We start from the raw sequence: 72089 nt of genomic DNA on the forward strand, positions 1-72089 counted from the left end.
GGACCCACTTCCTGAAGGATGCCTTTTCAATGTATCCTCACATGACGGAGGGAGCTAGGAAGCTCTGTGGGGTCTCTTTTATAACAGCATTAATACAGTCAATCCAAGAGAGCTTCATTCTCATGACCTAAGTACTTCCCAACATCTCCACTTCCTAATACCATTATATCAGGCAATAGGATTTTTGGGGAGACATACACATTGAGGGACTTCCCTGATAGCTCAATTGGTAAAGAATTCACGTGCAATGCAGGAGACTCTCGTTCAATTCCTGGGTCAGGAAGATCTGCTGGGAAAGGGATAGGCTACCCACTCCAGTATTCTAGGTATTCCCTTTTGGCTCAGCTGGTAAAGAATCCACCTTCAGTGTGGAGAACCTGGGTTCTATCCCTGGATTGGGAAGATCCCCTGGTCAAGGGAAAAGCTACCCACTCCAGTATTCTGGCCTAGAGAATTCCACAGACTGTATAGTCCATGGGATCGCAAGAAGTCAGCCACAACTGAGTGACTTTCAGTTTCACTTTTCATACACATTCAGATCACAACATTTGATCCCTGGACCACTAAAATCCATGTCCTTCTCATGTGAAAAATATATTCATTTTCTTCCAACAATCCAGAAGTCTTAATCATGCCTAAATCAACTGAAAAGCTAAAGTCCAAAGTCTCATCTAAATATCAATTCATTCTGAGGCAAATTTTCTTTAGTAAGAACCTGTGACATTAAATACTATGTGTTTCTAAAATGCAATGGTAGGATAGACATGGGGTAAACACTTCCATCCCAAATGGGAGAAATAGGAAAACAAGGGGTGACAGACTGCAAGCAAGTCCAAAACCCAACGGGCAAAACATTAAACCTTAAGACTTTGCTTTTCCTGCTGTTTTCACAGGGGCAGGGGTCTTGCCTTCTGGACACACTGGGGTATCCTCACCACTAAGTTTTGACTGGGCACAGTTCATGCATCAACTCTCATGAGGTGGAGTCCCATGCTGTTTTGGGCTGAATTGTATGCTGGTGGCTTTACCCATTTAAGGTCTCAGGGAAACCCTACCTCCATTTCTCCACAGAGCATTTTCCTATAGGTAGCCTCGCCCTTATTGTTAAAATCTTCTGCCATATCTCTGTAATGCTCCATCCTTCAAAACCTAGGTGGAAGTGGCCATGCCCCCATAGCCCTGCTGGGTAAAGAGTCAGACTCTCATGGCTTTTGGTGGTGGTCATTAGATTTGTTGAAACCTAGGCAAGGGCCTCTGTTTTTAAACTAAGGAGGCAGTCCTAATGATCTCTGAATTACTTTTTGAGTCTTTCTTTCCTTAATTTTGAAGAACATCACACATTCTCAACCAAATAGCTCTATGGTAACATCCTATAGAACATAAGAATTCTACAGCCATCTTTCATTCTTTCCTGTATCCTTCCCCTTTGGTTCAAACTGGCTGCTCTTCTTCTAGAGAGGTTAAGACTATTGTTCACAAAAAGACTAATCCATTCAGGCTGCTTTTGAAAATACACTAGAATCAGTTCAGTTCAGTTCAGTCACTCAGTCTTTGCGACCCCATGAATCGCAGCATACCAGGCCTCCCTGTCCATCACCAACTCCCGGAGTTCACTCAGACTCACATCCATCGAGTCAGTGATGCCATCCAGCCATCTCATCCTCTGTCGTCCCCTTCTCCTCCTGCCCCCAATCCCTCCCAGCATCAGAGTCTTTTCCAATGAGTCAACTCTTCACATGAGGTGGCCAAAGCACTGGAGCTTCAGCTTCAGCATCATTCCTTCCAAAGAAATCCCAGGGCTGATCTCCTTCAGAATGGACTGGTTGGATCTCCTTGCAGTCCAAGGGACTCTCAAGAGTCTTCTCCAACACCACAGTTCAAAAGCATCAATTCTTTGGCGCTCAGCCTTCTTCACAGTCCAACTCTCACATCCATACATGACCACAGGAAAAACCATAGCCTTGACTGCATATTCATGGATAAATAAACACTGTATGTTTATTAATGTTTCTTTGATTAACTAAAACACATTAACATAGCTTTTGAACAGTATTTATATTTATGAATTAGAATCACAGAAACATAAACTTGAAATGAAGCATATCTTCATTATTTTGTAAACCTATTATCTTTTCCAAAACCATTTACTATTTTAAAACATTTATTCTTCCAATTTTATTGAGATATATTGACATGAAGCATTGTATAAATTTAAGCTGCATAGCATAATGCTTTTATTTATATAATCATGAAATGTCACATCATTTGTAAAATGTTAATATCATGAAGTGTTCACAAATTTAGTGAACATTAATTACCTCATACATGAAAGTGAAGTGTTAGCCACTCAGTCATGTCTGATTCTTTGCAACCCATGGACTGTAACCCACCAGCCTCCTCTGTCTATGGAATTCACCAGGCAGTAAGTGGGTTTCCATTTCTTCTCCAGGGAATGTTCCCGATCCAAGAATTGAACTTGGGTCTCCTGCATTGCAGGCATATTTTTGTTTTCCCCAGGACTTTTGTACCTCTTGATTTCTGTCACATAATTCTCTTATCTCCTCACCCACCCTCCCCTCTGGCAATCTCCTAACTGTTGTCTGTATCTATGACTGTTTCTGTTTGTCCATTGTTTTGATTTATATATCCAACATATAAATGAAATCATACAGTATTTGTTTTTCTCTGTCTGACTTATTTCATTTTGTATAATTTCTTCTAGATGCATCCATGTTTTCACAAAGGGTGAGATTTGATTCTCTCTTATGGTTATATAATATTTCATTGCATATATTATACCACATCTTCTTTATTGTTTCATTTATCAATGGGCACCTAGTATGCTTCCATATCTTAGCTATTGTAAATAATACTGTAGTGAACATCAGTTCACTTCAGTCGCTAAGTCGTGTTCAACTCTTTTCGACCCCAGGAATTGCAGCATGTGAGGTCTCCCTGTCCATCACCAACTCCCGGAGTTCACTCAAACTCATGTCCATCGAGTCAGTGATGAAATCCAGCCATCTCATCCTCTGTTGTCTCTTTCTCCTCCTGCCCCCAATCCCTCCCAGCATCAGGGTCTTTTCCAATGAGTCAACTCTTCGCATGAGGTGGCCAAAGTATTGGAGTTTCAGCTTTAGCATCAGTCCTTCCAAAGAACACCCAGGACTGATCTCCTTTTGAATGGATTGATTAGATCTCCTTGCAGTCCAAGGGACTTTCAAGAGTCTTCTCCAACACCACAGTTCAAAGCATCAATTCTTGGGTGCTCAGCTTTCTTCACAGTCCAACTCTCACATCCATACATGACCACTGGAAAAACCATAGCTTTGACTAGACGGACCTTTGTTGGCAAAGTAATGTCTCTACTTTTGAATATGCTATCTAGGTTGGTCATAACTTTCCTCCCAAGGAGTAAGTGTCTTTTAATTTTATGGCTGCAGTCACCATCTGCAGTGATTTTGGAGCCCAGAAAAATAACGTCTGACATTGTTTTCCCCATGTATTTCCCATGAAGTGATGGGACCAGATGCCATGATCTTCATTTTCTGAATGTTGAGCTTTAAGCCAACTTTTTCACTCTCCTCTTTCACTTTCATCAAGAGTCTCTTCAGTTCCTCTTCACTTTCTGCCATAAAGGTGGTGTCATCTGCATATCTGAGGTTATTGATGTTTCTCCCGGCAATCTTGATTCCAGCTTGTGCTTCTTCCAGCCCAGTGTTTCTCATGATGTACTCTGCATATAAATTGAATAAGCAGGGTGACAATATACAACCTTGACATACTCCTTTTCCTATTTGGAATCAGTTTGCTATTCCATGTCCGGTTCTAACTGTTGCTTCCTGACCTGCATATAGGTTTCTCAAGAGGCAGGTCAGGTGGTCTGGTATTCCCATCTCTTTCAGAATTTTCCACAGTTCATTGTGATCCACACAGTCAAAGGTTTTGGCATAGTCAATAAAGCAGAAATAGTTGCTTTTCTGGAACTCTCTTGATTTTTCCACATAGAATTATGCAAATCTTTTCAAAACATCTCCTTCTGCTTCAAAACAACTATCAGAAAACCATCTACTTCTACTTCATTGACTACACTAAAGCCTTGGACTGTGTGGATCATTATTGAGATAACAGTTTATTAACTGTGAAAAATCCTTAAAGAGATTGGCATACCAGACTACCTTACCTGCCTCCTGTGAAACCTGTATGCAGGTCAAGAAGCAAGTTAGAACAGGACATGGAAAAACGGGCTGGTTCCAAATTGGGAAAAGAAGGCTGTATATTGTTGGCCTGCTTATTTATCAAATATGCAGAGTACGTCATGTGAAATGCTGAGCTGGATGAAGCACAAGCGGGAATCAAAATTGCCGGGAGAAATATCAGTAACCTCAGATATGCATATGACACCACCCTTATGGTAGAAAACAAAGAGGAACTAAAGAGGCTTTTGATAAAGGTGAAAGAGGAGAATTAAAAAGCTGGCTTAAAACTCAACATTCAAAAGACGAAGGTCATGGCATCCAGTCCCATTACATCATGACAAATAGATGGGAAACAATGGAAAGAGTGACAGACCTTACTTTGTTGGGCTCCAAAATCACTGCAGATGGTGACTGCAGCCATACCATTAAAAGATGCTTGCTCCTTGGAAGAAAAGCTATGATAAACATAGACAGTATTTTATAATGCAGAGACATTACTTTACTGTAAAGGTATGTATACCAAAGCTATGGTTTTTCCAGTATCATGTGTGGATGTGAGAGTTGGACCATAAAGAAGGCTGAGTGTCAAAGAATTGATGATTTTGAACTGTGGTGTTAAAGAAGACTCTTGAGAGTTTCTTGGACTGCAAGGAAATTAAACCAGTTAATCCTAAAGGAAATCTGACCTGAATATTCATTGCAAGGACTGATGGTGAAGCTAAAGCTCCAATACTTTGGCCATCTTAAGTGAAGAGCTGACTCATTAGAGAATACCCTGATTCTGGGAAAGAATTAAGGCATGAGGAGAAGGGGATAATAGGGGATGAGATGGTTGGATGACATTACTGACTAAATGGACATGAGTTTGAGCAAGCTCCAGGAGATAGTGAAAGACTGGAAAGCCTTGCACGTTGCAGTCCATGGGATCACAGAGTCAGACATGACTGAGAGACTAAACAACAAATCTTTTCAAATCAGTGTTTTCATTTTCTTCTGATAAATGCCTAGGTGTAGAATTGCTGGGTTTTGTGGTGGCTCTATTTTTAATTTTCTGGTGAAGCTTGATATCATTTTCTGTAGTGGTTGTGCCATTTTATATCCCCACCAACAGTGCCTGAGGTTCTATTTTCTCCATAATCTCACAGACATTTATTTATTGTCTTTGTTTATAATAGTCATTATGATGGGTGTGAGGTGACATCTCACTGTGGTTTTGTTTTCTATTTCCCTGATGCCTGGTAATGTTGAGCATCTTTTCATGTGCCCAGGTAAATCTTTGGAAAAAATGTCAACTTAAGTCCTCTGTTCAATTTTTAATTATTATTATTATTTTTGATGTCTAGTTGTAGACTTTCTCTGATTATTTTGACTACAACATCTTATTAGATCTATCAGTTGTAAATATTAAAACATTTTAAAATATTTAGAAGTCTCTTTTTTGTTTTATTGATAGTTTCCTTGCCTGTCCAAAAAGTTTTAATTTTTTGTAGTCTCATTTCCTTATTTTTGCTCTTATTTCACTTCTGTGAGCACATATATCCACAAAATATTAATATTTATATCAAAGTGTATACTGTTTAAGTTTTCTTCCAGATGTTTCATGATTTCAGGGCTTACATTTAATTTTTTAATACATTTTGAGTTTATGATTTATATGGTGTGGGAAAATAGTCCAGGTTGATTCTTTTGCAAATAGCTGTCCAGTTTTCTCTACACTATTTATTGAAAAAGCTGGTTCTTTTTTCTTATTGTATATTCTTGCACTCTTTGTCATAGATGATTTGACTGTATAATCATAAGTTCCTTTCTGGACTCTCTATTTTGTTCCATTGATCTATCTGTCCACTTTTGTCTCAGTACCATACTCTTTTGATTACTGTGTCCTTGTAGAATAGTTTGAAATCAGCAGAGTGATACTACTAGCTTTTTTATTTTTACTTTCCCAAGACTGTTTTAGCTATCTAGGATCTCTTGCACTTCCAAACATATATTAGAATTATTTATAATGGCTAGTTAGATTTATACCTAGGTATTTTATTCTTTGTCACAATTGTAAATGAAATTGTTTTCTTAATGTCTCTTTTTCTTAGTTCATCATTCATGCATACAGACACAACAGATTTCTTTTATATTAATTTTGCATCTTGCAACTTGTCAGAATTTACTGATGAGCTCTAGTAGTTTTCTAGTAGTTCAGAATTTTCTACATATAGTATCATGTCATCTGCAAACAAGATGGTTTTACTTCTTTCTTTCCAAATTGGATTTCTTTTATTTCTTTCTCTTGCCTGATTGATGTGACTGGGACTTCCACAACTTGTTGAATAAATGTAGTGAAGTTGGACATCCTTGTGTTATTCCTAATTTTAGAGGAAATGCTTTCAGGATTTTAAAATTGACCATGATGTTAGTTTTGGGCTTGTCATTGATGACCTTTATTTTGTTTAGGTATGTTTCCTCCATATCCACTTTATTGAGAGTTTTTAACATGAATGGATGTTGAGTTTGTTCAGAAGATTTTTTACTGAGATGATTACATTTTTTTTATTCTTCAGTTTGTTAATTAGGTGCATCACATTGACTGATTTGCAGATATTACATAAATGCCACTTGATCATGTTGTATGATACTTTTAATGTACTTTTAAATTCTGTTTGCTAATATTTTGTTGAGAATTTTTATACATACATTTATCAGTAATATTGGCCTGTATGTATTTTTGTGACATCTGTATCTAGTTTTGTTATCATGATAATGCTGATCTCATAAAGTAAGTTCTGAGACACTTCTTCTTCTGCAACATTTTGCAATAGTTTGAGAAGAATGGATGTGAAATCTTCTTTAAATGATTCATGGAATTCACCTGTGAAGCACTATGGTCGGCTTGGATCCTGTTTGCTGAAAGTTATTTTTATTTCTGATTGAATTACATTACTAATAATTTGTCTTTTCATATTTCCTATATCTTCTGTATGCTATCTTGGAGGATTGCATGCATTTCTAGGAATTTATCTATTTTTATAGGTTTTCTATTTTATTGATGTATAACTATTCAAAGTAATCTTGTAATCTTGTAGTGTCAGGTGTAAATGTTCCTTTCTTGCTTCTGAATATATTTATTTGGGACCTATCTCTTTTCTTGATGAATCTAGTCAAAATAATAAAATTCATATAATAAATATATGTGTATATATATGTTTTACATATAGCTGTATATATATATGTATATATCTCCATAGCAACTAAAATATAGGTGTTTTATATACATATTTACATATATATGCATATGCATTTATATTGTTTCTCATCACTCAAGCTTGAATGCATTTCAAGAAACATTCATTCTACTCCCCACACACGTTAATATTTTTGACATTACAGTTTCCATTTTTGTTTTATCTATCCCTATTTATTGTGGATATAAATTATTTTACTAATTTTGTCTTTTAGCCTTTCTGCTAGCTTTATACATGATTGATCTACTACTTTTATTTTATATTTACCTTTCTCAGGGAGATAATTTTCCTATTGTAATTTTCATATTTCTAGCTGAAATCTAGAAATTTCATATTTCTAATTTTCTTTTCTGCTTATAAAAATTCCTTTAACATTTTTTATAAAGATCTTATTGTGATGCTAATTTTCTTTTTTATCTTTTTAATTTATAAAAGACTCTCTCTCCTTCAAATTTGAATCATGGCTTTGATGGTATAGTCTTCTTCATAGTGGGTACTTTCCTTTTATCACTTTAAATATATATACCACTCCCTTCAAAATTGCAGAGTTTCTGCTGAAAAGTCACCTGGGAGCCTTATGGAAATGTGCTTGCATATAGCTTGTTGCTTTGCCTTTGCTAATTTTAATATTCTCTCTTTATTTTTAATTGTTTCCATTTTATTTACAGTGTGTCTTGGTGTGGTCCTCTTTGGGTTGGCTATATTTGGAATTCTGTGCTCCTTTGAGTTGGATGCCTGTTTCCTTTATCAGGTTAGGAAAGTTTTCTGCTATTATGTCTTCAAAAATGTTCTCTGTCCCTTTCACTCACTCTTCTTCTTTTGGGATCCCCCTATAACATGAATGCTGCTGCTGCTGCTAAGTCACTTCAGTCTTGTCTGACTCTGTGCAACCCCATAGACAGCAGCTGACCAGGCCCCTCCGTCCCTGGGATTCTCCAGGCAAGAACACTGGAGTGGGTTGCCATTTCCTTCTCCAGTGCATGAAAGTGAAAAGTGAAAGTGAAGTTGCTCAGTCCTGTCTGACTCTTAGCGACCCCATGGACTGCAGCCCACCAGGCTCCTCCGTCCATGGGATTTTCCAGGCAAGAGTACTGGAGTGGGGTACTATTGCCTTCTCCGAACATGAATGCTAGTACAATTAATATTGTCCAGGAGACTTCTTAAACTGTTCTCATTTTTAAGTTATGCTAGTACAATTAATATTGGCCAGGAGATTTCTTAAACTATTCTCATTTTTAACTTTTCTTCTTCTTTTTGCTCAATTTCAATTGTTTTTACTACTCTTTCTTCTAGTTTGCTAATTTGTTTTTTTGTATCATCTCATTTATTCTCAGTTCTTTCTAGTTTTTTTTTTTTTTTTAATTTCAGCTAGTGTATTCTTCAGCTTTCTTTCATTCCTCTTTATATTTTCTAGCTTATTGTTAGAAACTTATAACTTCATATATTCTTCTCCCAAGTTCTTTGAGCATCATTATGGTCATTATCTTTAACTATTTATTAAGTAGATTGCTTATCTCCACTTTACTTAGTTTTTCCTCTGCGATTGTATCTTGTTCCTTCTTTTGGAAAAATTCATCAGTCTTTTCATGTTGCCTAATTCTTTGTTTTTATTTCTACATATTTGGTAGTTTAATTACATTTCTTTGCCATGTTATTTGACATACTGTGGAACCCAGCAGTGCATTAGTTGTAGTTACAAAAGTTCTATGTTCTAGGGGTGGCCTCCATGTGGACCGTTTGGGCCCTTCTATTGTGTTGGGTGGACTAAAGTGAGTGTGTTATTGGATGTAATTAGCCCCTGATCTAGTTTGTTGTCAAGCCTTGCTTATTCTAGAGGCTGCCAGTCATTACTGGGTGGAGTTGAGCCTTGGCAAAGTTGGCACTACGGCCTAGGAAGTCCAAGCCCTGGTGCAGACCTGCTGGTGAGCATGGCTTAATAATGAGGAAGGTGGCTATGGAGCTCCAGGAGTTCCTGAGTTAATGCTGGTCTACTGATGGTCAGAATTGTGTCCTGGGGTGACTGGCTACAGGACTACTGGTCTTTGAGCTAGTGCTAATCCACTGGTCACTTGAGACAAGTCCTGAGCTCTCTGGTGAGTGGAGCAAGGTCCTGGGGTAATCAGTAGTCAAGGGGTTCTTAGGGCAAGTGGTCTACTAGCAAGTGGAAATGTGTCTTTGCCTGGCTAGCCACTTGGCTGGGGTGTACCAAGACTGATTTTGACCAGTTGGTGGGTAGGGTCAGGTCTTAACACTTACAAGCTAGCAGAATAATTCCAAAATGGCAATTTCCAACACCAGTGCCCTTACAACAGCTGCTGTTAGCATTTACTCAGAGTGAGTCCCAGTGCCTTCCTACTTCTATAGGAAGCTCTCCAGGACCAGAACATGTATCTAATTCAGGGTCCTTTCAGATTTCTAACTCTTCTCTGGATCTCAAACATGTGAAATTTTGTGTGCTTAAGAGTAGAATTTCTACTTTTTATAGTTCTTTGGTTCTCCTGCCGAAGAATTGATGCTTTTGAACTGTGGTGTTGGAGAAGACTCTTGAGGGTCCCTTGGACTGCAAGGAGATCCAACCAATCCATTCTGAAGGAGATCAGCCCTGGGATTTCTTTGGAAGGAATGATGCTAAGGCTGAAACTCCAGTACTTTGGCCACCTCATGCAAAAAGTTGACTCACTGGAAAAGACTCTGATGCTGGGAGGGATTGGGGGCAGGAGGAGAAGGGGACGACAGAGGATGAGATGGCTGGATGGCATCAGTGACTCAATGGACGTGAGTCTGAGTGAATTCTGGGAGTTGGTGATGGACAGGGAGGCCTGGCATGCTGCGATTCATGGGGTCTCAAAGAGTTGGACACGACTGAGTGACTGAACTGAACTGAACTGGCTCTCCTGAAGGTGAGTCCTCTGGGCCTTCAGAAACTGCTGTTCTGTAGGCTCATTTTCCAGATGCAGGGCCCTCAGAATGGGGAAACTGATGTGGGGCTCAGACCCGTCACTCTTTGGGGAGAATTGCTAAAATGATAATCGTCCTCCCACTTGTGGATCACCATTCCAAGGGTATGAATCTTGACCTCACTGGGTTTCCACCCACCTACTTGTCTCATTGTAGTTCCTTCTTTATATTTTTATTTGTAGAAGATCTTTTCTGTTAGTCTTCAGGTTGTTCTCATTAATGGTTGCTCTATAAATAGTTGTAATGTGTGCCTGTGGGAGGGGTGTGATCAGTCTTCCTATTCAGTCATTTTGTCCACTCCTCTATATTGTACCTTTTAGTAACTGATAATCAACATTTAATGAAATAAGCAACACTGTTAGAAAACTTTATTTCCTTAGTTGCTTATTACTAAATTTCCTGTGGTTTCACTTGTCTGTCGTAAAATTTTCAATTAAAAACAATTAATTTTGTTACTGAATTTGGTAATTTTGCCTGATACTTCATAAAATTTTGGTGATAGTACCTTGTATTTTTTCAAGTTAGATTTTTTTCATCTTATATGAACTTTAAAAATTTGGTTAAAAAATTTTTTAAGTGTCTGTACTAGTTGCAAATCTGTCTGAAATATGTTATTATATTTTCATCAAAGCCAAGGACTCCAAATTGCTAAAATAACTATTATAAAATATGATAATTTTAAAATGCATGCTTTTAATATTTATATTAAAGAATAAAGCAAAACTTTCTTTAATTCATGGATTAACTGGTATAATTAACTAATAATGAAAGGATAAATTGCTCTGTGACTTCTCATTATAGTTTTATTTTGAATTTATATAAGACTGCATATGTAGCATCAACCAAAAAAGTTTTCATGAAATGAGATGAAAACAATCCGAAAATAAAGTAAGATATTCCCCTCATAAGCAGACACCTCTTGGCTATTTACCTGAATTTTGGCCCATTTAAGTTGTAGAAAAAAATAGACACAATTTAAATGGAACTATACATAAGAACAGAGAAGGCAATGGCACCCCACTCCAGTACTCTTGCCCGGAAAATCCCATGGATGGAGGAACCTGGTAGGCTGCAGTCCATAGGGTCGCTAAGAGTCGGACACGACTGAGAGACTTCACTTTCACTTTTCACTTTCATGCATTAGAGAAGGAAATGGCAACCCACTCCAGTGTTCTTGCCTGGAGAATCCCAGGGACAGGGGAGCCTGGTGGGCTGCCATCTCTGGGGTCACACAGAGTCAGACACGACTGAAGCGACTTAGCAGCAGCAGCAGCATACATAAGAAAATAGCCAATAACAAGTTTAACAAGAGGATATGTCAAATTACCTCAAAATTATTCTACCCTTTTACAAGTACTATCCTAAATAATTTGAGAACAGAGATGATATTTAAAAGTAAGGGAGAAATGGAAAGAGAAAATCGTAGGAAGAAAGATGTATTTCCTTTGATGATATTTAAAACTATCATTTTTCTTAATTACTCTTAACATTTTCAACATTTCACCCATTATACCATAAGGTCCATTAGAACATAATTTTTTAAAAATATGGAAACTATTTTGCAGAACAAATTGTCCATTGCTGTATTTTAATAGAGTCAAAATATTAATCTTGATCCTACCCCATATATAAGCTGATAGCACCACCTGTCTTATAAGCAGATGTGTTCACTGCAGTGATGTCTGTAGATGTCAATGCACATTACTGAAGGCACAATTAGTTTCTTAGATTACATGAGGCAGTGAGGCACTTGAAATTGCATACTGTTTAGATGCTTATATTATAAATTTTGAATTTTAAAGAACATTAAAATCTATCCAAATTATTGATTAACACTGGAAAGAGTAAAAATGTCTCACACTACAAGTGTCAAGAGCCTAGTTATAGTCTCCTGTTGCTATTCTCCAAGCAAAATAGTCACTTTTATTACTTTGCTCCTTGTATTTTGTCCTTCACTTACATGTGCTAATACCAGTCTCTGTATACTCCTAAATGTTCATTGCAATGTCGTAGATTTTAGATATACACTTGATTATATAATAAGCAAAACTGCATGTGTAATGTAAGCAGAAACTTTACCTTATTCTCTTTTATATACCTTATGTTATAAAGATATTTTAATTTAAAATGTTCTAACTTAATATTCATAGTTCTATCTAGTACTATATCACCCTTACTAAAGAAAAAAGAAATTAAAACGAAAGTCAAGTAGTTCTTTTGTATATTTATAAAGCTATGTTTTTTGAAAACTTACTAAGATTTTATAAAACAAACTGATACTGGATTAAGCTGCTACCTAGCTGAACTGGGAGAAAAAAAAATGACATACAGATACCTGTCAAAGCATCTCAAATTTTCACAAGGTTAAGGCATAATAGAATGCCTGTAGAAAATAAACCAACTTTTATCAACTTATTACCAATGTTTATACACTAATACTGCTCAAATACTAATTATTTAGGACACAGAAATTAAGATTCTAGCCTAGAGCTAAAAGAGTTACTCTGAGTAATATATCTATGTGTCTATCAAACACAAAATAAAAACAAAAAACTAAAAAGAAAAATATCCATTTTTCTAAGATTTTTTTGATATATAAGGAACATCTACCTTTTTATTAATTAATACTAGTGTTTAAATATTTTTACTAAACTCATGTCCATTGAGTCGATGATGCCATCCAACCATCTCATCCTGTGTCATCCCCTTCTCCTCCCGCCTTCAATCTTTCCCAGCATTAGGGTCTTTTCAAATGAGTCAGTTCTCAAATCAGGTGGCAAAAGCATTGGAGTTTCAGCATCAGTCCTTCCAATGAATATTCAGGACTGATTTCCTTTAGGATGGAAGTTGGATCTCCTTTCAGTCCCTGAGAAGTCTCTCAGCAGTCTTCAACACCACAGTTCAAAAGAATCAGTTCTTCAGCACTCAGCTTTCTTTATAGTCCAACTCTCACATCCATACATGACTACTGCAAAAACCAAAGCTTTGACTAGACAGATTTTTGTTGGCGAAGTAATTTCTCTGTATTTTAATAAGCTGTCTAGGTTGGTCATAGCTTTTCTTCCAAGGGTCAAACCTCTTTTAATTTCATGGCTGCAGTCACAATCTGCAGTGATTTTGGAGCCCCAAATGAAGTCTGTCCCTGTTGCCATTGCTTCCTCATCTGTTTGCCATGAAGTGATGGGACTCAATGCCATGACCTTCGTTTTCTGAATGTTGAGTTTTAAGCCAACTTTTTCACTCTCCTCTTTCACTTTCACCAAGAGTCTCTTTAGTTCCTCTTCACTTTCTGCCAAAAGGGTGGTGTCATCTGGATATCTGAGGTTATTGATATTTCTCCCAGCCATCTTGACTCCAGCTTGCGCTTCATCCAGTCCAGCATTTCTCATGATGTACTCTGCATATAAGTTAAATAAACAGGGTGACAATATACAGCCTTGACATACTCCTTTCCCAACTTGGAACCAGTCTGTTGTTCTATGTCCAGTTCTAACTGTTGCTTCTGACCTGCATACAGATGTTACTTCTGAGTTAGATTAGTATTTATTGTGTTATTTGAAATTATCCTTAACAATTGAAAACTATCACTTCAAAATATTGGGAAAAATGTTCTATGTTTTGTAAAAGTTAATGAAAGGTTAAAATCTAAGGTATAAAATAAAGATGTATATTTTAATATTTTAAGAAATGAAAGAAGAAGAGATTGGACACTTGATTTTTGTCTTTAGGAAACATATATCACTGTCAAATTGTTTTTTTTAATTAAAAAATACCAACTATTTCTGAATAATCTCATTTTTAAAATTTATTTATTTATTTAGTTGGAGGCTAATTACTTTATAGCATTGTAGTGATTTTTGCCATATATTGACATGAATCAGCCATGGATGTACATGTGTCCCCCATCCTGAAACCCATTCCCACCTCCCTCCTCATCCCATCCTTCAGGTTGTCCTAGTGCACCAACTTTGAGTGCCCTGTTTCATGCATCCAATATTTTATTCCTCATATGTAGCAGATGAAACACTTCTACAAAATTAGTTGAGGTTAACTGTCTCATAAAAATTTCTCTAAAACTCTATCAAATAATCTTTTACCAACCCATAGAAATCCTATTTCAGATTTTTTAAATCCAGTTTTATTGAAATATAATTTACAACACAAGTTTGTATTATTTTAAGATGTATAATGTAACAATTTGATGTATACAAAGAATAAAATTATTATCACAATAATTTTAGTGTAAAATTAAAGAAATAGAAAAATATATATATATATTTTCTTTGTGATAAGAACTCAGGACTTTCTAATTTAGCAATTTTCATATTAGAGAAGCATTAATTATATTTATTATGTTAACATTGCATGCTTAGTACTTATTTTTCTTACTTCTGGTTCTTTGTACCTTTTGACTGCCTTCATCCATGTCCCACTCTCAAATTCCCTGCCTGTAGTAACCACACATTTTATCTCTTTTTCTGTGAATTTCTTTGCTTTTAAAGTTAAATTACCACCAACAACACTATGTTAGTTGATGTTGCACAACAACATGATTCTGATTCTATATTTCTATACATTTCAACATGATCACCATGATGGTGGTGGTTGGTTTAGTCACTAAGTCGTATCTGATTCTTGCGACCCTATGCCACACTCCTCTGTCCATGGGATTCTCTAGGCAAGAATACTGGAGTGGGCTATTTCCTTCTTCAATCACATGATAATCCTAGTTATAATAAGTCACCATACAAAAATGTTATATAGTTGTTGACAATATCCCACAACTCTGGTAATCACAAATCCAATCTCTTTTTCTGAGCTTCTTTGGTTTATTTTTTAAGTATTATTAATTCACAACAACACTATGTCCCTATTATACATCACAGTAATTTGATATTTCTATACTCTTCAAAATGATCATTATGATAAGTGTAGTTATATGTTACCATATGACAATATTATTTAGTTACTGGAGATATTCTATACACTGTATGTTTCATATCCTCACTTATTTTCCTACTGAAATTTATATCTCTTACTCTCCTTCAGCTATTTCTTTCCTCCTTCTACCTCTCCTCCCTCTGGCAACTACCTATATGTTCTTTGTATCTGTAACTTTGTTTCAGTTTTGTTAAGTTTGTTTGTTTTGTTTCTTAGATTCCACATATAAGTGAAAAAGTATTTGTTTTTCTATGTCAGATTTATTTCACTTCACATAACAAACCCTAGAATCATCCATGTCATTGAAAATGGCAAGATATCATTCCTTCTTGTGGCTGAGTTCAGTTCAGCTCAGTTGCTCAGCCCTGTCCATCTTATTCCAAATGCCAGACTTTCTTGTACATCACAAACTCCTGGAGTTTGCTGAACTCATGTCCAACAAGTCACTGATGCCATCCAATCATCTCATCCTCTGTCACCCCCTTCTCCTCTTACCTTCCACCGTTCCCAGAATCAGAGGATTTTCCAATGAGTCAGTTCTCCACATCAGGTGACCAAAGTATTGGAGCTTCAGCTTCAGCATCAGTCCTTTCAATGAATATTCAGGAATGATTTCCTTTAGGATTGACTGGTTTGATCTCCTTGAAGTCCAAGCGACTCTCAAGAGAATTTTAAGCACCACAGTTCAAAACTATCAATTCTTCAAGTGCTCAGCTTTCTTTATAGTCCAACTCTCACATCCATACATGACTACTGGAAACATCATAGCTTTGACTATATGAACCTCTGTTGGAAAAGTAATGTCTCTGCTTTTTACTATGCTGTCTAGGTTTCTCATAGGTTTTCTTCCAATGAGCAAGCATCTTTTAATTTCATGGCTGTAGTCACCATCTATAGTGATTTTGGAGCCCAAGAAAATAAAGTCTGTCACTGTTCCCATTGCTTCCCCATCTCTTTACCATGAAGTCATGGGACCCAATGAGATGATCTTCGTTTTTTGTACTTTGAGTTCTAAGCCAGCTTTTTCACTCTCCTTTTTCACTTACATCAATAGGTTCTTTAGTTTTTCTATGCTTTCTGCCATAAGGGTGGTGTCATCTGAATATCTGAGATTATTGATATTTCTCCCAGCAATCTTGATTCTGACTTGTACTTCAACCAGCCCAACATTTTGCATGATGTACTCTTCATATAAGTTAACTAAACAGGGTGACAATACACAGCCTTGACATACTCCTTTCCCAGTTTGGAACCAGTTGATTGTTCCATGCCCAGTTCTAACTGTTGCTTCTTGACCTGCCTACAAATTTCTCAAGAGACATGTAAGGTGTTCTGGTATTCCCCTCTCTTAAGAATTTTTCAGTTTTTTTGTGATCCACATAGTCAAGTGCTTTAGAGTAGCCAATGAAACAGAAGTAGATGCTTTTTCTGGCTGAATAATATTCCATTGTACATTGATTCTCATATCTTGGCTTTTGTAAATAATGCTGCAGCAAACATAGAGGTGCATATATCATTTATAATCAATGTTCTTATTTCCTATGAATAAATAACCAGCAGTAAAATTTATGAATTTTATGGTAGCTGTGTCTTGAATTTTTTGAGAAATCTCCATACAATTTCCCATAGTCTCTGCAAAATTATATTCCCAATAAAAAAGCCCAGGAATGGCAGCTGCACAGCCCCGGAGCAGCTGAAAGGAGGTACCCCACATCCAAAGTCAGGAGCAGCAGCTCCACTTTGCTGCAGTAGCCATGAAGAGATGCCCCACATTCAAGGTAAGAGAAACCTAAGTAAGATGGTAGGTGCTGAGAGAGGGCATCAGAGGGCAGACAGACTGAAACCACAATCACAGTCAACAAGCCAATCTGATCACATAGATCACAGCCTTGTCTAACTCAATGAAGCTAAGCTATGCCATGTGGGGCCACCCAAGATGGCCAGGTCATGGGGGAGAGATCTGACAGAATGTGGTCCACTGGAGAAGGGAATGGCAAACCACTTCAGTATTCTTGCCCTGAGAACTCCATGAACAGTATGAAAAGGCAAAAAGATAGGGCACTGAAGGATCAACTCCCCAGGTCAGTACCTGCCCAATATGCTACTGGAGATCAGTGGAGAAATAACTCCAGAAAGAATAAAGGGATGGAGCAAAAGCAAAAAACAAGACTTAGTTGTGGATGTGGCTCATAATAGAAGAAAGGTCTGATGCTGTAAAGAGCAATATTGTATAGGAACCTGGAATGTTAGGTCCATGAATCAAGGCAAATTGGAAGTGGTCAAACAGGAGATGGTAAGAGTGAACGTCAACATTCTAGGAATCAGCGAACTAAGATGGACTAGAATGGGTGAATTTAACTCAGATGAGCATTATATCTATTACTGTGGACAGGAATCCCTTAGAAGAAATGAGGTAGCCATCATAGTCAACAAAAGAGTCCACAGTACAGTGAAAGTGAAGTCTCTCAATTGTGTCCGACTCTTTTCGACCCCGTGGACTCTAGCCCCTCAGGGTCCTCCGTCCATAGGATTCTCCAGGCAAGAATAGTGGAGTGGGTTGCCATTTCCTTCTCCAGGGGATATTCTCAACCTAGGGATTGATCCAAGGTCTCCCGCATTTCAGGCAGACACTTTAACATCTGAGCCACCACAATGCAGTACTTGATGCAATCTCTGAAATGAAAGAATGATCTCTGGTCGTTTCCAAGGCAAATCATTCAATATCACTGTATTCCAAAGCTATGCCCCGACCAGTAATGGTGAAGAACCTGAAGTTGAATGGTTCTATGAAGATCTACAAGACCTTCTAGAACTAACACCCCCAAAAGATCCTTTTCATTATATGGGACTGGAATGAAAAGTAGGAAGTCAAGAAACACCTGGAGTAACAGGCAAATTTGGCCTCGGAGTACAGAATGAAGCAGGCCAAAGGTTAATAGTGTTTTGCCAAGAGAATGCACTGGTCATAGGAAATACCATCTTCCAACAACACAAGAAAAGACACTGCACACGGACATCACTGGATGGTCGACTGTGAAATAAAATTGATTATATTATTTGCAGCCTAAGATGGAGAAGCTCTATGCAATCAGCAAAAACAAGACTGAGAACTGACTGTGGCTCAGATAATAAACTCCTTATTGCCAAATTCAGACTTAAATTGAAGAAAGTGGGGAAAACCACTAGAACATTTAGGTATGACATAAATCAAATCCCTTACATAATACAGAGGAAGTGAAAAATAGACTTAAGGGACTAGATGTGATAGACAAACTGCCTGACGATCTCTAGATGGAGATACGTGGCATTGTACAGGAGACAGGGATCAAGACCATCCTCAAGAAAAAGAAATGCAAAAAAAGGAAAATGGCTCTCTGAAGAGGCCTTACAAATAGCTGTGAAAAGAAGAGAAGCAAAACGCAAAGGAGCAAAGGAAACATAGACCCATTTGAATGTGGAGTTCCAGAGAATAGCAAGGAGAGATAATAAAGTCTTCCTCAGTGATCATTACAAAGAAATAGAGGAGAACAAAAGAATGGAAATGACTAGAGCTCTCAAGAAAATTAGAGATACTAAAGTAATATTTCATGCAAAGATGGGCTCAATAAAGGACAGAAATGGTAGGGACGTAACAGAAGCAGAAGATATTAAGATGAGGTGGCAAGAATACACAGAAGTTCAATTCAGTTCAGTCGCTCAGTCGTGTCCTACAATTTGCGACTCCATGAATCACAGCACGCCAGGCCTCCCTGTCCATCACCAACTCCCAGAGTTCACTCAGACTCACGTCCATCGAGTCAGTGATGCCATCCAGCCATCTCTTTCTCCTCCTGTCCCCAATCCTTCCAAGCATCAGAGTCTTTTCCAATGCGTCAACTCTTCACATGAGGTGGCCAAAGTATTGGAGTTTCAGCTTTAGCATCATTCCTTCCAAAGAAATCCGAGGGCTGAACTCTTTCAGAATCGACCGGTTGGATCTCCTTGCAGTCCAAGGGACTCTCAAGAGTCTTCTCCAACACCACAGTTCAAAAGCATCAATTCTTCAGTGCTCAGCCTTCTTCACAGTCCAACTCTCACATCCATATATGACCATAGGAAAAACCATAGCTTTGACTAGATGGAACTTTGTTGGCAAAGTAATGTCTCTGCTTTTGAATATGCTATCTAGGTTGGCATATAACTTTCCTTCCAAAGAGTAAGCATCTTTTAATTTCATGGCTGCAGTCACCATCTGCAGTGATTTTGGAGCCCAAAAAAATAAAGTCTGACACTGCTTCCACTGTTTCCCCATCTATTTCCCATAAAGTGATGGGACTGGATGCCATGATCTTTGTTTTCTGAATGTTGAGCTTTAAACCAACTTTTTCACTCTCCACTTTCACTTTCATCAAGAGGCTTTTTAGTTCCTCTTCACTTTCTGCCATAAGGGTGGTGTCATCTGCGTATCTGAGGTTATTGATATTTCTCCTGGCAATCTTGCTTCCAGCTTGTGTTTCTTCCAGTCCAGCGTTTTTCATAATGCACTCTGCATATAAGTTAAATAAGCAGGGTGACAATATACAGCCTTGATGTATTCCTTTTCCTATTTGGAACCAGTCTGTTGTTCCATGTGCAGTTCGAACTGTTGCTTCCTGACCTGCATATAGGTTTCTCAAGAGGCAGGTCAGGTGGTCTGGTATTCTCATCTCTTTCAGAATTTTCCACACTTGAATGTGATCCACACAGTCAAAGGCTTTGGCATAGTCAATAAAGCAGAGATAGATGTTTTTCTGGAACTCTCTTGCTTTTTCCATGATCCAGCGGATGTTGGCAGTTTGATCTCTGGTTCCTCTGTACAAAAAAAGATCTTCACAACCCAGATATCATGATGGTGTGATCACTGACTTAGAGCCAGACATCCTGGAATGTGAAATCAAGTGGGCCTTAGGAAGCATCAGTAGGAATAAATTAGCGGGAGGTGATGAATTCCAGTTGAGCTATTTCAAATTCTAAAAGATGATGCTGTGAAAGTGCTACACTCAATATGCCAGCAAATTTGGAAAACTCAGTGGTGGACATAGGAACTGAACTGAGTTCAGTTTTCATTCCAGTCCCTGAGAAAGGCAATGCCAAAGAATGCTTGAACTACTGCACAATTGCACTCATCTCATGTGTTAGTAAAGTAATGCTCAAAATTCTCCAAGAAAGGCTTCAGCAATGCATGAACTATGAACTTCCAGATGTTTAAGCTGGTTTTAGAAAAGGCAGAGGAAGCAGAGATCAAATTGCCAACATCCACTGGATCAGCGAACATGCAAGAGTTCCAGAAAAACATCTATTTCTGCTTTATTGACTATGCCAACGACTTTAACTGTGTGGATCACAATAAACTGTGGAAAATTCTGAAAGAGATGTGAATACCAGATCACCTAACCTGCCTCTTGAGAAACCTATATGCAGGTCAGGAAGCAACGTTTAGAACTAGACATGGAACAATAGACTTTTTCCAAATTGGGAGTGGAGTACATCAAGGCTGTATATTGTCACCCTGCTTATTTAACTTATATGAAGAGTACATCATGACAAACACTGGGCTGGAAGAAGCACAGGCTGGAATCAAGACTGCTGGGAGAAATATCAATAACTTGAGATATGCAGATGACATCAACCTTATGTCAGAAAGTGAAGAAGAACTAAAGAGCCTCTTGATGAAAGTGAAAGAGGAGAGTGAAAAAGTTGGCTTAAAGCTCAACATTCAGAAAGCTAAGATCATGGCATCTGGTCCTGTCACTTCATGGCAAATAGATGAGGAAACAGTGGAAACAGTGGCTGACTGTATTTTTTGGGTCTCTAAAATCACTGCAGATGGTGACTGCAGCCATGAAATTAAGAGATGCTTACTCCTTAGAAAGTTATGACCAACTTAGTCAGCATATTAAAAAACAGAGACATTACTTTGTCAAAAAAGTTCCGTCTAGTCAAGGCTATGTTTTTCCCAGTAGTCATGTATGGATGTGAGAGTTGGACTATAAAGAAAGCTGAGCACCGAAGAATTAATGCTTTTAACCGTGGTGTTGGAGAAGACTCTTGAGAGTCCCTTGGACTGCAAAGAGGTCCAAACAGTCCATCTTAAATGAGATCATTCCTGGGTGTTCATTGGAAGGACTGATGTTGAAGCTGAAACTCCAATACTTTGGCCACCTGATGTAAATAACTGACTCATTGAAAAAGACCTTGATGCTGGGAAAGATTGAGGGCAGGAGGAGAAGGAAACGATAGAGAATGAGATACTTAGTGGTGTCACCAACTCAGTGGACATGAATTTGGGTAAACACCGGGAGTCAGTGATGGACAGGGAGGCCTGGCGTGCTGCAGTTCATGGGGTCATCGGAAAGATTCAGACACGACCGAGTGACTGAACTTAACTGAACAAGGCCTACAAAGATTTCCTTTTCTCCACTTTCTTGCTAATATGATTGCTATTTATTGTTTTGTTTAAAATAGTCATTTGGACAAGAGTCATGTGATTCTCACTGTGGTCTTACTTCACATTTCTGAAACTCAATATTCTTTAATAAATACTTTGTATGCCTAGATTAAGTACCATGATTCTACAAAAAGTCATTATACCTGAATTTTAATAAGAGGAAAAAGACATCAAAATTCTATCAATACCTGGATAAATGAGACTATATATAAAAGAAATCCCTGGTGGCATTTATTGTCTTAAAATGTGACTCATTAAAAATTTCCATAAGTGCAGATAAACACTCTTTTTTAAATTAATCTGAACTGCCTTGATTTAGTCCTCCTAAATGCTATAAGATTTTATTGTAAGTCGAAATTTATGCTGAAGGTTACACAGTCAAAATTCAACATAAATATCAGTTGAAAAATTAAGTAATGAGGTTTGTTGTTAAAGTTCATGATGTGACTCAGAATCAGACACCTTATCCAAGTCTTAAATACTGTATAATAAAGAAGTTATCAGTGGTTTGATTTAGTCTAATACATATTTCATAAATTGATATTTTTCTGAATATAAAATTGTCAAGGTGTTAAATAAAAATTGCAGTTGTAGAGAGTTGTGCTTACTTTAGGGGGTCTGGTTCTTTGAAAGCAAATGCATATGTTCATGCACATATAAAAATATATGTTTTAATACGTGTATATATATGCATATATGTATGAAGAAAAATATAAATAATATACGTGTTAAATATTAATTCATGTGGGGAACAGAGTGTCAAGAGTAGATGAAAAAGTTTAAGTATTTCCTGAATAATGAAAACAAAAATTGAGAATGGAATTTTTGGACAGAGAGAAATTAAAGCATCGATAGTATTCCACCAAAAATAATATGGAAGAAAAACCTGAATATAATGTATGTGTTTATTGATTAGAATTTCTGTTTGAAGAGCCAGGTAACTGAGAGACTCTTCTCCTGCTTATTTTTTCTTATATGTTAGATGTTCCTTTTAGTCTAAACCAGAGCTCAACTCCAGATAGATATTGGGCCTCTGGGAATCTCCTGTACACAACAATAAGTTATTCTAAAGCAAGAATCATTTTATATTTAGAAAATTTAGGTCATCTGTATCAAAATAATTTGGTGAAAAATCTTGGCAATTTACAATTATAGGAAAAAACAGAAAATGACCCCCAAAGCTATTTTATATTCATGTAAGGTGCTGTGAAAGTGCTGCACTCAATATGCCAGCAAATTTGGAAAACTCAGCACTGGTCACAGGACTGGAAAATGTCAGTTTTCATTTCAATCTCAAAGCCAAAGAATGCTCAAACTACCACACAATTGCACTCATCTCACACACTAGTAAAGTAATGGTCAAAATTCTCCAAGCCAGACTTGAGCAATACAAAAACCATGAACTTCCAGATGTTCAATCTGGTTTTAGAAAAGGCAGAGAAACTAGAGATCAAATTGCCAACATCCATTGGATCATCAAAATAGTAAGAGAGTTCCAGAAAAATAATTATTTCTGCTTTATTGAGTATGCCAAAGTATTTGACTGTGTGGATCACAATAAACTGTGGAAAATTCTGACAGAGATTGGAATACCAGACCTATCTGCCTCTTGAGAAACCTATATGCAGGTCAGGAAGCAACAGTTAGAACTGAACATGGAACAACAGACTGGTTCCAAATAGGAAAAGGAGTACGTCAAGTGTATGTATTGTCACCCTGCTTATTTAACTTCTATGCAGAGTACATCATGAGAAACTCTGGGCTGGAAGAAGTACAAGCTGAAATCAAGATTGGTGGGAGAAATATCAATAACCTCAGATATGCAGATGACACCTCCCTTATGGCAGAAAGTGAAGAGGAACTCAAAAGACTCTTGATGAAAGTGAAAGAGGAGAGTCAAAAAGTTGGCTTAAAGCTCAACATTCAGAAAACGAAGATCATGGCATCTGGTCCCATTACTTCGTGGCAAATAGATGGGGAAACAGTGGAAACTCTACTTCATATCCAGTGCTCCCATTTCATTTAGCTTATGTTTTTCAGTTTCTCCATCTGTCTTTTTGCTGTTGTTCCTGAGCTTTCTCAAGCCTTTATCAATCATAGTAGAAAATACTATATATAAAATATATATTTTACAAAATTTACAAATTTGGGCTAGCTAAAAAATTTATAACATTTTAATTCCACTTGTTCTACTTAGTATGAATAGAATATATATTTCTAATATGTATTCACTCAAAATTTTGTTATACTTCCTTGTATTTTGTCATCTAGTATTACTGCTAAAAGTATAGAAAGTTTATTATCTTAGTGATTAATAAAATTGAAGGAGTCTTGAAACTTTTAACCCAGTTTTGAGAATATAAAGAAATATGTTGCTTAAAAAACAGGAAATTAGTATGTGATACATTATTATTAATTGATAAAGTATTATTAACAGTACAGATTTTGTTAAAGCTCACAAAATTTAAGCTAGTGTTCATTATTTGTTTTCATACCTTATTAAAGACTCCACATTGTATTTCATTGTATTGAGCAGCTTCAGCTGCATACAACAGATTCTGGTAAATTCTCTTTTCATTTTTATTCTATTACAAATATTTTCTAATTTGTCTGCTTATGGTCTTTTAGATATACCCTTCATTTAAAAGTGGACATTTAATTTCAAAATACATAGGGTTTTTTAATATTAATTTCTCATTTGAATGCTTTCTTCTCTGCAATCACCCTCGATGTCCTTTCAATCTTTTAACTTAATTGAGGCTTTCAATGGCTAAGTCAAAGATCTTTGTTGGTAAATGTCATACTGCACTTGAAAATATATGGGTTATTCAAATATTTTTTGATATTGATCAATAATATAACTGCACAGTAATAAGAGAACAGACTATGATTTCAGTAACTTTAGACCATGAAATTTCTCCACCTGGTCTTTTTTTTATTCAGTTTTATTTATTTATTTAACTTTACAATATTTTATTAGTTTTGCCATACATTGACATGAATCCACCATGGGTGTACATGTGTTCCCCTTCCTGAACCCCTCTCCTACCTCCCTCCCCATCCCATCCCTCTAGGTCATCCCAGTGGACCAGCTCTGAGCACCCTGTATCATGCATCAAACCTGGACTGGTGATTCATTTCACATATGATAATTGACACGTTTCAATGCCATTCTCCTATATCATCCTGCCCTCGCCCTCTCCCACAGAGTCCAAAAGACTGTTCTATACATCTGTGTCTCTTTTGCTGTTTTGCATACAAGGTTATCGTTGCCATCTTTCTAAATTCCATATATATGCTTTAGTATACTGTATTGGGGAGAAGGCAATGGCAACCCATTCCAGTACTCTTGCCTGGAAAATCCCATGGGTGGAGGAGTCTGGTAGGCTGCAGTCCATGGGGTCGTGAAGAGTTGGACATGACTGAGTGACTTCACTTTCATGCGTTGGAGAAGGAAATGGCAACCCACTCCAGTGTTCTTTCCTGGAGAATCCCAGGGACAGGGCAGCCTGATGGGCTGCTGTCTATGGGGCCACAGAGAGTCGGACACAACTGAAGGGACTTAGCATCAGCAGCAGCATACTGTATTGGTGTTTTTCTTTCTGGCTTACTTCACTCTGTATACTAGGCTCCAGTTTCATCCACCTCTTTAGAACTAATTCAAATGTATTCTTTTTATAGCTGAGTAATATTCCATTGTGTATATGTACCGTGGCTTTCTTATCCATTCATCTGCTGATGGACATCTACGTTGCTTCCATGTCCAGGCTATTACAAACAGTGCTGCAGTGAACATTGGGATACATGTGTGTCTTTCAATTCTGGTTTCCTCGGTGTGTATGCCCATCAGTGGGATTGCTGAGTCATATGACAGTTCTATTTCCAGCTTTTTAAGGAATCTCCACACTGTTCTCCATAGTGGCTGTAATAGTTTGCATTCCCATCAACAGTATAAGAAGGTTCCCTTTACTCCACACCCTCTCCAGCATTTATTGCTTGTAGACTTTTGGATCACAGCCATTTTGACTGGCATGAAATGATACCTCATTGTGGTTTTGATTTGCATTTCACTGGTAATAAGTGATGTTGAGCATCTTTTCATGTATTTATTAGCCTTCTCTATGTCTTCTTTGGAGAACTGTCTGTTTAGTTCTTTGGCCCACTTTTTGATGGGTCGTTTATTTTTCTGAAATTGAGCTGCAGGGGTTGCTTGTATATTTTTGAGATTAGTTGTTTGTCAGTTGCTTCATTTGCTATTATTTTCTCCCATTCTGAAGGCTGTATTTTCACCTTGCTTATAGTTTCCTTTGTTGTGCAGAAGCTTTTAAGTTTAATTAGGTCCCATTTGTTTATTTTTGCTTTTATTTCCAATATTCAGGGAGGTGGGTCATAGAGGATCCTGCTGTGATGTATGTCAGAGAGTGCTTTGCCTATGTTCTCCTCTAGGAGTTTTATAGTTTCTTGTGGTATGTTTAGATCTTTAATCCATTTTGAGTTTATTTTTGTGTATGGTGTTAGAAAGTGTTCTAGTTTCATTCTTTACAAGTGGTTGACCAGTTTTCCCAGCACCACTTGTTAAAGAGATTGTCTTTAATCCATTGTATATTCTTGCCTCCTTTGTCAAAGATAAGGTGTCCATATGTGCATGGATTTATCTCTGGGCTTTCTATTTTGTTTCATTGATCTATATTTCTGTCTTTGTGCCAGTACCATACTGTCTTGATGACTGTGGCTTTGTAGTAGATCTTGAAGTCAGGCAGGTTGGTTCCTGCAGTTCCATTCTTCTTTCTCAAGATTACTTTGGCTATTTGAGGTTTTTTTGTATTTCCCTACAAATTGTGAAATTCTTTGTTCTAGCTCTGTGAAAAATACCATTGGTATCTTGATAGGGATTTCATTGAATCTATAGATTGCTTTGGGTAATATACTCATTTTCACTGTATTGATTCTTTTGATCCATGATCACGTTATATTTCTCCATCTATTTGTGTCTTCTTTGATTTCTTTCAGCAGTGTTTTATAGTTTTCTATATATAGGTCTTTTGTTTCTTTAGGTAGATATATTCGTAAGTATTTTATTCTTTTCGTTTCAATGGTGAATGAAATTGTTTCCTTAATTTCTCTCTCTGTTTTACCATTGTTAGTGTATAGGAATGGAAAGGATTTCTCTATGTTGATTTTATATCCTGCAATATTACTATGTTCATTGATTAGCTCTAGTAATTTTATGGTGAAGTCTTTAGGGTTGTCTATGTAGAGGATCATATCATCTACAAGCAGTGAGAGTTTTACTTCTTCTTTTCCAATCTGGATTATTTTTATTTCTTTTTCTGCTCTGATTGCTGTGGCCAAAACTTCCAAACTATGTTGAATATTAGGGGTGAGAGTGGCCGCCCTTGTCTTGTTCCTGACTTTAGGGGAAATGCTTTCTATTTTTCACAATTGAGGATAATGTTTGCTGTGGGTTTGTCATATATAGATTTTACTATGTTGAGGTATGTTCCTTCTATTTCTACTTTCTTGAGTGTTTTTATCATAAATGGATGTTGAATTTTGTCAAAGGCTTTCTCTGCATCTACTGAGATAATCATATGGTTTTTATTTTTCAATTTGTTAACGTGGTCTACTACATTGAGTGATTTGTGGATATTGAAGAATCCTTTTATCCCTGGGATAAAGCCCACTTGGTTATGATGTATGATCTTTTTAACATGTTGTTGGATTCTGCTTACTAGAATTTTGTTAAGGATTTTTGCATCTATGTTCATCAGTGATATTGGCCTGTAGTTTTCTTTTTTTATGGCATCTTTGTCAGGTTTTGGTATTAGAGTGATGGTGGCCTCATAGAATGGGTTTGGAAGTTTACCTTCCTCTGAAATTTTCTGGAAGAGTTTGAATTGGGTAGGTATTAGCTCTTCTCTCAGTTTTTGGTAGAATTCAGGTGTGAAGCTGTCTGGTCCTGGGCTTTTGTTTGCTGGGAGATTTCTGATTACAGTTTCAATTTCCATGCTTGTGATAGGTCTGTTAAGATTTTCTATTTCTTCCTGGCTCAGTTTGGAAAGTTGTACTTTTCTAATAATTTCTCCATCTCTTCCAAGTTGTCCATTTCATTTGCATATAGTTGCTGATAGTAGTCTCTTATGATCCTTTGTATTTCCGTGTTGTTTATTGTGATCTCTCCATTTTCATTTCTAATTTTGTTGATTTGATTTTTCTCCCTTTGTTTCTTTTTTAAAAAATTTTATTTTATTTAACTTTACAATATTGTATTGGTTTTGCCATATATCAAAATGAATCCACCACAGGTATACATGTGTTCCCCATCCTGAACCCTCCTCCCTCCTCTCTCCTCATATCATCCTTCTGGGTCATCCCAGTGCACCAGCCCCAAGCATCCAGTATCATGCATCAAACGTGGACTGGCGACTCATTTCATATATGATATTATACATATTTCAATGCCATTCTCCCAAATCATCCCACCCTCTCCCTCTCCCACAGAGTCCAAAAGACTGTTCTATACATCAGTGTCTCTTTTGCTGTCTCATATACAGGGTTATTGTTACCATCTTTCTAAATTCCATATATATGCGTTAGTATACTGCATTGGTGTTTTTCTTTCTGGCTTACTTCACTCTGTGTAATAGGCTCCAGTTTCATCCACCTCATTAGAACTGATGGTACATATACACAATGGAATATTACTCAGCCATTAAAAAGAATACATTTGAATCCCTTTGTGTCTTGATGAGTTTGGGTAAGGGTTTGTCAACTTTATTTATCTTCTGAAAGAACCAGCTTTTGGCTTTGTTGATTTTTGACATGATATCTTTTGTCTCTTTTGTATTTATTTCTGCCCTGATTTTTATGATTTATTTCCTTCTACTAACTCTGGGGCTCTTCATTTCTTCCTTTTCTAGTTACTTTAGGTGCAGAGTTAGGTTATTTATTTGACTTTTTTTCTTGTTTCTTGAGGTAAGCCAGTACTGCTATGAATCTTCCCCTTAGCACTGCTTTTACAGTGTCCCATAGGTTTGGGGTTTTTGTGTTTACATTTTCATTCATTTCTTTACATACTTTTATTTCTTTTTTGATTTCTTCTGTGATTTGTTGGTTATTCAGCAGTGTGTTGTTCATCCTCCATATGTTGGAATTTTTTAAATTTTTCTCCTGTAACTGATATCTAATCTTACTGCATTGTGGTCAGAAATGATACTTGGAATGATTTCATTTTTTTTTTTTTTTAATTTACCAAGACTAGACTTATGGCCCAGGATATGATCTATCATCGAGAAAGTTCTGTGTATGCTTGAGAAAAAGGTGAAATTCATTGTTTTGGGGTGAAATGTCCTATATCAATTAGGTCTAACTGGTCTTTTGTATCATTTAAAGTTTGTGTTTCCTTGTTAATTTTCTGTTTAGTTTATCTATCCATAGGTGTGAGTGGGGTATTAAAGTCTCCCACTATTATTGTGTTACTGTTAATTTCCTCTTTAATATTTGTTAGCACTTGTCTTACATATTGTGGTGCTCCTATGTTGAGTGCATATATATTTATAATTGTGTTATCTTCTTCTTGGATTGATCCTTTGATCATTATGTAGTGTCCATCTTTGACTCTTTTCACAGCCTTTGTTTTATAGTAAATTTTACCTGATATGAGAATTGTTACTCCTGCCTGGGTGCAGGAGGGCTGAGAGGAGCTACTCCACATTCAAGGTCAGGAGGGGCGGCAGTGAGGAGATACCCCTCATCCAAGGCAAGGGGCAGCAGCTCCGCTTTGCTGGAGCAGCCATGAAGAGATACCCCATGTCCAAAGTAAGAGAAACCCAGGTAAGATGGTAGGTGTTGTCAGAGGGGAAACACACTGAAACCATAATCACAGAAAACTAGTCAATCTAATCACACGGACCACAGCCTTGTCTAACTCAATGAAACTAAGCCATGCCATGCCATGTGGGGTCACCCAAGACGGGCGGGTCAAGGTGGAGAAGTCTGACAGAATGTGGTCCACTGGAGAAGGGAATGGAAAATCACTTCAGTATTCTTGCCTTGAGAACCCCATGAAGACTATGACAAGGCAAAGTGATAGGATACTGAAAGAGGAATTCCCCATAATGGTAGGTGCCCAATATGCTACTGGAGATCAGTGGAGAAATAATTCCAGGAAGAAGGAAGGGATGGAGCCAAAGCAAAAAGAATACCCGGATGTGGATGTGACTGGTAATAGAAGCAAGGTCTGATGCTGTAAGAGCAATATTGCATAGGAAACAGGAATGTCAGGGCCATGAATCAAATCAAGTTGGAAGTGGTCAAACAGGAGATGGCAAGAGTGCACACTGACATTCTAGGAATCAGCGAACTAAAATGGACTGGATTGGGTGAAGTTAACTCAGATAACCGTTATATCTACTACTGTGGGCAGGAATCCGTTAGAAGAAATGGAGTAGCCATCATGGTCAACAAAAGAGTCTGAAATACAGTACTTGGATGCAGTTTCAAAAACGACAGAATGATCTTTGTTCGTTTCCAAGGCAAAGCATTCAATATCACAGTAATCCAAGTCTATGCCCCAAAGAGTAATGCTGAAGAAGCTGAAGTTGAATGGTTCTATGAAGACCTACAAGACCTTTTAGAACTAACACCCAAAAAAGATGTCCTTTTCATTATAAGGGACTCAAATGCAAAAGTAGGAAGTCAAGAAACACCTGGGGTAATAGGCTAATTTGGTCTGGGAATATGGAATGAAGTAGGGCAAAGGCTAATAGAGTTTTGCCAAGAGACGACATTTGTCATAGCAAACACCCTCTTCTAACAACACAAGAGAAGACTCTACACATGGACATCACCAGATGGTCAACCTTGAAATCAGATTGATTATATTCTTTGCAGCCAAAGATAGAGAAGCTCTATACAGTCAGCAAAAACAAGACCAGGAGCTGACTATGGCTCAGATCATAAACTCCTTATTGTCAAATTCAGATTTAAATAGAAGAAAGTAGGGAAAACCACTAGACTATTCAGGTATGACCTAAATCAAATCCCTTATGATTATACAGTGGAAGTGAGAAATAGATTTAAGGGACTAGATCTGAAAGATAGAGTGCCTGATGAATTATGGACGAAGATTGGTGACATTGTACAGGAGACAGGGATCAAAACCATCCCCATGAAAAAGAAATGCAAAAAAGCAAAATGGCTGTCTGGGGTGCCTTACAAATAGCCGTGAAAAGAAGAGAAGCAAAAAGCAAAGGAGAAAAGGAAAGATATAAACATCTGAATGCAGAGTTCCAAAGAATAGCAAGAAGAGATAAGAAAGCCTTCTTCAGCAATCAATGCAAAGAAATAGAGGAAAACAACAGAATGGGAAAGACTAGAGATCTCTTCAGGAAAATTAGAGATACCAAGGGAATATTTCATGCAAAGATGGGCTCGATAAAGGACAGAAATGGTAGGACCTAACAGAAGCAGAAGATATTAAGAAGAGGTGGCAAGAATACACAGAAGAAGTGTACAAAAATGAACTTCACGACCAAGATAATCAGGAGTTGGTAATGCTCAGGGAGGCCTGGCATGCTGCCATTCTTCAGGTTGCAAAGAGTTGGACAGGACTGAGTGATTGAACTGAACTGAGCTCATCTTCTACCTAACTTACCCTTTCTTCTGCCTCAGTTATTCTATTCTTGGTTCCCTCCAGAGTGTTTTTTATCTCATTAACGCATTATTCATTATGTATTGAATCTTCTTATTCCTTGATGCTAGATCCTTGTTAAACCTTTCTTGCATCTTCTCGATCCTTGTCTCCATGCTATTTGCTGTAACTGCAATTTGCTTCCAAGATTTTGGATAATTTTCACTATCATTATTTAGAATTCTTTATCAGATAGATTACCTATCTCTTCTTATTTCTTTGGTTTGGTGGGCATTTATCCTGTTCCTTTACCTGCTGTGTATTTCTCTACCTTTTCATCTTGTTTATATTGCTGTGTTTGGGGTGGCCTTTCTGTATTCTGGAAGTTTGTGGTTCCTCTTTATTGTGGAGGAATATCCTCGCTGTGGTTGGGGTTGGATGGGTGGCTTGTCAAGGTTTCCTGCTTAGGGAAGCTTGTGTCCGTGTTCCAGTGGGTGCAGCTGGATTTCTTCTCTCTGGAGAGCAATGAAGTGTTCAGTAGTGAATTTTGAGATGTCAGTGGGTTTGGTGTGGCTTTGGCCAGCCTGTATATTGAAGCTCAGGGCTATGTTCCTGTGTTGCTGGAGAATTTGCGTGGTATGTCTTGCTCTGGAATTTGTTGGCCCTTGCATGGTGCTTGGTTTCACTGTGGGTTGGAGGCATTTGATGAGCTCCTATCAATTAATGTTCCCTGGAGTCAGAAGTTCTCTGGTGTTCTCAGGATTTGGACTTAAGCCTCCTGCCTCTGGTTTTCAGTCTTATACTTACAGTAGCCTCAAGACTTCTCCATCTATACAGCACCGATGAGAAAACATCTAAGTTAATGATGAAAAGTTTCTCCACAGTAAGGGACACCTAGAGAGGTACACAGAGTTACATGGAGAAGAGAAGATGGAGGAGAGAGATAGAGGTGACCAGGAGGAGAAGGGGGGAATCAAAAGGGGAGAGAGCAAGCTAGCCAAATAATCACTTCCCTGTATGTTCTCCACAGCCTGGATCCCTCAGAGATGTTCATGGAGTTACACAGAGAAGAGAAGAGGGAGGAAGGAGACAGAGGTGGCCAAGAGGATAAAAGGGGGAATCAAAGGGAGAGAGACAGATCCAGCCAGTAATCAGTTCCCTAAATGTTCTCCATAGCCCAGAACACACAAAGAGATTCACAGAGTTGGGAAGAGAAGAAAAGGGGGAGGGGGAGCTAGAGGCGACCTGGTGGAGAAAAGGGAGAGTAAAAAAGGGGGAGAGAGCAATCAGGCCAGTGAACATGCTCCACGTAAAAATGGGTACTGAAGATTGGGCTTTTAAAGGTACAAAGTTGATAGCAAATACCAAAAAGCAAAAATTAAAAAAAAAAAAAAAAAATAGAGTAGAGGTTAGATTCTCAAAAATGCAATATTAAAAAAAAAAACACAAAGTCACAAAAATTATATATATATATATATATATATAAAGTTTGTTTTTAAAAATAGGGTCTTTTTTTGGTAAGGTAATAGGATATAAAAAAGAAAATTAAAAGGAGTAATAGGGGACTTAAAAATAAAAAACATTAAATTAAAAAAATGATAATAGTAAAAATATATCTAGGACTTTCTCTAGAGCTGTTGTGGACAGTGTGGTGTCAGTTCATTTTCAGATAGTTCCTTGCTCTGGCTTATACTTCTTAAGGTCTGTAGTCCCCTTCCCATGTAGTCGGTGTTAAGTACAGGGTTTTAATCTATTGCACCTGTCACTTCCAAAGCTGTTCCCTCTGTTTATTTTAGCTTCTTCTGTTTGCTGGTCTCTCAGCAATATGTGAACCGTGAACTTCCTGATGTTCAAGCTGGTTTTAGAAAAGGCAGAGGAACCAGAGATCAAATTGCCAACATCTGCTGGATCATGGAAAAAGCAAGAGAGTTCCAGAAAAACATCTATTTCTGCTTTATTGACTATGCCAAAGCCTTTGACTGTGTGGATCAAAATAAACCATGGAAAATTCTGAAAGAGATGGGAATACCAGACCACCTGATCTGCCTCTTGAGAAATCTGTATGCAAGTCAGGAAGCAACAGTTAGAGCTGAACATGGAACAACAGACTGGTTCCAAATAGGAAAAGGAGTACGTCAAGGCTGTATATTGTCACCCTGCTTATTTAACTTACATGCAGAGTACATCATGAGAAACGCTGGACTGGAAGAAACACAAGCTGGAATCAGGATTGCCAGGAGAAATATCAATAACCTCAGATATGCAGATGACACCACCCTTATGGCAGAAAGTGAAGAGGAACTAAAAAGCCTCTTGATGAAAGTGAAAGAGGAGAGTGAGAAGTTTGGCTCAACATTCAGAAAATGAAGATCATGGCATCCGGTCCCATCACTTCATGGGAAATAGATGGGGAAACAATGGAAACAATGTCAGACTTGATTTTTTTGGGCTCCAAAATCACTGCAGATGGTGACTGCAGCCATGAAATTAAAAGACTCTTACTCCTTGGAAGGAAAGTTATGACCAACCTAGATAGCATATTCAAAAGCAGAGACATTACTTTGCCAACAAAGGTCCGTCTAGTCAAGGCTATGGTTTTTCCTGTGGTCATGTGAGAGTTGGACTGTGAAGAAGGCTGAGCACTGAAGAATTGATGATTTTGAACTGTGGTGTTGGAGAAGACTCTTGAGAGTCCCTTGGCCTGCAAGGAGATCCAACCAGTCCATTCTGAAGGAGATCAACCCTGGGATTTCTTTGGAAGGAATGATGCTAAAGCTGAAACTCCAGTACTTTGGCCACCTCATGCGAAGAGTTGACTCTTGGAAAAGACTGATGCTGGGAGGAATTGGGGGCAGGAGGAGAAGGGGACGACAGAGGATGAGATGGTTGGATGACATCATGGACTCGATGGATGTGAGTGTGAGTGAAGTTCGGGAATTGTTGATGGACAGAGATGCCTGGCGTACTGTGATTCATGGGGTGGCAAAGAGTCAGACACAACAGAGCAAGTGAACTGAACTGAACTCAGTGTCTGATTTCTGCCCTGACATAAGGATAGCGGTGGTGGTCACTTTTTTTAGGCTCACTTGTTCAGGCGTGCTGTGGGAAGGGAGGAACACTGCAAACAAATATCACTGGCATGTACTCACAGTGATTCAGCCACATTGGGTTTGCCTTCGCTCACAGCGTGTGAGCTTTTCCAGTCTACACTGCTCAGTCTCTAGGTTGCTCTGCTGGGAACTGTCTGATGCAGGTCCTGGGTTTAATTCACTCCCCACGTCTAAGCTTTTAGGGTTCAGTTTCTCTCGTACTCCATAAAGGTGCAGACCTGGTTGGGCCTGTGTTTTGTGCCTGTCCCAGATCTGAGCATCTCAGGTGACCAGGTGCTTGGCGAGCACAGTCGCCCCAGTTGAAGGCTGCAACTTATCACCTCCCCTGTCCCAGCCACTCAGTTTTCTGTGTGTACAATGGGCATGCCTTCTCAGGTGTGCCGTGTGTCTCTTCTGGGGAGCTGATCTCTGGCTGTGAGCCTCCCAGCAAATATCAACTGAACAGAATCCCAAGAAGTCTTGGTTAACAATGAAGTCTGCTTGCAGTTTGGTACAGGATGCCTCTCTGGGACAGCGATTGCCCCCTTCTGGCTCTGGCTGCCCTCGCCTTCCTCTCTCTGGCAGGGGATGGGCCAGTCCACAGCTGGCTAGCTCTGCTCAGTCTTTTGTTCTGTGAGTGGGCCTGGTGGTGTCTTAGGTTAAGGCTTTTCACACGATAGCTATCCCACCGTCTGGGTTGCTATCTCAAGCTAGTTCCCTGGATCGCCCTCAGGGCATTCAGGCCCAGTCCTTACCCAAAGCAATGCAGCCCGCGCCTCCCTGTCAATCCCCTGCTTGCTAGTAGGGGATGCGAGCATCTGGGCTGCTGCTCTGCTGGAAGTTGCAGTTAGGCATGTAATCAGTGGGTTTTAATTATTTATTTATGTTTTTCTCCTGGTTATTTTGTGCTCTGAGATTCCAAGGCTAGCCACAGACCCAATAGAGAGAGTGTTTCCTGGTGTTTGGAAACGTCTCTCTTTTTTAAGACTCCTTCCCTTGGATGGATCTCCATCCCTACCTCTTTTGCCTCTCTTGTTATCTTTTTAAAAATATTTTGTCCTACTTCTCTTCAAAGACAATGGGCTGCCTTTCTGGGTGCCTGATGTTCTCTGTCAGCATTCAGAAGTTGTTTTGTGGAATTTACTCGGCATTCAAATGTCCCTTTGATGAATTTGTGGAGGAGAAAGTGGTTTCCCCATCCTATTCCTCCATCATCTTAGGACCACCCACCTCTCCACCTGGTCTTATATCTCTGGATACATGCCAGAGTCTCTTAGTTTCTAGTCTGTGGGAACTTGAAAAGAATTGCGTATCCTCTTGTTGTGTCAAAATTATATAAATCTTAGTCATGTCAAATTTGTTCATAATGCTTTTCAGATCTACTGTGTTCTACTTTTCTGTACATTCGTTCTATTAATTTCTGAGAGTTTGATATTAAAAGTCCAACCAAAATTCTTAATTTATCTACTTATTTATCTAGATGTTAGATATCTAATCTAGATATCTAGAATTAATTTATCATCTAATTTATCTAGCATGAACAATTGTAATATGTAATGAAACTATATGTAAGTTTGTTCTGTATTTTCCAAGTCTCCTATAACTGTTATCATATTTTTGTAATTTGAAAGACAAAAAAGAAAGTTAAGAAAATAAAAAGAGCAGCTGAACATCAGTCATAAAAAGAGTTATAGATACCATAGACACTGAAATATAATAATAATTACAAAAGAACTGCATGTAGTTACATTTGAACTATTAAGTGGCAATGAACAAATTTCTAGAAATAATTATTTCTTGCAAAATTAAATACAGAATGGGTAGCAGAAGTAATATACAAATAATACTAAAAATATTCTAAGTAATATTCTAGATCAGGATGAGTTTTCAATGAATTATGCCAAACATAAAAAGCAATAATTAAGTAAAAATAATTTATCAATATTTTTATTAATAATATAAAATGTATAATAATGAAATATCACACTCTTCCCAAGAATAGGAAAAGAGAGTACTCTTACAGCTCACTTTACAAGTTTAAAAATACTTAGATCTCAAATGTAACAAAGATAATTTTTGTAAGACAACAGGCCAATTTTGCAAAGGAATCTTGATGCAAATATCTTAAATATTAATAAAACAAAGTCTGATGCATGAAAAATTCGGTTTATTTGTAATTAACAAAATTGAGTTTGCTGTAAATTAATCATGGGTTTTCTGTTAATTTGTCTTAGTATTAAAGTAATCAGCTATCTTAAGAATTTAGGGGGGAAAAAAAAATCCACAGAATTATTCTGGGTGGAATTCACCAGGAAACCAAATCTGAGGCAAAGTTGTCTTACAATGGAAGCCTAATGGCAGCCTTGAAAAATCCTAAATTGTCCTGGATTATACCCTTGTATCAATTCATTACTTGATATGGATTGTGTGCCCTTTGGGGAGGAGCTAAGAGTGAGCCTTAGGAGAAGTAGCTCTCTGAAGCTGAGGCATCTATGAAGGAGCTGACAGATTAATATTACTTGCTGACAGGGGCCCACATTTGGTTTTTCCATCAGAGTTGTTCATAAACTACACAGAATATTTTCCTGTTATTTATATTTTGAACATGACAATTACTATTAGAGTTTAGCAGTTAGGCATTAGTGTGGCTTTTACTGTTTCCTGGCCCTGTGCAAAGCTTCCCAGGTGGCTCAATTGTAAAGAATCCACCAACCAATGCAGGAGGTGCAGGAGATGCAGGTTCAATCCCTGGATCAAGAAGATTCCCTGGAGGAGGAAATGACAAACCACTCCAGTATCCTTGTCTGGAGAATTCCATGGACAGAGAAGCCTGGCAGGCTACAGTCCATGGTATAACAAAGAGTCAGACACGAACGAACAACTGAGAATACATGCACAGGCCTGATGCAGACTTCTTTCTTTCTCTGGATGTCACACAATGTCAGTAGCTTTTTTTATGGCCCAAAATATTATTTGGAGCAGTATTCCTGGGTGTGGATGTGCCACCTCCAGAACCTAAAGAAAAGACTGTCAGGCATGTGCTTCCTCTTCATGGTGAGAAGTACAAAATATGCTGATTTTTTTTTTTTGGGGGGGGGGATGTGTCAACATGACTCTGACTGCTGATTTACTAAAAAAAAAAAAATACTAGTATTTTCAGTGAATCTGCATATGATTTATCTCCCACAAACTTTGACTTCTACATAGAGAGGGTCAATGTGATATTCTACAGGATGACTAGGCAGTTCAGATGCCTTTGGATTTGACTAATATAGAGGGTGAAACAGTCAGCATACTCTTATTCTTATATAATATATATTGTTGTCTATTCCGTGTGAACATAAAATATTTCTGATCATTTTTTTCTATAAAGGGAGATAAACAAAGAAAACATATTCAACAAAAGCTATGCTAACTACACTAGCAAAGGCACCATATAGTGCCTGCAATTTGAGATCAGATCAGATCAGATCAGACCAGTCGCTCAGTCGTGTCTGACTCTTTGCACCCCATGAATCGCAGCACGCCAGGCATCCCTGTCCATCACCAACTCCCGGAGGTCACTCAGACTCATGTCCATCGAGTCTGTGACACCATCCAACCATCTCATCCTCTGTCGTCCCCTTCTCCTCCTGCCCCCAATTCCTCCCAGCATCAGAGTCTTTTCCAATGAGTCAACCCTTCGCATGAGGTGGCCAAAGTACTGGAGTTTCAGCTTTAGCATCATTCCTTCCAAAGAAATTCCAGGGTTGATCTCCTTCCAAATGGACTGGTTGGATCTCCTTGCAGGCCAGGGGACTCTCAAGAGTCTTCTCCAACACCACAGTTCAAAAGCATCAATTCTTTCATGCTCAGCCTTCATCACAGTCCAACTCTCACATCCATACATGACCACAGGAAAAACGATAGCCTTGACTAGACAAACCTTTGTTGGCAAAGTAATGTCTCTGCTTTTCAATATGCTATCTAGGTTGGTCATAACTTTCCTTCCAAGGAGTCAGCGTCTTTTCATTTCATGGCTGCAGTCACCATCTGCAGTGATTTTGGAGCCCCCCAAAATTAACTCTGACACTGTTTCCCCATCCATTTCCCATGAAATGATGGGACCAGATGCCATGATCTTCGTTTTCTGAATGTTGAGCTTTAAGCCAACCTTCTCACTCTCTACTTTTACTTTCATCAGGAGGCTTTTTAGTTCTTCTTCACTTTCTGCCATAAGGGTGGTGTCATCTGCATATCTGAGGTTATTGATATTTCTGCCGGCAACCTTGATTCCAGCTAGTGCTTCTTCCAGCCCAGCATTTCATATGATGTACTCTGCATATGGGTTAAATAAACAGGGTGTCAATATATAGCCTTGACGTACTCCTTTTCCTATTTGGAACCAGTCTGTTGTTCCATGTGCAGTTCTAACTGTTGCTTCCTGACCTGCGTACAGATTTCTCAAGAGGCAGATCAGGTGGTCTGGTATTCCCATCTCTTTCAGAATTCTCCACAGTTTACTGGGATCCACACAGTCAAAGGCTTTGGCATAGTCAATAAAGCAGAAAGAGATGTTTTTCTGGAACTCTCTTGCTTTTTCCATGATCCAGCAGATATTGGCAATTTGATCTCTGATTCCTCTGCCTTTTCTGAAACCAGCTTGAACATTAGGAAGTTCACGGGTCACGTATTGCTGAAGCCTGGCTTGGAGAATTTTGAGTATTATTTTACTAGCGTGTGAGATGAGTGCAATTGTGTGGTAGTTTGAGCATTTTGGCATTGCCTTTCTTTGAGATTGGAATGAAAACTGACCTTTTCCAGTCCTGGGGCCACTGCTGAGTTTTCTAAATTTGCTGGCATATTGAGTGCAGCACTTTCACAGCATCATCTTTCAGGATTTGGAATTGCTCAAGTGGAATTCTGTCACCTCCACTAACTTTGTTCATAGTGATGCTTTCTAAGGCCCACTTGACTTCACATTCCAGGATGTCTGGCTCTAGGTCAGTGATCACACCATCATGATTATCTGGGTCGTGAAGCTCTTTCTTTGTAGAGTTCTTCTGTGCATTCTTGCCATCTCTTCTTAATATCTTCTGCTTCTGTTAGGTCCTACCATTTCTGTCCTTTATCGAGCCCATCTTGGTATGAAATGTTCCTTTGGTATCTCTCATTTTCTTGAAACGATATTTAGTCTTTCCCATTCTGTTGTTTTCCTCTATTTCTTTGCACTGATTGCTGAAGAAGGCTTTCTTATCTCTTCTTGCTATTCTTTGGAACTCTGCATTCAGATGTTTATATCTTTCCTTTTCTCCTTTGGTTTTTGCTTCTCTTCTTTTCACAGCTATTTGTAAGGCCTCCCCAGACAGCCATTTTGCTTTTTTGCATTTCTTTTCCATGGGGATGGTCTTGATCCCTGTTTCCTGTACAATGTCACAAACCTCATTCCATAGTTCCTCATGCACTCTATCTATCAGATCTAGGCCCTTAAGTTTATTTTTCACTTCCACTGTATAATCATAAGGGATTTGATTTAGGTCATACCTGAATTGTCTAGTGGTTTTCCCTACTTTCTTCAATTTAAGTCTGAATTTGGCAATAAAGAGTTCATGGTCTGAGCCACAGTCAGCTCCTGGTCTTTTTTTGTTGACTGTATAGAGCTTCTCCATCTTTGGCTGCAAAGAATATAATCAACCTGATTTCGGTGTTGACCATCTGGTGATGTCCATGTGTAAAGTCTTCTCTTGTGTTGTTGGAAGTGGGTGTTTGTTATGACCAGTGCATTTTCTTGGCAAAACTCTATTAGTCTTTGCCCTGCTTCATTTCGTATTCCAAGGCCAAATTTGCCTGTTACTCCAGGTGTTTCTTGACTTCCTACTTTTGCATTCCAGTCCTCTATAATGAAAAGGACATCTTTTTTGGGTGTTAGTTCTAAAAGGTCTTGTAGGTCTTCATAGAACCGTTCAACTTTGGCTTCTTCAGTGTTACTGGTTGGGGCATAGTCTTGGATTACTGTGATATTGAATGGTTTGCCTTGCAAACAAACAGAGTTCATTCTGTGGTTTTTTTAGATTGCATCCAAGTACTGCATTTCAGATTCTTTTGTTGACCACGATGGCTACTCCATTTCTTCTGAGGGATTCCTGCCCACAGTAGTAGATATAATTGTCATCTGAGTTAAATTCACCCATTCCAGTCCATTTCAGTTTGCTGATTCCTAGAATGTCGACATTCACTCTTGCCATCTCTTGTTTGACCACTTCCAATTTTCCTTGATTCATGGACCTGACATTCCAGGTTCCTATGCAATATTGCTCTTTACAGCATCGGACCTAGCTTCTATCCCCAGTCACATCCACAGCTGGGTATTCTTTTTGCTTTGGCTCCATCCCTTCATTGTTTCTGGAGTTATTTGTCCACTGATCTCCAGTAGCATATTGGGCACCTGCTGACCTGGGGAGTTTCTCTTTCAGTATCCTATTATTTTGCCTTTTCATACTGTTCATGGGGTTCTCAAGGCAAGAATACTGAAGTGGTTTGCCATTCCCTTTTCCAGTGGACCACATTTCAGATCTCTCCACCATGACCTGCCCATCCTGGGGTGCCCCATGGGCATGGCCTAGTTTCATTGAGTTAGACAAGGCTGTGGTCCTAGTGTGATTAGATTGACTAGTTTTCTGTGAGTATGGTTTCAGTGTGTCTGCCCTCTGATGCCCTCTTGCAACACCTACCGTCTTACTTGGGTTTCTTTTACCTTGGGCAGGGGTATCTCTTCACGGCTGCTCCAGCAAAGCACAGCCATTGCTCCTTACTTTGGATGAGGGGTATCTCCTCACTGCCGCCCTTCCTGACCTTCAGTGTGGAATAGTTCCTCTAGGCCCTCCTGCACCCGCACAGCCACGGCTCCTTGGACGTGGGGTTGCTCCTCCCGGCTGCCGCCCCTGTGGTTATGGTTGTGGCAATATACTTTTATTCTCTCAGATCTGTCTGGAGAATGAAATAAGATATGACCAAACTGTAATTTGATATTCTTAAAAATGACTATATATTCTATAATCTCAGGGAAAGATAATATTTTATTTGTTTATTTATGTGCTTCTTAAATTTACTATCCTGGATAGGGCTGGGGTAATAAATTATAGAGGTTTCCACTTTACCTTTGCCATGATGATAACTCTAATCCCACAGGCCAAGAACCTTGTGCCAACAACAAATTATGTCTATTCTAACTACACAGTGACTATGGAATGGATTACAGAACTAATGTAGACTGTAGGCATTAGACCTTGGACACAATGCCATTTGTTACATGCATTCCATATTGAAGGGTTTCCCTGGTGGCTCAGAAGGTGAAGAATCTGCCTGCAATGCAAGAGACCTGGGTTTGATCTCTGGGTCAGGAAGATCTCCTGGAGAAGAGAATGGGTGCATAGTTTAGTATTCTTGCTTGGAGAATTCCATGGACAGATGAACCTGGTGGGCTACAGTCCATGGGGTTGCAAAGAGTCAGATATGACTGAGTGACTAACACTTTGTTTCACTTTCACCATATTGAAACTAAGACCCCTTAAAACCCAGTTTCCTTCACTGAATTTATAATTAATCACTTAATACAAAATTTATTCCCTTTTTTGTACTCTCTGATCTCAATTCAGTGCTAACTAAACACAAATCAACCAGTGTCAGATGACTAAAATTAGTATTTTGATAACTTTATTAATATACCAAAATTGGTATTATAGATATCACCATTATCAGAAAAACTCAGGGTGTTTTCTCCAAACCAGGAGGAGCTAAGAGACCTTAGAGCCATAGACCACCTAGCCAGAGAACTGTAAACCAGAGACTTTCTAACTCCCAAAATTATGGTTTAAAAATCTCACATAAAAGTCATAAGAGGAAGGAACAAACAATGCTTCTTTATTCTTCCCACTTTCAAAAAAAAAAAAAAAATCCAACTCAGAGACAAAGTTTGAATGGTTATGAGGTTTGTCTTTCATTCCCTTGCTTGACATTGTATTTTTCTTTTTTTTTTTCTCACAACAACCTGGTGCCACTACTTTGGCTTTGCTTTGTGTCAGGTGAGTGGCCTGAGTCTGGTTCAGTAACATGTGTCCAGTTGAAAAAGTGTGCCATTATGATTCTCCATATCCTTAGATAGCAAAGGAATTTGACCCTGTGTCCAGGAGTTTTCAAAGTATTTGAACCTTTCCCTAACTCCAGCACATAACTGTCTGATTTGTACACTTACATTAGTATTGTAGGATCCTTCCTGAGATTCAAACTCTTAAAGAATCAAAGTCTAAAAACAGTCTCAAGTCCCAAGAACCTGGAAAGAGATGCTTTTTTTTAAGGGTCATGTCACTTAGCCTCTGGGTTACCCATTTTTCTTTTTTCCATTGAATGTTAAAAAATGAGTAAGATACTTGTTGTCAGGTAAGTTCCTCAGTCATGTCAGACTCTTTGCGACCCCATGGACTTCAGCATGCCAAGGTTTCCTGTCCATCACCAATTCCCAGAGCTTGCTCAAATTCATGTCCATCAAGTCAGTGATGCCATCCAACCATCTCATCCTCTATTGTCCCCTTCTCCTCCTGTCCTCAGTCTTTCCCAGCATCAGGATCTTTTCCAGTTAGTCAGTTCTTTGCATCAGGTGACCAAAGTATTGGAACTTCAGCTTCTGCATCAGTCCTTCCAATGAATATTCAAGGCTGATTTCATTTAGGATTGACTGGTTTGATCTCCTCGCAGTGCAAGGGACTCTCAAGAGTCTTCTCCAGCACAATTTTTCGACACTCTGCTTTCTTTATAATCCGACTCTCACATCCGTACATGACTACTGGAAAAATCATGAAAAGTGAAAGTCGCTCAGTTGTGTCCGATTCTTTGCAACCCCATGGACTGTAGCCCACCAGGCTCCTCCATCCATGGGATTTTCCAGACAAGAATACTGGCGTGGGTTTCCATTTCCTGGATAAGGCATAGCTTTGACTATAAACAGACCTTTGTTGGCAAAGTAGTGTCTCTGGTTTTTAATATGCTGTCTAAGTTGGTGTGCATCAGGACCCAGAGACTCCACAGATACTGAGCCATAACTAATTTTGAGTGTTTGAGTGTCTCCTGCAAGGCAGGGGTCAACAGTGACCTACCACAGAGACAGGGGTTCTGGCTGCAGCAGACCTGTGTCACGCAGTGTGGCTTAAGCCCTCTTGGAAGAGGTTACCATTAGCCCCACCATAAAGCCACCGAGCAGACAACCCAGAAACTGCAGAACAATTATACCAAAGAAATTATTCCAATGTTAAGAAAGTTCTAGGAACCACAACAGATTTCCCAACCTGGGGATCTGGCAAAGGGACTGAGAACCTCCAGAGAATTTGACAACAGAACTTCCACAAGACTGGGGAAACAAGACTTTTTTGAAGGAGGTCTCCATTACCTTCATTACCCCTACCATAGTTTGGCCTCAGGAAAAAAAAGCAGGGAGGGAACACAGCTCCACCCATCAAGAGAAAATTAGATTAAAGAATTACTGGGCTTGGCCCCACCCATCAGAACAAGACCCACAGTCAGTCTCTCCCATCAAGCATCTCCCATAAGCCTCTTATCCTTATCCATCAGAGGGCAGACAGAAGGAAACCCACAATCACAGAAAACTAACCAAACTGATCACAAGGACCACAGCTCACAGCCTTGTCTATCTCAATGAAACTATGAGCCATGCTGTGTAGGGTCACCCAAGAAAGATGGTTAATAGTGGAGAGTTCTGACAAAACGTGGTGCACCAGAGAAGGGAATGGCAAACCACTTCAGTATTCTTGCCTTGAGAGACCCATGAACAGTATGAAAAGATACTTGTTGGATACCCAATCATTTTTCCCCAGTGTGTCATGTTCTATAATTATGGGCGCTATTTTTTAATACTAATTTAAAGTCAGACTTCCATAATTGCCACTTTGACTGCCACATACCACAATACTTACATCCATTTAACTTAACACAGAAGTACCATTGTTTCAGAGTCATATCATCCTGATTGCTATCAGTAAGTCTATCTCCATAAAAGCCTCTTAGGTGGTCAGGAGTGATGTACACAGAGAGCCATCATCAAACTTTTGGTGGTGCTGAGACCTCTGTGTGTTAGTCACTCAGTCGGACTGTTTATGACCCCATGGACTGTAGCCCACAAGGCACCTCTGTTCATGGGATTTTCCAGGTAATAATACTGGAGTGGGTTGTCATTTCCTTCTCCAGGGGATCTTCCCAACCCAGAGATTGAACCTGGGTCTCCCACATTGCAGGTAGATTCTATACCACCTGAGCTACCAGGGAAAACCAGCTGAGACCTGTATCACTAACATATTTCTAATGGACATGATAAGTTGTATGTTATGTGGATTTTCCCTTCTAATATAATTATCTTAGAATTTTAGGCCTTTACATAAAGTAACCACTCTAGCAAGCCCAGTTTCCAGGTATTTTAATATTTAGCTTTATGTAATATCAACTCTGACATTTCAATATCATGTAGAGTAAGCCACTACTTTTTACACATTGCTAAGTTATTCTAGCACCAAATGTGTCTTGTGGCCCTTTCCAAGTTGTTACATCCTGTGTTCCAGTTCAGTGCTCCTTAATTAAGTCTCCTGTGATCAAGAAGCCACAAAATTCAATACCTCACACACTGTCTTTTATTTTAGTGGTACACAGTAGCTCAGTCTAACAGATTTCTTGGATTACAGGAAATTTTTTCTCCCTTTTCTGATAATGCCCAGCATGTCTTCAAAAGGAAGTGTTGTAATTTAACTCTAGTTACAGGCCTAAAAGGAAATGGGGGCAAATATTGACTGGTCAGTGGATTATGCTATCTTACAGTGGAGAGAACCCTGCAACATCTCAGACAAGAAGCTTGTGCTAGTATATAGTATGTTTGAATAGTTCATTCCTGTAGCACATCTAAGTTCAGAGGAACCTGTTTATACAAAATTTTCCAAGGAATTAATCCAGATAGCCCACCCCATGTGTCATGTCCCATTATTTCCTAACCAAGGCTATGACCTCAACAAAGCAAACCAGCTATGTTAGAAAATTTATTCTTTGGAACTCAACTATTCTGGATTAAAAACTATATCTGGTCCTAAGATTTTCTGCTTTGAGAAAATCCTTGCATACTGCCTATGAGGGAAGTATTTGCAGGTTAAAATCAAGATTTTGACTCTCGTGTTTTAAAATGATAATAATCATCAGAATCAGTTCTGTTGCTCAGTGGTGTCCAGGTCTTTGTGACCTCATGGAATACATCACCCCAGGCTTCCCTGTCCATCACCAACTCCCGGAGCTTACTCCATTACGTTAGTGACACCATCCAACCATCTCATCCTCTGTCATCTCCTTCTCCACCCACTTCAATCTTTCCCAGCATCAGGGTCTTTTTAAATGAGTCAGCTCTTCACATCCGGTGGCCAAAGTATTGTAGTTTCAGCTTAAACATCAATCCTTACAATGAATATTCAGGACTGATTTCCTTTAGGATGGACTGGTTGGATCTCCTTGCTGTCCAAGGGACTCTTAAGAGTCTTCTCCAACACCACAGTTCAAAAGCATCAATTCTTCAGTGATCAGCTTTCATTATAGTCCAACTCTCACACCCATACATGACTACTGGAAAAACCATAGCCTTAATTAGACGGAACTTTGTTGGCAAAGTAATGTCTTTGCTTTTTATTTTTATTATTTTTATTTTATTTTTTTTATGTCTTTGCTTTTTAATATGCTGTCTAGGTTGGTCATAGCTTTTCTTCCAAGAAGCAAGCGTCTTTTAAATTCATGGCTGCAGCCATAATCTGCAGTGATTTTGGAGGCCGCCAAAATAAAGTCTTCCACTGTTTCCACTGTTTCTCCATCTATTTACCATGAAGTGATGGGACCAGATGCCATGACCTCTGTTTTCTGAGTGTTGAGCTTTAAGCCAACTTTTCACTCTCCTCTTTCACTTTAATCAAGAGACACTTTATTTCTTCATCACTTTTTGCCATAAGGGTGATGTCAACTGCATTTCTGAAGTAATTGATATTTCTCATGGCAATCTTGACTCCAGCATGTGCTTCATCCAGCCCAGTGTTTCTCATGATATACTCTGCATATAAGTTAAATAAGCAGGGTGACAATATGCAGCTTTGATGTACTCCTTTCCCAATTTGGAACCAGTCTGTTGTTTCATGTCCAGTTCTAACTGTTGGTTCTTGACCTGTATACAAATTTCTGAAGAGGCAGGCAGGTGGTCTGGTATTCCCATCTCTTTCAGAATTTTCCACAGTTTATTGTGATCCACACAGTCAAAGGCTTTGGCATAGTCAATAAAGCAGGAATAGATGTCTTTCTGGAACTCTCTTGCTTTTTCCTTGATCCAGCGGATGTTGGCAATTTGATCCCCAGTTCCTCTGCCTTTTCTAAAACCAGCTTAAACATCTGGAAGTTCATGGTTTACGTATTGTTGAAGCCTGGCTTGGAGAATTTTGAGCATTACTTTACTAGCATGTGAGATGCGTGCAATTGTGCGGTAGTTTGAGAATTCTTTGGCATTGCCTTTCTTTGGGATTGGAATGAAAACTGACCTTTTCCAGTCCTGTGGCCATGCTAATTTTTTCAAATTTGCTGGCATATTGAGTGTAGCACTTTCACAGCATCATCTTTTATGATTTGGAATAGCTCAACTGGAATTCCATCACCTCCACTAGCTTTGTTCATTAGTGATGCTTCCTAGGGCCCACTTGACTTCACATTCCAAGATGTCTGGCTCTAGGTGAGTTATCACACCATCATAATTATCTGAGTTGTGAAGATCTTTTTTGTACAGTTCTTCTGTGTGTTCTTGCCACCTCTTCTTAATATCTTCTGCTTCTGTTAGGTCCATACCATTTCTGTCCTTTATCAAGCCCATCTTTGCATGAAATGGTCCCTTGGTATCTCTAATTTTCTTGAAGAGATCTCTAGTCTTTCCCATTCTATTGTTCTCCTCTATTTCTTTGCACTGATCACTGAGGAAGGCTTTCTTATCTCTTCTTGCTATTCGTTGGAACTCTGCATTCAAATAGGTTTATCTCTCTTTTCTTATTTGCTTTTTGCTTCTCTCCTTTTTATAGCTATTTTTAAGGGTTCTTCAGAGAACCATCATCCTTTTTTTTTTTTTTTTTTGCATTTCTTTTTCTTGGGAATGGTCTTGATCCATGTCTCCTGTACAATGTCAAGGGCCTCTGTCCATAACATCAGGCACTTTATCAGATCTAGTCACTTAAATCTATTTCTCACTTCCACTGGTTAACCATAGGGATTTGACTGAGGTCACACTGAATGGTAGGAATGATGCTAAAGCTGAAACTCCAGTACTTTGGAAGTTTCATGTGAAGAGTTGACTCATTGGAAAAGACTCTGATGCTGGGAGAGATTGGGGGCAGGAGGAGAAGGGGACGACAAAGGATGAGATGGCTGGATGGCATCACTGACTCGATGGACATGAGTCTCGGTGAACTCCGGGAGTTGGTGATGGACAGGGATGCCTGGCGTGTTGCGATTCATGGGGTCGCAAAGAGTCGGACACTACTGAGAGACTGAACTGAAATGAAATGAATGGTCTAGTGGTTTTCCCTACTTTCTTCAACTGAAATCTGAATTTGACAATAAGGAGTTCATGATCTGAGCCACAGTCAGCTCCTGGTCTTGCTTTTGCTGACTGTAGAGAGCTTCTCCATCTTTGGCTGCAAAGATTATAATCAATCTGATTTCAGTGCTTACCATCTGGTGATGTGCATGTGTAGAGTCTTCTCTTATGTTGTTGGAAAAGGGTGTTTGCTATGACCAGTGCATTCTCTTGGCAAAATTCTGTTAACCTTTGGCCTGCTTCATTCTGTACTCCAAGGCCAAATTTGCCTGTTACTCCAGATGTTTCTTGACTTCCTAGTTTTGCATTTCAGTCCCCTATAATGAAAAGGACATCTTTTTTGTGTGTTATTTCTAGAATAATCATAATAGTCATGGTCATAACTTTTATTTATTGAGCATTTGTTGTTTTTTCTAAGTGACTGTGTTGTGTCCAGCTCTTTGCTAACCCATTGACTGCAGCACACCAGGCTTTTCGGTCCTTTGCTATCTTCTGGAGTTTGCTCATACTCATGTCCATTGAGTCTATGATATTATCCAACTATTTAATCCTCTGTCACCACCTTCTCCTCTTGTTCTCAATTTTTCTCAGCATCAGAGTCTTACTATATGCCAGATAGAGCTGCAAGTATTTTAAACATAGCAAAAATTAATTCTCACCCAAAAATGAACTTTATTTAATTATTTACCTTTTGACAAAGTTCCAGAAAATAAATTATATTTTCAGATTTAGCCTACTGCCTATTTCTAGATGAATAAAATATGTCCAGAATTTACTTAAGGATATGACTATTATTTTTTTTTATACTGCATGATAGAATTGAGAATGTGAAATGAAGAGGAAAAGCAGTCTTTGAAGAAAGGGATTAATAACAGATATAGTTTTAGACGTCCAGTCATCAATAAGGGAAGATACAAAGGATAAGTAAAATTGCAAAAAATTGTATTTATGCATTTTACTACTCATAGTAATATTTATTAATTTATATTACTTGATTAAGAAGCTAACTATTCAGAAACAATAGACTAAAATATAATGCACACTATAAAAATAGGTATATATATTCTGAAAGTATTTAAATTTTGACACCATAAACTATTTTTTATGCAAATTATATATTATTTAAGATATTTTATTTAAAAGATTCTAGTTCATAACTCTTGTTTTCAATAAATAAGAATCATGAATTGTATATTTGCATAAACATACACATACTCGCATATAGTTTTTCACAATTCTAACTTTGTCACTAGTTCAAAATTGAGTAAGATTTCTTCATGGAGTCTTCAATATATTTTTACTTGTAAAGAGAGAATATACACAGTATTTTATAATAACTATAAATGCAGTATGTGTGTGTGGGATCTATAAAAATTTTGTATCACTATGTTGTACACCTGAAACTAATGTAATATGACATATCAACTGTACCTTAATTTAAGAAAAAAGTTGAGTTCTGTAGAGAGTTTCATGGAATATTTAACGTATATTTACTTATAAACCAAACATTGGAAGAATTTATAGAGTACTAAGGGATTCTGTATTAATTTGGGGAAAAATTGTATCTTTCTCTTTCACTACTCATTAGAATAAATCTAGGTGCAGCATTTAAAATTTTACCTTATTCCTTCATTATTTCCATTCAAGTTTATCAGGCCTGTTATTTACACTGTAACTTTGTAAGAAAATATAAATGATTATTGGATGTGATTTCCAAATATATATATATATATATATATATATATATATATATATATATATATACATACTGCTTTCTCACTCTGCTATCTAAAGGAGTTCCTTCAAAATACATTTTGATGCTAATATAATTTCAATTAAAAAATGAAAAACTGTGGCTATTATATAACTAATATAATTTTAGCTTTTGTGAGTTACTTTTTGAGCTATGAATTGGGATAACAGATATACTAAATAGTAATGTACAACCCTGAATACAATTGATCAATTCATTAGACTCAATATATGATAGAATAGCACATTACCTTTTATGTGTATATGGGAATATAGGAAAACAGACATGACAAAGCTCAGACACATACACAAGAATATTTTCCATGAGACTTTTTAATTATTATTATAATTTCCTCAATTATATCAACCACTGCCTTGAAAGGAAAGATGCTTAATTCATTTATTATCCATCATGTTGGAATACAATCAAGTTAAACATTGTAATATTTCTCACATGTATGGTTTATTTTTTGGATTCATGACAGGTAACTCAGTGAAGTCATTCAGGAAATAAAGCAATTGTTCTAATCATTCACAAAATTTTGGCCAACTCTGAGAGTAGAGGATACAAATAAAGAAAAATCAGTTTTGCTTCTGATTAGTGGAAATAAGTTAAAAACTACAATTTTGAAAGCCAACTGAATTGGCAATTATGTCAAAATGTGGAAGACATTTGACCACATCACCTAGAGCCAATTTTTTTTTTTTTTTTTTTTGCACTCAGCATTGACCGCAAAGTGTTAAGGTGAGTTAGATGGAAATACCTGATGTCAGTCAAGGGGAATAGCTTGATTGCTCAGCCATCCTTTACAATCTCCCATTGAAACAGGTTGAGGTGAAATGGTGTGTATAGCAAAGTCATGAAGATTGATGGTGCCCGCTGCTTCCAAATGGACCCTATCTGCATGCAAACCACTTGACACATGAACTGATGGAAAACAAAGAGTGTTTGCCCAGGAAAAGTGCTTCAGCAAGCTTAATTTCCATAGCCATTTGCACAGCAAAAGCAAGATCTAATAGGTCCCAGAGAAATCACTAAAGCCATGATAAGAATTCAAAGACACAAACTAAATAAAAAGAGATTATTAGCTACATTGCAGTGGGCAAACAGTAAAGTCTTAAGTGATCAATACTTGACAAGAGACATGCCACAAACTTCATGTATAGGTCAGGCTCACACACCGTTTTTTAAATAAATCGACTGACTCCTGGACAAGGTACATAAAATGTCACTTTTTATCTTTCAGTTGATATTTTCCTCCAAGAGGAAAAAACCTATCTATTCACCTCCCTGAGAGACTTGATCGAAAAGATAGTCACTCCTGATATAAGGTTTAAAGGGGAAAACTGCAATCAAGTGGAAATTTTTGTCAGTACCTTAATCTCTGATTTGTAGAAGGTTTTGCTTTGGGATATTTGGTATGTCTGAGGATTGCCACCAAAGAGCCCTTCTGTTCTTTAATGGCTGCACTAAATCTTAACAAACGTGAGCATGAAAACTATTGTGCTGCACTTGTGAGGTATATATCAAAGTTATATTTTTTTAAGGCTTGGGAAGGCAATTGAATCATGCATGCTCTTTATGGAGCTCTGATCAGGCTGATAAAGGCAGTTCAGCTTCAATAAATGCTTTTTAAGTGAATGTTTTGGAAAGTGAATAGGAAATTCAAAGCTCAAACTGTTGCCAAACTGCTCCCACAGCACTTTGATCACTTTGGTTCTGACATTTTGTTGAAAATGTCTTGTTTTTGTTAAAATGTTGTCATCTAGAGACCAAGGAAGTTAACTGTAGTCACTGAAAATATAATATACAGTAAATCATGGAATGATATGACTTATTAAGTACTTTGTACACATTTCTTAAAAAGAAAGCAGTTTCCCTGTGGGGTCACACACAGCATTGCACTTGTCTGAGAAAAAGTTCATATTGCTAAAGGAAAGACAAGTATAGAAGATAAATCAAATATTAGCACTTTGCCTCAGGCAAAAAGTAAAAGAAGTTATATAGCTTTACTATCCAAAAGAATAGGCATACTATCATATAAAACTAATCAAATTAAATAATCAAGTATCATGAATTTGTATGCTGCTTTTAAATTATGATCACAGAAAATGTCTTTAACTTGAAGGACAGAGAAGATAGGATATTGCCTCTTCACATTTTACATGCCAGGAAAGTGCTTCTATAATTAAGATGCAGTTTTCTCTGATCACAGCATCACAGTTTAAAATGTATGCTTTCTAAAGTTTAGGGGTTGAGTTTGTCTGAGTAGTAGGTTACTTATGTAAGTCAAAAATAGTGAGTTAAAAGTTACTTAAATAGATATACACATATTAGTGTGAAATCAGGAGTATAATTTCTTCATACATATAGATATATATCTAAAATACATAGAATAGCATTAACTGTTGCCATTACCAGAAAAATAATAATAATAACATGGAGAGGAATAAGTACTATTTTTCTTTTTTTTTTCTTATTTTAGTTGCAAATATAATATCTCTAACATTTACCTTGTCAGCACTAGCTGCAATTTTTTTTTTATATTTAAATATTTTATTTTATTTTTTAACTTTACAATATTGTGTTGGTTTTGCAATATATCAAAATGAAACCACCACAGGTATACATGTGTTCCCCATCCTGAACCCTCCTCCCTCCCCATACCATCCCTCTGGGTCGTCCCAGTGCACCAGCCCCAAGCATCCAGTATCGTGCATCGAACCTGGATGGGCAACTTGTTTCATATATGATATTATACATGTTTCAATGCCATTCTCCCAAATCATCCCACCCTCTCCCTCTCCCACAGAGTCCAAAAGACTGTTCTATACATCAGTGTCTCTTTTGCTGTCTCATATACAGGGTTATTGTTACCATCTTTCTAGATTCCATATATATGCGTTAGTATACTGTATTGGTGTTTTTCTTTCTGGCTTACTTCACTCTGTATAAGAGGCTCCAGTTTCATCCACCTCATTAGAACTGATTCAAATGTATTCTTTTTAATGACTGAGTAATACTCCATTGTGTATATGTACCACTGCTTTCTTATCCATTCATCTGCTGATGGACATCTAGGTTGCTTCCATGTCCTGGCTATTATAAACAGTGCTGCAATGAACATTGGAGTACACGTGTCTCTTTCAATTTTGGTTTCCTCAATGTGTATTCCCAGCAGTGGGATTGCTGGGTCATAAGGCAGTTCTATTTCCAGTTTTTTAAAGAATCTCCACACTGTTCTCCGTAGTGGCTGTACTGGTTTGCATTCCCACCAACAGTGTAAGAGGGTTTCCCTTTCTCCACACCCTCTCCAGCATTTATTGCTTGTAGACTTTTGGATCACAGCCATTCTGACTGGCGTGAAATGGTACCTCATAGTGGTTTTGATTTGCATTTCTCTGATAATGAGTGATATTGAGCATCTTTTCAAGTGTTTGTTAGCCATCTGTATGTCTTCTTTGGAGAAATGTCTATATAGTTCTTTGGCCCATTTTTTGATCGGGCCATTTATTTTTCTGGAATTGAGCTGTAAGAGTTGCTTGTATATTATTGAGATTAGTTGTTTGTCAGTTGCTTCATATGCTATTATTTTCTCCATTCTGAAGGCTGTCTTTTCACCTTGCTTATAGTTTCCTTTGTTGTGAAGAAGCTTTAGAGTTTAATTAGGTCTCATTTGTTTATTTTTGCTTTTATTTCCAATATTTTTGGAGGTGGGTCATAGAGCATCCTGCTGTGATTTATGTCAGAGAGTGTTTTGCCTATGTTCTCCTCTAGGAGTTTTATAGTTTCTGGTGGAACGTTGAGATCTTTAATCCATTTTGAGTTTATTTTTGTGTATGGTGTTAGAAAGTGTTCTAGTTTCATTCTTTATAAGTGGTTGACCAGTTTTCCCAGCACCACTTGTTAAAGAGATTGTCTTTAATCCATTGTATATTCTTGCCTCCTTTGTCAAAGATAAGGTGTTTTATATGTGCGTGGATTTATCTCTGGGCTTTCTATTTTGTTCCTTTGATCTATTTCTGTCTTTGTGCCAGTACCATACTGTCTGGATGACTGTGGCTTTGTAGTAAAGCCTGAAGTCAGGCAGGTTGATTCCTCCAGTTCCATTTTTTCTTTCTCAGGATTGCATTGGCTATTCGAGGTTTTTTGTATTTCCATACAAATTGTGAAATTATTTGTTCTAGCTCTGTGAAGAATACTGTTGGTAACTTGATAGGGATTGCATTGAATCTATAAATTTCTTTGGGTAATATACTCATTTTCACTATATTGATTCTTCCAATCCATGAACATGGTATATTTCTCCATCTATTAGTGTTCTCTTTGATTTCTTTCCCCAGTGTTTTATTGTTTTCTATATATAGGTCTTTAGTTTCTTTAGGTAGATATATTCCTAAGCATTTTATTCTTTTCGTTGCAATGGTGAATGGAACTGTTTCCTTAAGTTTTCTTTCTATTTTCTCATTATTAGTGTATAGGAATGCAAGGGATTTCTGTGTGTTAATTTTATATCCTGCAACTTTACTATATTCATTGATTAGTTCTAGTAATTTTCTGGTGGAGTCTTTAGGGTTTTCTATGTAGAGGATCATGTCATCTGCAAATAGTGAGAGTTTTACTTCTTCTTTTCCAAGTTGGATTCCTTTTATTTATTTTTCTGCTCTGATTGCTGTGGCCAAAACTTCCAAAACTGTGTTGAATAGTAATAGTGAAAGTGGGCACCCTTGTCTTGTTCCTGACTTTAGAGGAAATGCTTTCAGTTTTTCACCATTGAGGATAATGTTTGGTGTGGGTTTGTCATATATAGCTTTTATTATGTTGAGGTATATTCCTTCTATTCCTGCTTTCTGGAGAGTTTTTATCATAAATGGATGTTGAATTTTGTCAAAGGCTTTCTCTGCATCTATTGAGATAGTCATAAGGTTTTTATTTTTCAATTTGTTAATGTGGTGTATTACATTGATTGATTTGTGGATATTGAAGAATTCTTGCATCCCTGAGATAAAGCCCACTGTATGATCTTTTTAATGTGTTGTTGGGTTCTGATTGCTAGAATTTTGTTAAGAATTTTTGCATCTATGTTCATCAGTGATATTGGCCGGTAGTTTTCTTTTTTAATGGCATCTTTGTCAGGTTTTGGTATTAGGGTGATGGTGGCCTCATAGAATGAGTTTGGAAGTTTACCTTCCTCTGCAATTTTCCAGAAGAGTTTGAGCAGGATAGGTGTTAGCTCTTCTCTAAATTTTTGGTAGAATTCAGCTGTGAAGCCATCTGGACCTGGGCTTTTGTTTGCTGGGAGATTTCTGATTACAGTTTCAATTTCCATGCTTGTGATGGGTCTTTTAAGATTTTTCTATTTCCTCCTGGTTCAGTTTTGGAAAGTTGTACTTTTCTAAAAATTTGTCCATTTCTTCTATGTTGTCCATTTTATTGGCATATAATTGTTGATAGTAGTCTCTTATGATCCTTTGTATTTCTGTGTTGTATGTTGTGATCTCTCCATCTTTATTTCTAATTTTATTGATTTGATTTTTCTCCCTTTGTTTCTTGATGAGTCTGGCTAATGGTTTGTCAATTTTATTTATCCTTTCAAAGAACCAGCTTTTGGCTTTGTTGATTTTTGCTATGGTTTCTTTTGTTTCTTTTGCATTTATTTCTGCTCTAATTTTTAAGATTTCTTTTCTTCTACTAACCCTGGGGTTCTTCATTTCTTCCTTTTCTAGTTGCTTTAGGTGTAGAGTTAGGTTATTTATTTGACTTTTTTCTTGTTTCTTGAGATATGCCTGTATTGCTATGAACTTTCCCCTTAGGACTGCTGTTTCTTCAGAATTTTCATTCCACTTACTTTTAAACTAATAATATACTCCCCAATCCACTGCATTAACGTGTTAATTTTCATAGTTGTCATGTGCTCTGAAGTATCAGGGAACATGAAATAAGATGATATTTCTGAATAACTAGAGACAAAAAATATACATTAAACTTTCATCTATCAAGGAAGTAACAAAGAGGCAATACCAAAGCTTCCCATTAAAAATATTAGAGTATTAGACTGGTGCACAAATAATTGTCATTAGACTCAAACACATGTTTATTAATCAAAATAGGAGCCACTACAATCAACTTATGTTGCCAATGAAAATAAGTCTGTTTATTCCTGTAACATAAAAATTGGTTCTTGAGGATTTGAAAAATTCTTGGAAGTTAATTTTTGCCTCCTGCTGTTTGTGAAAGTACTTTCCCTGCAAAAACTGTTGAGATGCTTGAAGAAGTGGTAGTCAATTTCCAAGAGTTCAGGTGAATATGGCAAATGAGGCAAAATTTCGTACCCAATTCCTTCAACTTTGGAAGCATTGATTGTGGCACGTGCAATGGGAGTTTTCATGGAGAAGAGTGGGCTCTTTTGTTGATCAATGCTGCCTGCAGGTCTTACTATTTTCAGTGCATCTCATCAATTTGTTGAATATACTTCTCAGATGAAATCTTTCGCTGGGATGCAGAAAGCTGTAGTGCATCAGATGGACAGCAGATCGCAGAACAGTGACCATGAACTTTTTGTGTGTGCAAAACTGGCTTTGGGAATTGCTTTGGAGCTTCTTCTGGTCCAATGACTGAGCTGAGTGTCTTCACTGGGTATAAAATGCACTTTCCACAATCCAATCAAGAAATGGTTCATTGTTCCTCCTTAGAATAAGAGACTGACAAATTGAGGCTTAAATTGAAGAAAGTAAGGAAAACCACTAGACCATTCAGATATGATGGGTAGATCAAATCCCTTATGACTAAACGGTGGGAGTGACAAGTGGATTCAAGGGATTAGATCTGATAGACAGAGTGCCGGAAGAACTATGGACGAAGGTTTGTGATATTGTACAGGAAGCACAGATCAAACCATCTTCATGAAAAAAAAAAATGCAAAAAGGCAAAATGGTTGTCTGACAAGGCCTTACAAATAGTTATGTAAAGAAGAGAAGCTAAAGGTAATGGAGAAAAGGAAAGATATACCCATTTGAATGCAGAATTCCAAAGAACAGCAAGGAGAGATAAGAAAGCCATCCTCAGTGATCCGTGCAAAGAAATTGAGAAAAACAATAGAATGGGAAAGACTAGAGATCTCTTCAAGAAAATTAGAGATACCAACGGAACATTCCAAGCAAAGATGGGCTCAATAAAGGAAGAAATGGTATGGACCTAACAGAAGCAGAAGATATTAAGACAAGGTTGCAAGAATACACAGAAGAACTGTACAAAAAAGACCTTCGTGACCAAATAACCATGATGGCGTGATCACTCACCTAGAGCCAGGCATGCTGAAATGCAAGGTCAAGTGGGTCTTAGGAAGCATCACATGAACAAAGCTAGTGGAGGTGATCGAATTCCAATTGAGCTGTTTCAAATCCTAAAAGATGATGCTGTGAAAGTGCTATACTCAATATGCCAGCAAATTTGGAAAACTCAGTAGTGCCACGGGACTGGAAAAGGTCAGTTTTCATTCCAATCCCTAAGAAAAGCAATGCAAAAGAACTGTTACCTGTCCAGTTCTAACTGTTGTTTCTTGACCTGTATACAGATTTCTCAGGCGGCACGTCAGGTGGTCTGGTATTCCCATCTCTTTCAGAATTTCCCACAGTTTATTGTGACCCACACAGTCAAAGGTTTTGGTATAGTCAACCAAGAAAAGTAGGTGTTTTTCTGAAACTGTCTTACTTTTTCAATGATCCAGCAAATGCTGGAATTTGATCTTTGGTTCCTATGCCTTTTCTTAATTCAGCTTAAACATCTGGATGTTCACATTTCACATACTCTTGAAGCCTGGCTTAGAGATTTTTGAGCATTACTTTGCTAGCTTGTGAGATGAGTGCAATTGTGTGGTAGTATGAACGTTTTTTTGCATTACCTTTCTTAAGGACTGGAATGAAAACTGACCTTTTCCAGTCCTGTGGCTACTGCTGAGTTTTCCAAATTTGCTGGCATATTGAGTGCAGCACTTTCATAGCATCATCTTTTAGGATTTGAAACAGCTCAACTGGAATTCCATCATCTCCACTAGCTTTGTTCGTAGTGATGCTCTCTAAGGTCCTCCTGACTTCACATTCCAGGATATCTTGCTCTAGGTGAGTGATCACACCATAGTGGTTATTTGGTCATGAAGGTCTTTTTTGTATAGTTCTTCTGTATATTCTTGCCATCTTTTCTTAATATCTTCTACTTCTGTTGGTCCATACCATTTATGTCCTTTACTGTGCCATCTTTGCATGAAATATTCCCTTGGTATCTCTAATTTTCTTGAAGAGATCTCTAGTCTATTGTTCTCTATTTCTTTGCAGTGATCACTGAGGAAGGCTTTCTTATCTCTCCTTGCTATTTGGAATTCTGATTCAAATGGGTATATCTTTCCTTTTCTCCTTTGACTTTCTCTTCTCTTCATTTCATTATAAGTCCTTGTCAAACAAACATTTTGCCTTTTTCCATTTCTTTTTCTTAGGGATGGTCTTGATCACTGTTTCCCATATAGAGTATATACAGAGTAAATCATGCAAAATGCTGGATGGGATGAAGCATGGCTGGGATGAAGATTACTGGGAGAAATACCAATAACTTTAGATATGTGAATGACACAACCCTTATGGCAGAAAGTGAAACAAAACTAAAGATCCTCTTGATGAAAGTTAAAGAGGACAGTGAAAGAGTTGGCTTAAAACTCAACATTCATAAAACTAAAATGATGGCATCCAGTCCCATCACTTCATGGCAAATAGGTGGGGAAACTATGGAAACAGTGAGAGACTTTAGTTTCTTGGGCTCCAAAAACACTGTAGATGGTGACTGCAGCCTTGAAATTAAGACACTTGCTCCTGGAAGAAAAGTTATGACCAACTTAGATAGTATATTAAAAAGCAGAGACATTACTTTACCAAACAGGTCCATCTAGTGAAAACTATGGTTGTTCCAGTGGTCATATATGGATATAAGAGTTTGACTATAAAGAAAACTTAAAGCTCAAGAATTAATACTTTTGAACTGTGGAGTTGGAGGAGACTCTTGAGAGTCCCTTGGATGGCAAGCAAATTAGTCCTGGTTATCCTTTGGAAAGACTGATGCTGAAGCTGAAACTTCAATACTTTGGCCACCTGATATGAAGAACTGACTCATTTGAAAAGACCATTATGCTGGGAAAGATTTAAGGCAGGCTGAGAAGGGGATCACATAGGATGAGATTGTTGGATGTTATCACCGACTCACCAGACATGAGTTGGAGTAAACCCTGGGTGTTGGTGGCAGACAAGGAGTCCTGGCATGCTGTAATCCATGGGGTCACAAAGAGTCAGACATGACCGATCAACTAAACTGACTGACTGAGAATAAGAGCAGACAACACTTAAAAAAAAAAATTATTTTGTTTGCTTGTTTGTTTTCTGATCAGCTGATGAGACACCTACTTATTTAACTTTTCATCTTGCCAGTGTGCTTTAAATGCTGAATGACCAGAAAATCAACAACATTGAGTTCTTTAGCAATTTCTCAGATAGTTGTAAGACAATCAGCTTCAATGATTGCTTTCCATTGGTCATTGTCAACTTCTGATGGTTAGCCACTACAATCCTCACCTTCAAGGCTCTCGTCACCTTTGCAAAACTTCTTGAACCACCACCACACTGTATGATTTTTAGCAGTTTCTGGACCAAATGTGTTTTTGATGTTGCAAGTTGTTGCCACTGCTTTATGACCCATTTTGAACTCCTATAGAAAATGGGCTGAATTTGCTTTTTGCCTAACACCATTTTCCTATCCCAAAATAAATATAAACAAATAGCAAGTAATACATTGTTATCAAAGAAACATAAAGTATGAAAGGCTCAATACAGTGATGTATAACATATCAGTATTTATTTAAGAACGTATTCCAATATCAAAATTCAACAATGTAAAACTGTAATTATTTTTGCACCAACCTAATGTTATTATTTTAGTGAAGGAATTGGCAACATACTCCAGCATTTTTGCCTGGAGAACTCCATGGACAGAGGAGCTTGATGAGCTACAGTTTATGTGATTGCAAATAGTCAGATATGTTTTAGTGACTGAACAGCAACAACAAATATTATTATTTAACACTGACCTAGGTATTTAGGACAATACATTGACATGAGCCATTGTTATATACACTTAGGTTAACTTTTTGACTAAGTAATTATGGAACCACAGATTTAATTATAAACTAATAGAGGTAGCTCTTTCTTTGGTAGTGGTGAATGAGTAATTTACAATAAATCAACTCAGAGTACTACTGCTTGATAACAGCAATACTGATCTTCTGAATAATTGAATGCATTAGAGAGGTAAGAAGATTTCAAAGAATTTACCAAAAATGATAGAAAGGAGCAAAATCTAAGAGGTGAGCCTGGTCACAGAGATGCTTTTCTTCTGAGACAGTTATTTCTGAAGATGTTGGCTGAAAGTCAGAGGTGGAATGGAGCTTTTGATACCCTTACAGGGGAAGGGGGAAAATTTATTTCTAAGTCTTGCTAAAGAGGAATGCCTAGTGAACGCCTTCAACAATAAATTAAGACACAATTTTTTGTTAATATGAAAAAGAATAATGCAGGTAATACAGAGGCTGTAGTGAATTTTAAAATCATATTAATTCTTGATATTGGTTTAAAAATGATACTGGGGTGATTATGCCCTTGGTTATCTTGAAAGAAAGAAACAAATTTTCCTTGGGGAAAGATATCATCCTAGTTTTCACAATATTTCTAAAAAGTTTTCCAAATAGACACAAACATAGGCACATTAGGAAACAAGACAACTTATTTGGAGGGAGGTGGGGACAACTTATTGGTTCAGGATGGGGAACACGTGTACACCCATGGCTGATTCATGTCAATGTATGGCAAAAACCACTAAAATATTGTAAAGTAATTAGCCTCCAATTAAAATAAATAAATTTAAAAAAAGGAAACAAGACAACTTATAGAAAAACCAGTAGAACAAAAGGAAACTGCATTATTGGATGTATAAAAGTGTGTATGGCTACAAATCGTAAGAAAATATTTAGCCTGGATTACAGAAAGAGAGAAAATTGAAAATAATTAATATATGTTGAGATATAGAACACAGTTAGATTGTCTAATATATATGTAATTGAAGATCTAAAGCAAAAGTTGAGAATAGAACAGAAATAGTATTTGAAGAGATTACAATTAAGAAAATGTTCATTAAAGATGACCCATAGATTCAAGATTTGCATATCTCAAGCATAATAAATAATAAAACATTCAATATATAGACAGACACAGTGTGTAAAACTTCTAATAAATCAAGGCAAAAAGCTAATCTTAAAAATCAGCTTTAGTATAACACAGGCCATCTTTCACAGAGTAAAAATCTAGTTGAAGATTGACAACTCACAAAACTCACACAAAGTGGAGCCAGAATACAATCTTTCCAGGCTAGAATTCTAAGCTGAATGAAACAGAAATATAAACATTTACACACACATAGTTTAATGACTTTTATGTCTAATTGTTAAAATACTACTGATATGTTTATTACTAAATGTCTATCTCTAGCCTATAAGCATATTTAATTTTCTATTTAACATTTTGATTTTCATGATTCATAAACGTCTCAAACACTATATCTCGTATCAAAACTGAATTCTTGATTTTAATACCAAAAACTTTTCCACTTGCAGATTTCCCTGTTGATGGCAATTGCAGGTGCTTTGACAACACCGTTTTTCTTATATCCACTACCCTATCATTATCCATCATCCTGTATACCAAATATACCCAGTAACCTGAAAAACCACAGCAGCCAGAATGATCTTCTTATAACTTTAGTCACATCATGTCATATGTTTCCTAAAACCCAATGGCTTCTCACTCCTCTCACTGTAGGTATATTTTTCCTTACAGTAGCTTACAAAACCCTGCACAATATTCTCTCCATCTTTCCAATTTCTTCCTCTCTGGCTCTGGCATCATCTCCTAATACTCTATCACCAGTTTTTACCCTGCTAAATCACACTGAACTCCTTGCTATTCCTCAAGCATACTATATATTCAAGGACTTTGAAGTGTCTGAGTTTTATTCTATGGGCAAGCTAACAAGCTAACCTGCTACTGTCCTGTAGAAGCTGATTGAAGATACAAAGACTTGTGTCAGAAACAAAGAGCAGTTTATTACAGCTAGAATATCACATTTTCTTAACTAATTCCCCAGGCCCCAATTCCAGCAGGGCAGCATGACAGAAATCAGATGATGCTTACACATGCAGTGGGTCTTCTATAAGAGAGAAATGCCAAACTTACAAAATTCTATTTTTGTTTTTAAAAAATGGGCTATGAATAAGCTGTCATTTTCATGCTCTCCCTGATGAGGGAGACGTTAACATTATTTTACTGCATGACAAATCTCAAAATTTCTATGTTCCAAGGGTGTTTGCCATACAAAAAACCTTGTAAAGATAATTCATAATAAAATGCCTTGCTTAATAGATGCAAAGAAACATTATTGACTCATAAATAATTGTTCTCTAACATGTGCATGTTATTTATTTACTTTTTAAACTCTCTGGAGTGATATACATAAGAGCAGAGTTGAAAGTTCTAGGTGTTAGCTCCATCACCAAAACAGCAAATGAGTTGGGTAGAAATATTTGAATAAAATAATTTATAACTCTAATACTTAATTGGACACCTAAGGCAACTATGGGAGTCTGAATGAAGGGAGAAGTGTTATTCTAAATAAAGAGCGGTGTAATTATGAACAGGTCCCCATATCCATTCCTCAGCCCTGGCAAAAGCTGGTGTTAAGGTTTTTCTGAACTGTGGGTGCAGCTAGTTGGTATCAAGGTGGGCAGTGCAGTCCTTATTCTATTAAAAAAAAAAAGTGATGTTATGCCACTTGGTAGGTATGGCAATACACTTAGGGACCCACATAAATGCTTGCCTTGGTTTCAACCCTTTAGCCACAGTAGTTTTCATCAGAGACATCCCTCAAAAGCCTCTAAACAACTAGTATATATTTTTCCTTTTGAAGACAAATATTTAAAATAAGAAAACTTTAATTAACTCAGTAATTAAATCAGTAGCAGACTTCAGAGATAACAGAACAGAAGGTTCAGTAACTGCACAGAAGGAATGCCCACTTTGCAAAAATAGTTTGCAAAGGTCTAGAGCAGACAGTTCCATATCTCAGCAAGCAGAAATCAGAAATTTCTGAAGAGTCGGAGAATCAGATTTCCAAAGTGACTGCATTATAATACTTGGGATGTCCAATTGTCAGTAACAGCAAGAACAGAAAACACAAAAACACAAATCCTACACGCACAAAAAAAGACAGGAAAATATAGACCATTCATGGGGGTGGGGGCATAATAATAAAACATTCTGAAGGAAACCTAGACTTTTGAAATGCTAGTAAAAGACATTAAAACAACATATACTCAATGATCTAAAGGAAACCATAAGCAAAGATGTAAAGGAAATCAGGAAACTTACATATGAAAAATATGTAAATAAAAGATATATAAATAAATAATATAATATGTATAAAATAATATAGAAATATATAAATAAAATAAAATATATAAATGATAAGTAATTAAAAAGAAGTTTTAGATTCACAATAATGTCCAATAATTGAAATAAAAACAAAATAACTGAAATGAAATATGTCATTACATGGATCAGCAGCAGATCTGAGCAGGCAAAAAAAAAATGTCAGCAAATTTGAAGAATGGGTAATTGAAATGGTCAAGTCTGAAGACCTGGAAGAAATGAAATATGAATCCTAGATGAAGAGAGACCGAAAAAGATAAGGAAAAATATTTGAAGAAATAATGGCTGAAAATTTATATAATTTAATGAAAAGAGCATATACACACACTCAAGAAACTAAATAAGCAACCCCCTAAACTACGACCAATATAAACCTGAAAAAATGCACACTGAGAAACAGTAAGATTTTTGAAACCTAAAGTCAAAGGGAAAAAAAAAATGAAGTCAATAAGAAAGAAATGATTCATCATATACAAGAGGATGAATCAGTAATAAAACACCTTTGAACAAAGAAAACTTCTGGACTAAGTTGCTTCACCAATGAATTCTACCAAATGTTTATAAAGAATATAATTCTTCTCAAACTCTTCTGAATAATGCACAAAAAAAGAACACTTATCCATTATATAAAGCCAGCATCTCCCTGACACAAAAAACACTAAAAGAAAAGAAAATTGTAGGAAATAATCCTTGTGAATATAGATGTAGAAATCCTCAATAACAAAGAGCAAATGTAACCAACTCATATATTAAAATTATATATACTCTCCCTGAACATTCATTGGAAATACAGATGCCAAAGTTAAAGTCCCAAGACTTTGGCCACCTGATGCAAAAAGCTGATTCATTGGAAAAGAATCTGATGCTAAAAAAGATTGAGGGCAGGAGTAGAAGTGGGGGACAGAAGATGAGATGTTTTGATGGCATCACTGATATGTAGATCGATATCTGGCATCACTTATATGTAGAAATCCTTAAAAAAAAAACAAACCCTCATACATACATACATACACATACACAAACTGTTAAAGTCAAGAAACTAATTGAGCAAAGTTGCAGAAGTCAAAATTAAATTTCCAAAATCAATTATATTTGTGTACACTACTAATGAACAATTCAAAATGAAAAGTAAGAGAACATTTGTTTTGCAATGGCATTGAAAAAGAAGATTTACTTAGAAATAAAATTAACCAAAGAAGCAAAAACTTACATTAAAAATGATAAACTATTGCTGAAAAATTAAATACATAAATAAATGAAAAGAAATACCAGTTTGATGCATTGAAAGACTTATATTACCCACTGGGATCTACAAATTCAATTAAATTCTCATCAAAATCTCAATTACAAATTTTTTTCAAATAGAGAAAAATTATATCAAAATTTATAGGCAGTTTAGTCAGTATAGACTGCTATAACATAATATCATATACTGGTAGTTTTAACAGCAAACATTTATTTTTCACATCCTGGAGTCTGTCTGGAAGCAAGAACTCAGAATGCCAGCAAAATCAAATTCTTGATAAGAACCTTCTTCTAGATCATGTCCTGACTTGGCTTTCCTTGGTATATGCATTCAGAGAGAGAGAGACAGACAGACAGAGATATCAAGTCTCTTCCTTTTTTTATATATAAAACCATTAATCCCATCCTGAGGCCCCAACCCTCATGACCTAATCTAGCCAAAATTACTTTCTGATTTCCACAATATTGAGAATTAGAGAATCACCATATGAATTTGGAGAAGACATAAACATTTAGTTCACAGCCATATGGAATCTCAAGGGACCACAAGTGGCAACTCTCTGTGTATATAGAGAGTTAAAGTTGAAACATTTACATTTTCTGACTCAAAGCTAGCTACAAAACTAGCATAATCAAGATCATGTGATAGTAGAGTATGTCTCAATGGTATAGAACAGACATTTCTCCCAATAAGATAAATGACCACTAAGCATATGAAAAGATGCGAAACATGATGAGTCATTAGAAAAATGCAAGTCATAATCACAATGAGCTGCCACTTCACATCCATTATGATGGCTATCACTAAATTTAAAAACAGGAAAAGAACAAAAGTCATGGGACCATTGTGGAAAATAATTATGTGGTTCCTCCAAAAATTAAATATAGTTAAACAATTTAACATAATATGGGAGACAGTGATATATATATATATATATATATATATATATATATATATATATATATACACATGCAAAAAGAATTGAGAACAGGGACTGACTTTCACGCCAGCATTATCCACAATAACCAGAGGATGAAAACAATCCAACTGTCCATTAACAGATAAATAGATAAGCAATGTAATATTCTTCAGCCTTAAAATGGAATAGACATCTAATATATGCTATAACAGATATGCAGATGACACCACCCTTTTGGCAGAAAGGGAAGAGGAACTAAAAAGTCTCTTGATGAAAGTGAAAGTGGAGAGTGAAAAAGTTGGCTTAAAGCTCAACATTCAGAAAACTAAGATCATGGCATCCAGTCCCATCACTTCATGGGAAATAGATGGGGAAACAGTGGAAACAGTGTCAGACTTTATTTTTCTGGGCTCCAAAATCACTACACATGGTGACTGCAGCCATGAAATTAAAAGACGCTTACTCCTTGGAAGGAAAGTTCTGACCAACCTAGATAACATATTCAAAAGCAGAGACATTACTTTGCCAACAAAGGTTCATCTAGTCAAGGCTATGGTTTTTCCCGTGTTCATGTATGGATGTGAGAGTTGGACTGTGAAGAAGGCTGAGCGCTGAAGAATTGATGCTTTTGAACTGTGGTGTTGGAGAAGACTCTTGAGAGTCCCTTGGACTGCAAGGAGATCCAACCAGTCCATTCTGAAGGAGATCAGCCCTGGGTGTTCTTTGGAAGGAATGATGCTAAAGCTGAAACTCCAGTACTTTGGCCACCTCATGCGATGAGTTGACTCATTGGAAAAGACTCTGATGCTGGAAGGAATTGGGGGCAAGAGGGGAAGGGGACAATAGAGGATGAGATGGCTGGATGGCATCACTGACTCGATGGACGTGAGTCTCAGTGAACTCCGGGGGTTGATGATGGACAGGGAAGCCTGGCCTGCTGTGATTCATGGGGTCGCAAAGAGTTGGACACGACTGAGCGACTGATCTGATCTGATAACATAGATGAACTTTGAAAACATGCTATACAAAAAGGTAAGTGTTATGCATAATTCCACAGAGAGCTTCATAAAGAATATGGAGTGGGAAAATCCATAAAGACAGAAAAAACAACTGAGCTTTCAAGATTTTAAAATAGGAGTGGAGTGGAGTGAAGTGAAGTTGCTCAATCGTGTCTGACTCTTTGAGACCCCAAGGACTGTCGCCTACAACATTCCTCTGTCCATGAGATTTTCCAGGAAAGAGTACTGGAGTGAGTTGCCATTTCCTTCTCCAGGGGATCTTCCCAACCCAGATAGAACTGGGTCTCCAGCATTGCAGGCAGAAGCTTTACTGTCTGAGCCACCAAGGAAGTCTGAAATAGGAGTAACTGGAAATTATTGGTTAATGGTTATAGAGTTTCTGTTTAGGTTAAGGAAAACATTTTGAAATTAGAAAGTGGTGATGGATACATAAAACTGTATGTACTTAATGTCTCTGAATTGTACATTTCAAAATGGTGCATATGGTAAATTTAATTTCATATATATTTTACCATATTAAAAATTAAGAACTTTTCTCTAGCTATTTCTTCTATATGGATTGTACTTTGCCTAATATTTGAGGATCCCTGGTGGCTCACATGGTAAAGAGTCTACCTTTACCTCTAAAGGCAGGAGACCTGGATTTAACCCCTCGGTGGTGGATAAGGGAATGGCTACACACTCTTAGCATTCTTTCCTGGAGAATTTCAAGAACAGAGGAGCCTGGTGGGCTACAGTCCAAGGGTTGCTAAGAGTCAGACACAACTGAGCGACTAATACTTTTGTCTAATATTTACTTGGCTAATTTTCTGATGTTTTTCAAGTCTTTGTTGAAACTTTTTCTTTTTGAAGCCTATCCTAACAACCCTATGTTCAATCTTGAACTCCAACACAACCACATTTTTATTTTCTGATACTCCTTTCATTATTCTATGTTTCCTTTTATACATAACTATTTTCTAATACATATTTTAATCTGATTTTCATGTTTGCTGTCTGTTTACCCCACTAGAAATTAAATTTCCCAAAGGGGTAATATTTGTTTTATACAAATGCAAGCAACAATGCCTAACACATCATGCTCAACAAATATTTGTTAACTTGATAAATTATTTAAGTGTTCTACTAAACAGCATTTTTCAGAAGTATATAAATACAGGTTTTCACTCAGAAATCAAACATGATTATGATAATATAACTGATTGAGTTTTTCTGCTATTATTCATAGTGAAAACATTTTTCATAATAAACTATTGTTAGTCATTGCTTTTGTTATCATTACATGATTGACTAACTTAGTAAGACTTTGAAGTATATACTGTGATTTCATTCATTGGAACACTCTTGGAAATGTGTATTATATGAACATACTAGACAAAAGACATTTTATTCCTCATTGCTTTTCTTGTCTTATATTGTCTCTCAGTCCAGCGATGTGGGTTGAAAAACACAAACAGTGATACAATTATCTATAGAGTAATCACACATGTTCCGTATGTTCATTGACTTTGGGAATATGTATTTTTATATATCAGAGGAACCAATATTGTATCAAGGTTAACCTTAAGAAAAGAGACTTGTTTACGGAATCGAAATTAGTCTCTCTGGGTGTTGAATTGAAATCAAATTTCTGTTAAATAGGGCCCCAAGAAATCAATTGTAACCAGCAGTTAATGACCAGTTTGCTAACAGCTTGAGGCAAAGCCAAGGGCAGTTAACACTCCAACAAATTAGTTGTTAACTGTGCTAATGACAAATTTTTCAGGGATTATTGCTATTATAAACAGTCATCAATCCAGCTTTACCATTGACTTTAGAAAAGTTTGCAGCCAAAAAGATCTTTTCATGCCCTCAGTTTGAAACTCTGGATTCTAGTTAATATGATAATCTAAAATCATATAATGCTAGATTTCTTGCTTTGGCAGGTGTAAAAGTAATCAAAGTTCTTTTGCATTTCCTTAATTGTAGTATAGTTGAATGTATATGTAGATTTCTTATAGTCTTTTATGATAATCAATAGGAAATATAATAGAAATATGTAGATGTTTTCTCATTTTCAGCATATGTTCATCATCAATTTGATAAAATATGCATAAGATCATCAAATACTATAAAAGTAATGCTAATTTCTCATTTATAGCAAAATTTCCAATCAAAAATGAAAAATAGGAAAGATAAATATATCAGATTTATATAGGATCAAACTAAGTTTCAGGAAAGTAAATCTGAAAGTATTTTAATAACAAAATATATAACTGTTTGTAAATCAATATCATGGCATCTGGTCCCATCACTTCATGTCAAATAGATGGGGAAACAGTGGAAACAGTGGCTGACTTGAGGTTTTTAGGCTCTAAAATCACTGCAGATGGTGATTACAGCCATGAAATTAAAAGACGCTTACTCCTTGGAAGGAAAGTTATGACAAACCTAGACAGCATATTAAAAAGCAGAGACTTACTTTGTTAACAAAGGTCCATCTAGTCAAGGCTATGGTTTTTCAAGTAATTGTATATGGATATGAGAGTTGGACTGTAAAGAAAGCTGAGTGCAGAAGAATTGATGCTTTTGAACTGTGGTGTTGGAGAAACCTCTTGAGAGTCCCTTGGACTGCAAAGAGATCCAACGAGTCCATCATAAAGGAGATCAGTCCTGGGTGTTCATTGGAAGGACTGATGTTGAAGCTGGAACTCCAAAACTTTGGCCACCTGATGTGGAGAGCTGACTCACTGGAAAAGACCCTGATGCTAGGAAAGATTGAGGGCAGGAGGAGAAGGGGATGACAGATGATGAGATGGTTGGATGGCATCACCGATTCAATAGACAATGGTTTGGGTGGACTCTGGGAGTTGGTGATGGACAGGGAGGCCTGGCATGCTGTGGTTCATGGGGTCGCAAAGAGTTGGACACGACTGAGCAATTGAACTGAACTAAAAGCAATATTAATCCTAAATTGTGAATATTGTTTTGAAGCAAATTCCTCTTTACTTACTAATAAAAGTAATGAGATTATCCTTATATTTTGAATGTTTAATGAAAAACATATTAGACTGATTTCTCCTTCAGTTTTACAGTATTTTGAAAATATTTGATGTCAGTTTTTCATTTTGATTAATTGCTTATATTCCTATTTTTTTATAAAGTATGTTTTACCATATGGGTCAATATCATGGTTTAGTCTGTTTTTAATTGTTGATTTTAATTTTAAGTGCAACTGCTGAAGTGTCATCATTTAAATGTTTTAATATCATTTCCTTTTAATATTTCACAAATAATGGTATATCCACAGGAAATGACAACATGGTCTTTTATTGTTTTAAATATATATTTTATTTAGAGTGCCACATTGACAAGTTACTAATAGTTTCATTATACTCTCCATAGTCTGTTGTTAAAGTTGCATTTCAAACTAAATAATTATTTGGAAACTAAAAACACATTAATTTGCTTTTCTTAAATTATACTAAAAGAAGAATATGATTACTTTTGTTAACATATATCCTGCATTTCAAAAGATACTTTTACATTGGAAGTGAAAGTCACTCAGTCCTGTCTGACTCTTTGCAACTGTATGTGTCCATGGAATTCCAGGCCAGAATACTGGAGTGGGTAGCCTTTCCTTTTTCCTAGGATCTTCCCAATCCAGGGATTGAACCAAGGTCTCCCACATTGTAGGAGGATTCTTTACCAACTGAGCTATCAGGGAAGCCCATTGGACAGTTTCCATTGGACAAAATTAAATACTAAAACTAAATTGGTAATATAGAAATAATGCCTAGGGGTAATCTGTGATATTAAAAAAAAATAAAAAGATCATATCTAATATCCACATAAAGATAATAATAGAATTTATTGAGCAATTATCTTACTCTAATTTTCAAATGTGCAAAAAAATAAGGGAAATTATATCACCTTGATTGTATCTATTTTGATTTATTGCTTTTATTTATTTTTTAAATTTTATTTTATTTTTAAACTTTAAATAATTGTATTAGTTTTGCCAAATATCAAAATGAATCCTCCACAGGTATACACGTGCTCCCCATCCTGAACCCTCCTCCCTCCTCCCTCCCCACACCATCCCTCTGGGTCATCCCAGTGCACCAGCCCCAAGCATCTAGTATCATGCATCGAACCTGGACTGGCATCTCGTTTCATACATGATATTTTACATGTTTCAGTGCCATTCTCCCAAATCTTCCCACCCTCTCCCTCTCTCACAGAGTCCATAAGACTGTTCTATACATCAGTGTCTCTTTTGCTGTCTCATACACAGGGTTATTGTTACCATCTTTCTAAATTCCATATATATGCGTTAGTATACTGTATTGGTGTTTTTCCTTCTGGCTTACTTCACTCTGTATAATAGGCTCCAGTTTCATCCACCTCATTAGATTTTTTCTATAATAAAATTGAAACAAAATTTAAAAAGTCACTTGAAGCGTTTTTACGAAGTTTTCTTTTCTTTTTTTTCTGATATGCCTTTTGAGGCCATAAATTTCCCTCATCACACATAGACCATTTTTCTTTTTCTTTTAATTTAAATTTATTTATTTTAAGTGGAGGCTAATTACTTTACAATATTGTATTGGTTTTGCCATATATCAACATGAATCCACCACAGGTGTACACATGTTCCCAATCCTGAACCTCCCTCCCCACACCATCCCTCTGGGACATCCCAGTGCACCAGTCCCAAGCATCCTGTATCCTGCATCGAACCTGGATGGGTGATTCATTTCTTATATGATATTATACATGTTTCAATGCGATTCTCCCAAATCTTCCCACCCTTTCCCTCTCCCACAGAGTCCAAAAGACTGTTCTGTACATCTTTGTCTCTTTTGCTGTCTCGCATACAGGATTATAATTACCAACATTCTATATTCCATATATATGCGTTAGTATACTGTATTGGTGTTTTTTCTTTCTGACGTACTTTACTTGGTATAATAGGCTCCAGTTTCATCCACCTCATTAGAACTGATTCAAATGTATTCTTTTTAATGGCTGAGTAATACTCCATTGTGTATATGTACCACTGCTTTCTTATTCATTCATCTGCTGATGGACATCTAGGTTGCTTCCATGTTCTGGCTATTATAAACAGTGCTGCGATGAACATTGGGGTACACGTGTCTCTTTCAATTTTGGTTTCCTCGGTGTGTATTCCCAGCAGTGGGATTGCTGGGTCATAAGGCAGTTCTATTTCCAGTTTTTTAAGGAATCTCCACACTGTTCTCCATAGTGGCTGTACTAGTTTGCATTCCCACCAACAGTGTAAGAGGGTTCCCTTTTCTCCACACCCTCTCCAGCATTTATTGCTTGTAGACTTTTGGATCGCAGCCATTCTGACTGGCATGAAATGGTACCTCGTTGTGGTTTTGATTTGCATTTCTCTGATAATGAGTGATGTTGAGCATCT

Source organism: Bos javanicus, chromosome 12, assembly GCF_032452875.1.
Source record: "Bos javanicus breed banteng chromosome 12, ARS-OSU_banteng_1.0, whole genome shotgun sequence".
Lineage (NCBI taxonomy): Eukaryota > Metazoa > Chordata > Mammalia > Artiodactyla > Bovidae > Bos > Bos javanicus.